Source organism: Xyrauchen texanus, chromosome 1 (assembly GCF_025860055.1).
Source record: "Xyrauchen texanus isolate HMW12.3.18 chromosome 1, RBS_HiC_50CHRs, whole genome shotgun sequence".
NCBI classification, from domain to species: domain Eukaryota; kingdom Metazoa; phylum Chordata; class Actinopteri; order Cypriniformes; family Catostomidae; genus Xyrauchen; species Xyrauchen texanus.
This window is the reverse complement of record NC_068276.1, coordinates 59049747-59121835: the sequence shown is the minus strand read 5'-3', so window position 1 is coordinate 59121835 and position 72089 is coordinate 59049747. Positions and strand designations below refer to the sequence as shown.

Genomic DNA, 72089 nt, shown 5'->3' with positions numbered 1-72089 from the left:
ACCCGGACGGGAATCAACGAGCGTGCTGGGGTGCGGGTGGTCCGAGGGGGCGTACCCGGCGGAGCTGCACCCGCTGCCATCCCCAAATCGCCTCACTCGCCAGCCGCATCATCCTCAATCCCGTGGGAAGAAGGAGCAACACGGGGGGCGGCTGGAGTCGCTTGCTCACAGTTGTAAGCAAGCCGCGACCGCAACGTTGTCATGGTCATGTTCTCGCAGTGAGAACATGAACCATCCACAAACGCAGCCTCGGTGTGATCGCTACCCAGACACACGAGACAACGCCTGTGGCCGTCGGAAGCGGAGAGCACTCTACCGCATCCAGAAACAACACAGGGGCGGAAAGGCATCTTTATAAAGACGCGTCCTTAAAAGGACGTTCAACGCCGCTGTGTTTTGCTCTTTTAGAGGAAATTACTTTTTTAAATAAAATCACTCTTTTATGAAAAAAACTTGAGAGTTTTTTAATCTGCGCTGTCGAAGCACCCAGGGGCAGGAAGTGCACAGCCGTGCAACAGGAGAAAGCCGCTGTTGTGTGCCGTAGAATCCAACAGCATGCAGCAGAGGGATAGCAGGAACTCGGTGTGTATACGCAGCAGTTGCAGACACGACCATCGGCTCCGAAGAAATTTTCTGAATGAACTCCCGTATTTGCGCCGCTTAAATACCCGTATGTCCGGGGCGGACATGCAAATACTGGTTGCCAACTCTCATTGGCCTTTTTTCATAGTTCAGAGGTGAATATCGGCGCTCAAGAGAGACCCCTAGTGTCGCTTCTCTGACACAACGTGGAGAGAGCGACAGAAGGGGAACCCATGACACATTCTCCTTAACCCTCACACACACACACACACACACACACACACACGCACACACGCACACACGCATACACTATAACCCACAACACACTGTCCTTAACCCTCACACACACACACACACACATGTTGGTCTACCTATCATTATGAGGACTTTCCATAAACATAATGACTTTTATACTGTATAAACTATAGATTCTATCCTCTAAACCTAACACAACCCCTAAACCTAACCCTCACAGAAAACCTTCTGCATTTTTACATTTTCAATAAAACATTGTTTAGTATGATTTTTAAGCGATTTGAATTATGGGGACACTATAAATGTCCTCATAAAGCACATTTATAGCATAATAACCTTGTAATTACCAGTTTGTAACTTACAAAATTGTCCTCGTAAATCACAAAAACACGCGCACAACACACACACACACACACACACACACACACACACACACACACACACACTCATACACTCATACACTATAACCCATGACACACTGTCCTTAACCCTCACACACACACACTCATACACTATAACCCATGACACACTGTCCTTAACCCTCACACACACACACACACACACACACACACACACACACACTCATACACTATAGCCCATGACACACTGTCCTTAACCCTCACACACACACACACACACACACACTCATACACTATAACCCATGACACACTGTCCTTAACCCTTACACACACACACACACACACACACACACTCATACACTATAACCCATGACACACTGTCCTTAACCCTCACACACACACACACACACACACACACACTCATACACTATAACCCATGACACACTGTCCTTAACCCTCACACACACACACTCATACACTATAACCCATGACACACTGTCCTTAACCCTCACACACACACACACACACACACACACACACACTCATACACTATAACCCACGACACACTGTCCTTAACCCTCACACACACACACACACTCATACACTATAACCCATGACACACTGTCCTTAACCCTCACACACACACACACACACACACACACACACACACACACACACACACACACACACACACAAACACAAACTCATACACTATAACCCATGACACACTGTCCTTAACCCTCACACACACACACACACACACTCATACACTATAGCCCATGACACACTGTCCTTAACCCTCACACACACACACACACACACACACACACACACACACACACACAAACACAAACTCATACACTATAACCCATGACACACTGTCCTTAACCTTCACACACACACACTCATACACTGTAGCCCATGACACACTGTCCTTAACACTCACACACACACACACTCTCGTTGCTCAACTTCTCATTGCCCCAGCTGAGGCTCAGCACTCAATAATCATCCGCGTTGGTTTCCAACACCTTCATCAAACTCTCTTTCCTTCCTCTCTTTCACACTCACCTGCTATGACCTTTCCTCTTTATGCCCTCAACCCAGCTGAGCCCCAACACTTAATGGCTGCGTTCACACAGCCCATGTTTGGGGCTTAGCAATAGTGTTAAAGGCAAAGAGTCATTTACTCATGACGTGTTGTTCCAAACCCGTATTACTTACTTTCTTCTGTGGAACACAAAAAGAGAAATTCTGAAGTCTGAGCTGGTCGCTCTCTTCCAAGCAATTACGAAGAAGGGGAATATATCAAGCTTTAAAGAGGACACAAAAAGCACCATTAAAGTATAATGAAAGGAGTCCATATGACTTGTGCACTATATGATTAGAGGTTGGCCGGAGAATCGGGGCAGCGGGGGCGGTATTGCACTCGCTCTATCGCACCGTTGTCATGAAAAGAGAGCTGAGCTGGAAGGCAAAGCTCTCGATCTACCGGTCAATATTTGTTCCTACCCTCACCTATGGTCAGGAAGGCTGGGTCATGACCGAAAGAACTAGGTCGCGAGTACAAGTGGCCGAAATGAGCTTCCTCAGAAGGGTGGCGGTCTTCTCCCTTAGAGATAGGGTGAGGAGCTAAGTCATCTGTGAGGAGCTCAGTCATCTGTGAGGAGCTCAGTCATCTGTGAGGAGCTCAGTCATCCACCCCTGCTCCTTTGCGTCGAAAGGAGCCAGTTGAGGTGGTTTGGGCATCTGGTAAGGAGGCCCCCTGGCCGCCTCCCTAGGGAGGTGTTTCAGGCACGTCCAACTGGGAGGAGGCCTCGGAGAAGACCCAGGATTAGGTGGAGAGATTACATCTCCACACTGGCCTGGGAACACCTCGGGGTCCCCCAGTCAGAGCTGGTTAATGTGGCTCGGGATAGGGAAGTTTGGGCACCCCTGCTGGAGCAGCTGCCCCCACGACCCGACTTCAGATAAGCGGTTGAAGATGGATGGATGGATAAATTATTACATAATTTATATGCGAATCAATTTTATGTCCATGTATTTATTTATATGGTTAATAGCCATGTATTAAGCTCGTGTCAGTGTCCTGACCCTTTGTCGGGGTTTATTTTGCAATAACAACCGGCTGACTGTTCGTTATCCCTTAATTAAGGGTGTTTTTACTGGAGAAAAAAAGTACAATTGTTAATAATGAAATATTTTTTTCCAGGTAACCTGTCAAATACAGATCATAGGTCACGATCCAATAAAATCCTGATGATAAAATCAAGTCCTGCCCTACATTTTTTTCTCCTTCAAATTCAAGTTTCACTCAGAAATGCCTAATTTTATTGAAGCGGAATGGGTTGTGAATGTCATAAATATTCAGATTAGCTTTAATTTTCTCACTTTGATGCAGTCTTTCATTTTCATTGAGGAAACTTGATGCAGAAAGCTTGCGTCGGGCCTGCCGTGGGCGAGATGTAATACTACTTCTTTTGCTTAACTCTAGCATGTTTGTGTGGTAATTAAACAGTCTCCAGCTGTGCAACTCTTTGCAATTGGTTATTAAGATGCAGCAGAAGATCTTAGTTTGACTACAGGCTATTATTAGAGAACAACCCACCAAACACACACACACACACACAAAAACCCTTGTAGTTTCAAAGGGATAGTTAACCCCAAAATTAAAATTCTGCCATCAGTCACACACCCTCGTATGGAATGGATGTGGATTATACAACCATTTTGGAGCCCCATATGGACAGTGATTAATCAAGGCAAAGACTTCCATTAAACTGGAGAGCAGAGTGGGAGCAGGTCTCTGTGACCGTTTGGATGCTCTTTCAGGGGACACAGCGTTCTTCAGAGATGGGGTATTCTGGATCATGGGCCATACATCTGTGGACATCATCAAGAGAGGAGGATACAAGATCAGTGCACTTGACGTGGAGAGACATATGCTAGCCCACTCTGACATCACAGGTACACACAAACATGCTCCCAAATATGCTTGTAAACAGAGACGGAACCTGTATCATCCTTTCTGTTGAGTAGCTGGGGCTGTGATTGGTGCTTCAGATGCCACCTGGGGTCAGAAGGTCACGGCGGTTGTTCAGCTGAGGAGGGGAAAGATGCTGACTCTGACAGAGCTCAAGTATAGTCTGATTCCCAAACGAATGACTCTTATGAGCCAGCTCTTTTGAACCTACAGTGCAAAACACACAGTGCGATCAATTTAGTCCAGTTCCCGAATGAATTACTCTCATGAGTCACTTCTTTTGATCCACGGCGAGAAACAAACAGTGTGACCAATGCAGTCTGATTAAAAACGAATGACTCGCACGAGCTAGTTCTTTTAAATCTACAGCGCAAAACACAAAGTGTGATCAATGTAGTCCGATTCCTGAATGAATGACACTTATGAGCTGGTTCTTTTTAATCTACATGCAGCACAAAAAACAAAATGTGGCTAAATGTTGTCTGATTCCCGAACAAATGACTCTAATTAGCCTGTTCTTTTGAAAGTACAAAAGTGTAGATCACACAACGTGCCCAGTGTAGTCCTATTCCCAAATGAATGACTCTTAGGAGCCAGTTCTTTTTAATCTACAGCGCGAAATACACAACGCATACCCTTCATTTTGTCCACTTCTTTTTATGTGCCGTATGAATCAGATGATCCACTCAGTACCTACACCTCTTTTTACAGCTCCTATTTACCCTAGTGGTCAGAACATGGTATGCCAGGACAAATTCTGTCCAGTGACCGTTAACAACAAGCTGGACATGCTTGAATTTACTCAATCTCAATAGGCAGGTGATGAAATGCTGCTGCAATGCACTAGCAGCTTTGATAGGACAACTTATGAGTTGCTCATTGTGGACCGCAGCGGTGTGTTTAGAAGTGTAGGGCTTGCGTCAGCGTGTGTGCACAGCGTGTTGAGTCAGACGTGAAGCCGGACTCACTTAGGACAGACGTTAGACTGATGATGATGTTTAAAAACCCTGGTACATATAGCAATACTCATACTCAAGCCACAACATCATACTGTAATTGTATGGAGAACGACACGATGAGCTTTAAATATCCGCAGAGTGGCAACCTTTTGTCTTGTGGTGTGCAGTTAGCCTTAGCAGCGCCTGTTTATTTTCTTTCTCATTCTTTGTTTTAGTTTTAAATGTCACTTGCATTTCTTTATCCCACTGCACGCACTGTCAGAAGACACATGTCTCTTTATATGAAGTAGCTCAGGGCTTTGTGTGTGTGTGTGTGTGTGTGTGTGCATGCATGCGTGCGTGTGCTAGCTCCATATGTTGTGGGGGTGTTGGTGACTGTTGGTGTGTGTGTTTTGCGGGTGCCCCTCTGACCTGTTCCTGCACCCTCCAGCACAGCCTAGAGAAGAGCAAGACGCATGGAGGTTGAGAGAGAGATGCTCACTCCACAGTGCCTTAACAGTATCTGTCATCCTGCATGTCCATCACTCTCATAAAGGGTTGAGAAGATTAGCTGGAAGTGACACAAGTGTTGCACACGGACACGCATGCAATGGGAATGCAATGAAAGGGAAGTGGATTTTTTGAGAGCGCAAGAAAAGAGGGAGCATGAATTGGGACACCTTGCTGGAAGGGACTTATGTAGAAGAAAATAAATTATATTGCAAAAATCTTCCCCCATACACATGCAAAAAGCATAAGATGATAAAAGAAGCTCCAGGCTTGTAGACAGTCATGACAGTTGTGCCTTCAAAACGTAAAATATATTTAATTAACACAACGCTACATTTTGCCTTTTAGTATTTGTCTTTATTTCACAATGATTTCAGTTGTTTGCAGAATTAATCGCATTCCAAATATCTGGAAGCATTTTATAAAACATTACAGATATTCCAGTGTAGAGAGCTGGATTAAAATATATGCAAGAAGTGTTTCCATTTTATGTTTCTTCTATAAATGGAGATGTATGTAAATCACTTGTGATGTCTCACATCTGCACCAAGTCGTTAAAATCTTTCCTTAGCCCCAAGACATTTTTGCCACATGTTCCAAAGAAAACAATATGCAATGTTAGACTATAACACGTCTTCATTTCCTTCCGGTCCCAGAGTTGAAATGTGTAAAGCCGAATGCTCACCGCTCAGATTTTGCATTCAATACACCAATTTGTAGATCGTAAAAGATTTATTTCACAAGACAACATCAGATTTGGTCTTCTCTGATTGGTCATTACTAGGGCCGTCATCGATTAAACTTTTTCATCAAAGTAATTACATGATGTGCCTATATATTAATCAGATTTATCGCAATTAATTGCATTCCAACATTTACCAAGCAAGGCCCCTAAAAAAGGTCATTTAAAAAGTATTTATAAATGTAATATATAGGCTTAAAAATAAATTGTGATTCAGATCATTCAAATACATAACATCATAAAGCATATGGAGTGGTGGTGGTGTAGTGGGCTAAAGCACATAACTGTTAATCAGAGGGTCGCTGGTTCAATCCCCACAGCCACCACCATTGTGTCCTTGAGCAAGGCACTTAACTCCAGGTTGCTCCGGGGGGATTGTCCCTGTAATAAGTGCACTGTAAGTCGCTTTGGATCAATGATGACGTAACATGCCTAATAAATACATTTCTCATTGAACTTTTTGCCTTTCAATCGCTTTCCACACCTAATTAATCTACAAACAAATAGCAAAAAACAAAGAAAATGCATCCAATCAGAATTTATTCCTCGATGCTTACTAGCAAAGTGTGACAGCGGTTTCAAAAATCGCATTCCGAAGCCATGCTCATTATCCAAAGCAGCGCGTAAGTCTGAGCTCCACCCCGTCAGGCCTTCAGAATTTCCACAGAATCCCCCAACAGTGCAAGTGAATACGCATCTAAAGTCAGATTGTCAGATTCATCAGCTAATCAGATTGATTTATTTGTTCTTGGTGGGTGTGGTCTTTGGGATGCGTCCCAGTCCAGGCCTTCTAGCTGGCCTTGAGTGACGCAATCATGCTTTAAGTGATGTACGTAATTTGAAAGCGAAGAGCGCGAGATCTTGCTGACGAGTCGGCCGTCATCACTGCTGGTATTGCCATTGAGAAAGAGATCCTTATGGATTTAAAAACCTAAGATGTTCTGCATGATCGTGCAATTGATTAATTAAACAGGAAAGGAGGACTGATTTTCACTTCAAGTAAATTAGTAAGCATGTTTCCCTCAATTATTGCAAGTCGCCCTGGCTCTGAAGCAGCAAAGCATCCCCACAGCATCACACTACCACCACCATGCTTGACTATGTATGATGTTCTTTTTAAGTAATTCTGTGTTTGATTTACGCCAGATGTAACGGGACCCCAGTCTTCCAAACAGTACCACTTTTGACTCATCAGTCCACAGAACATTCTCCCAAAAGTTTCAGGATCATCAAGGTGTGTTTTGGAAAAATTCAGACGAGCCTTAATGTTCTTCTGGGTTGGCAGTGGTTGTCGCCTCGCCACTCTTCCTTGGATGGCATTTTTGGCCAGTGTCTTTCTGACAGTGGAGTCATGAACAGTGACCTTTATTGATGCGAGAGAGTCCTGCAGTTCCTTAGATGTTGTCTTTGGCTTTTTTGTGACTTCCTGGATGAGCCGTCGCTGTGCTCTTGGAGGAATTTTGGAAGGTCGGCCACTTCTGGGAAGGTTCACCACTGTGCCAAGTTTTCTTCATTTGGAGATAATGACTCTTACTTTGGTTCTTTGGAGTCCCAGAGACTTTGAAATAGCTTTGTAACCCTTCCTAGACTGATGCATTTCAATCACCCTTTTCCTCGTCATTTCTTTAATTTCTTTCCACCTTGGCATAGTGTGCTACTAGGTGAGACCTTTTAGCCAACTTCATGCTGCTGAAAAAGTTATATTTAGGTGTTGATTTGATTGAACAGGGCTGGCAGTAATCACCCTTACGAAAAAATCTAATAAAGCCACAAACTTGCAGCAAATTTGCAGCTCGTTATTTTCACATGCACATGAACTATTGATTTGCTGCAAATATTTGCCAGAAGTTTGCAGTTCTTCGCTGGAGGTGATGAACCTCCAGTAAACTTTTGGCAACAGTGGACAATTTGCCGCAAGTTTGGCACAAAGCTCATTTGCATGTAAAATTATGAGGGAGGTGTAGAGATGTGGGAAGCCACTAATCTAAAGTGTTTGCCTCAAATTTGTTTGCATATTATTCTAAAAAGGGTGCCAAGTTTTTTTTTTAAACCTTTTCAAAGTACTGTACATCTGATTTTTGCTAATTTGAGAACTGACCTTACCTTACGCATTCATTGTGAATGAGATGGAGGGGAGGGGGATTTCCAGCTAAGTAGTAAAAGCCAGCGGTCTAGTAATGTTGAAAATGCCATTAGATCAGATTGATGTCTGGATACCCCGCTGTTGTTAGGGGCAACCACAAATGTTGTGATTTAAAGGATTTGGTCAGCCTTTTTTTGCATATGTAGGGGAATGTGTTAAAACTCTCTGACCAGAATGTGTACAATTTTGGACATTTCCAAAACATATGGCCTAAAGTGGTGGGGGTCTGATGGCATCTGATACAGTTAGGGTCTGTGCGGGTGATATTGCGGATTTGTAGGTACTGTGGTAAGTTGTACTCTTTTATTAAATGGTCAAAGGAACCAAACAGCCCATCAGGTAAAATGTCCCCCACATGGTGTATTCCCTTCCCAAACCAGATCTGAAAACCTGCATCTATCAAGGAAGGTTGAAACAGGGGGTTCGAGGTTACCAGCATAGGCACCAAAGCCTGCATATGGCAAAGTGTTTATGGAATTGGTTCTATATGTGCAGGGTGCCTCTCACGACAGGATTATCTGTATGGACCCACAACAGAGCACACAACATAGAAGCTGGGGAGACTGGGGAACACGTCTGCTATTCCATAAGGGACCGTTTCGGGCCTTCCCCATTCACAAAGGTATCGTACCAGATAGTTAGTTTGTGGATGTTGGCTTCCCATTAATAATACAAAAAGTTTGGCATTGCTAGACACCCGTTTGCTTTGTGCCTCTCCAGAACAACTTTTCATACACAGGGTATAGTTTTGTTCCAAATTAAGTCTTTAAAGAATTATTTTGGCCAAAAAATTGTAAAAGTCTGAAAAAGGTAAAAACATTTGGGTAGAACAACCATATTTATTGAATTAATGCGACCAGCCAGAGACAATGGGAGGGTTGACCAATGACTAAGGTCCTTCCTAGCTTGGTCCATAAGTGGTTGAAAATGATGTTTGAACAGCTCTTTGTAACATTGCGTTATCTTTAGCCCACTGCACCACCACCACTCCCTCGAAATAATGTCCAGGCACATTGGAATTGAAGCCTCAGTGTCAGATATGAACAACAGAAGGTCAGCCGCATATAACGAAACTTTGCGGACCTGGCCACCCCTGTTAATGCCCCTATCTCATTTTTTTTGTTGCAAGTCTATAGCCAATGGTTCAATGGTGAGACCTAAAAGAAGATTACACAATGGACAACCATATCTTCTTCCCCTTTGGAGGGTAAAATAGTCAGAGTGGGTACTGTTGGTCCTCACTGATGCCTGTGGTGACTATACAATCTTTGAATCCAAGAAATGAAAGTTGGGTCAAATCCAAATATGCCTAAATTTAAAAAAAAATGTGTCTATACTCGATCCAGTCGAAAACTTTGCGTGCATCCAATGAAATAATTATCTCTGGGAGCTGGGATGAGTGCTTAGAGTAGATTATATTAAGGAGGCAGCACAGATTGTAAAATTACTGCTTACTCTTTATAAAACACATTTGATCAGGATACACAATGGACATTACTATAGATTCCAGACTGAGGTTAAGGGTTTTTTATAAGTATTATGTAGTCATATGCAAGTAAGCTAACTGGCCGGTAGGATTGACACTTGGTTAGGTCTTTATCTTTTTTTGGCAATATGAAAATTGTGTCTTGGGTCATGGACATAGGGAGATTCTTTTGTATTAGTCATTCTGTATAAACAGACCACATCAGGGGCATCAATTTGGTGGCAAAGGCCTTGTAAAACTAAATTGGGTATCCATCTGGGCCTGGTACTTTTCTGTTTTTCATTAGTTTGATCTCCTGCCCAATCTCGTCTGCCGATATTGGCTCTATCATTTATAGTGGTAAAGTCCAGAGTTTCCACAAACCCATTATTATGAGAACTAACTGAGGTATATAGGGAGGAATAGACATTTTTAAACGTCTCGTTAATGTCTCTTGGGTCAGATTTGGTGGCGTCATCTGTAGCTTGTATTTCTGTAATAAAGTTGGCAGCTGAATATTGTCGTAGCTGATGAGAGAGCAGCCTACCTGTTCTCCGTGTTCGTAATGGCTTCGTCTTGATTTTAAGAAAATTTCTCTGCTTGTTTAGATCAAACTAAGAAAATAATTTTCTTACAAAGGTCTGCAGATGGAGAGGCAGAGTGTTGCTGGTCATCATGGATAAGCTTGGTTAGTTCTGTGAAGCGCTATGACCTGCTCTTGTTGAGACAGGTTTGAATATTATCTGACCCGAAAGATATACTTTTAATGTTTCCTATAAAGTGAATATATTGGTGTCTGGTAGCTGATTGGTTTCAAGGAAAAAAAAAATCGATCTGTGCTAAAAGGATATCTACAAAGTTATTCTCCGCTAAAAGTATTGGACTGAGTTGCCAATTGCAGCGTGTGGTTGAATTATCCAGAAGCCAGATTTCCATAACAGCTGGTGAGTGACCTGAGATGATGATACTTTCATAGCTTCATGATTTTAGAAGTGGAAGCTTTTTTTGTCCAAAAGAAAAAAAATCGATTCTTGAATATGTCTGATGTACTGCAGGAAAGAGGAAAACTCCTTTGTTACTGGATTTTTAAATCTCCATGGGTCCACTACACCACTGGACTGGCAGAAGTCCTTTAGAATGGGAGCAGATTTAGAAAGAGGGTCTGTTGGGATTTTATAATGGTCAAGAGAGGGCTGCAAAACAGTATTAAAATCTCTTTCCAGTATTAGGTGGTGTGAGTCCAACTCTGGAATCCAGCCAAGCAGCTCCTTAAAGAAATGGGGTTTATCCCAGTTAGGGGAATAGATGTTAAATAAGACTACCAGCAAATTATACAGCCTGCCCTGAACAAAAACAAAACGTCAATTTTTATCCAGTATTACCTTTGAATTTATGAACTGCACACTTTTCCCAATTAAGATGTTAACCTGTTTCATGGCACTTGGAGTTAAATTTGAAGTGGAAGACATGATACACATCCTCTTTGTAATCTTGAAATATCTGACGATGTTAGGATTCAGACGAGGGCAGACGAGGAGTGAGGATCTAAATGCAGTTCCACGAGGGGATAATAAAAATATAAACACTAGAAACATCCACGGAGGGCACGGCAGGAACACAGTCAAAGACAACCATAACATAAAACGACCGACAACGAATGAACAAACAACAGGGCTTAAATACACAGAAGGATAATGATTAAATTAAACACAGGTGAGAACAATGACACTGGCAGTGATGAGGGCAGGGGATTATGGGAAGTGTAGTTCGGGACAGGTGACAGGGGAGAAAAACTGAGCAGACAACGGGGAATCGTGACAGACGTATGTAAGAGTGTTTTCTGTAGAAATATTCCATCTTCCTGAAGCTTCAATAAATGAGAAAACACCTTTCTTAGATAGTAAGAGAGAGTAAGAGAGATAGAGAGTAAGCAAAACAAAGAAACAAACACAAATGAAATACACATTAAAAAAAAAAAACGATTGTAACATGTAAAGACTGACTTTAGTTATCATGATATAACATTGCATGCTCAGCTTAAAAAAAGGTAAAACCGTATTATGTGTGTGAATGTTGGTCTCGTTGACCGATATGAAGGTTAATATGGGGGAGCTCCATAGAGAACATCTACATCCCTTCAAGCGTGAACAATAAAGTTACCAATATTACAATTATTTTCTGTGAACAGATTTTAATTGTAAAATTAATCAATGTAGTACAATCAGATGTATAATCCTCAAAAGGCAAGTGGACAAGCAGAAGCCCACAAACTGTGATCAACTCTGAGCACTAAGTCAAGAATGGATCACCATCAGTCGGGATGTGGCCCAGAAGCTGATATCTAGTATGCCAGAGTGAATTGCAGAGGTTATGAAGAATAAGGTTCAACACTGTAAATATCGACTCTTTGCATATATTGAATGTTTTTGCCAATAAAAGCCTTTAAAACTCATGAAATGCTTATCATTGTTTTCCAGTATAATGTGAAAAAATAATCTACAAATACTGAACCAGCAAACTTTGCAAAACACAACATTTATGTCACTGCCAATACTTTTGGCCACGTCTGTACATGGCTCCATAAGTCATTCCCACAAGGCTGATCGTGGTGGAAGACATGCCCTGAAACCAGATGGGCAAAGCCAACAAGAAGGACCAACTGCGCCACTTTGAATAAACTGGGATCTGGGATAAGTGTTCAGAGAGATTGGAAAACTTAGCAACTTACAGAAAGCATCCAGATCAGTTCTTAGATAAGAGATGTTTCAGATTGTGAATTGTGTTTTCTCACTAGCCAGTAGAGGGCAGTGTGGAGATTAGACAACATTAGGCATTGTTTTTATACAGTATATGCTTCACAATGTTTACATTTATGCATTTGGCAGATGCTTTTATCCAAAGTGACTTACAGGGCACTTATTACAGGGACAATCCCCCCCCGGAGCAACCTGGAGTTAAGTGTCTTGCTCAAGGACACAATGGTGGTGGCCGTGGGGATCGGACCAGCGACCTTCTGATTACTAGTTCAGTGATTTAGCCCACTACACCACCTCCACTCACTCACGACATCACTAGGTTATCATCTCAGTTTGATATTGTGGCACCTTATTTCACTTAACTTTAGCAGATAATGGACAGAAATCATAAAAGGTGCTTGCTTTAAATGTCAAAGATATTATTAGGAAATACAACTGTATATTATTTCTATATTCTATATGTATATTTTTGCAATTAAATGCATTTTGAAAAATAATGTTTTTTTTATCAGTAGATGACATGCTTATTTTCATGTCCCATCGAGTGTTTGTTTGCATGTGTGTGTGTGCAGCTGTGTGTGTACAGGTGTGCGGTCAGGCCCAGAGGTGGTGTGGGCTCGTGAAGAAGTAATTACAGCACAGATGGGTCCTCTGTTCTCTCCTCCCTTCTCCTTCACTGATAGTGTGTCTATGGCATTTTATTGGTCTGAGAGAGAAAGTGAGTTGAAGTTTGCATGACCTGTAATCTGAAAGCCCAACAGAGTCTGGACGAATCCCTGCGAGGAGTCCAACAATGTCTTATCCCCTGAATATCAGGTGAGAGGCTGTGTCCAAAGTCTTAAAGGAACAGTTCACCCAAAGTTAGAAGTCTGTCAAAAGCAAAGAAAATGTTGTGTCCTGCTAAAAACAACGCAAGTTCTCACATGAACACGTGAGCGTGAAAATGACAAGAGTTGCATGCCATGTGATTGGAGTATAGTAATTATTCAGCACCTTGGTATATAGGGAGACCGGGGCTAGTTGTCACTCAGGGAAGTTGTCACAAAGAGTCAAAAGTCCAATTGTGCAAATGTCAAAATCTTCTTAAATTATAATTATTTCTGTGAATTCTACCCTCCAAAGTTAACGTTCACAACCGTTATCATTTTGTTCTAGCTCTAGGGTAAACAAGCTTTTGGCATTAAGACAAGGCTCAACTATATTGTGAAGGCAAATTTTACCAAATGGTTTAAATGTGTTCTTAGAACAAAGGTATTTTTCATGAAAGTCAGGTCAGGCTAAAAGTCTCGTTTAAAGTCATAAATTTAGACTTTTGTACAATTCATACTATGTACAATATTTGTTGACCCATACCTTTTCTTCTGCAGAACACAAAAGAAGATGCTTAGAAGAATATTTCATCCATGTTGTTTCATAAAAAGTCAACAGGGTTCAAATTTAGAAGCTCCAAAATGCACATAAAGGCAGCATAAAAGTAATACCCATGACTCCAGTGGTTAAATCCATGTGTCCTTAAGTGATACGATAGTTGTGGTTGAGAAACAAATCAATATTTAAATCCTATTCTACTATAAATCTCCACTTTCACTTTCACTCCACTTTTTTAGTTTTTGGTGATTCACATAATTTGTGTATATCGCCACCTACTGGGCAGAGAGGAGAATTTAATGAAAAATAGGACTGTTTCTTAACCACACCTATCATATCACTTCTGAATATATGGATTAAACCACTGGAGTCTTATGGACTACTTTTATGCTGCCTTTATGTGCTTTTTGGAGCTTAACATTTCTGGCCTCCATTCACTTGCATTGTATGGACCAACAGAGCTGAGATATTCTTCTAAAAATCTTAATTCGTGTTCTGCAGAAGAAAGAAGTCATACACATCTGGGATGGCATGAAGGCGAGTCAACGATGGGAGAATTTTCATTTCCGGGTGAACTTTCCCTTTAAACGTACCCCCATCTATGTTCACATGAGACCTGCACCTCTGGTTTGATGGCAGGTACCATTGTGACAACATATAGTGTGACAACATGCCCTGATAGTGGGGCAAGTTGTCACAAAAGTCCACTGTAACTTTGCCAAAGTTGTACAGTTGTGAGAAAAAGAGAGAGCTTAACAGTGCATGTAAAGATCCACAGTATAAATTATGATACTATATGTTGAAAAATGTGCCTTTTAATTATTAAAATAAGTTATTTAGTATAACATAATTTATTTAAAATCATGTGAAGACATTTTGACAAAGATTACTGAGGCCCCCCCAGTGGGCCCCGGGCCCTCAGTTGAGAACGACTGCTTTAGAGTCTCCTGTCACCTCGACTCGCAGCCCATCCAGCACATCCATCCTTCTCTGTCAGGCCTGAGATCGATAGAGCTGCTCTCTTAATCAGCTCTCTAGTGACTGCAGGCATTGCAGTGGGAGGGAGCGAAGGAGCGATCTCTTTTTCATGCTTGTGGTCCTCTGTTCATTCACCATCTCTTTTACCTCCGAATCTTCTTGAGCCTCCTCCCAGTGCTGTCGGGGCCCCGCCTGGGGGAGTCCGTCCATCAGTGTTTCTGTCAGTCTTTTTTCAGTTGTGAGCTCTCTGGCTCAGTGAACGCTGATGCTCAGAATAATTGTGTTGATTTATTACTGGGGAACTGCAGCACTGTAAGTTAATTTATAAACAATAACTTCCAAAGTCACAAACACTCAGAACAGGAGGAGATGCACTCACAGGTTCAGACCGGCTTCCTTGGCACCATCACATGATGTCTGATGGAACGATCATCTGTGTTCCACAACTGCTTTCGGGTCCTTCAATAACGTATAACGTGCGAGTAAGGGCAGCCGGTGGACTTCCTGGTGCTCTCTGGAATACTCTATTCTGTTTGGTCAATGGCGCCATCTAGCGGTCTGATATTTCTTAGAAACGACCGCAACTCCACGTATCGGACTGCTCATTTGGGTATTTGCGAGCCATCTTTCCTGCTCCTCGGATCACCATTTGATCTCTACAATTAAGATAATTAAATGATTTCAACTCAAATTAATGTTTCATGTTCATTTATTTATTTATTCGGCAAGTAGCTTTAATAAGATGCATAATGAACAGTCAGACGTTCATTCATAAAAAAATAAACTCCAACAGATTCAAACCAGAGGTGGATTTCCACTGTTTAGGGATTAATTTCTTCTTGCATATTTACATAATTTCAATGCAAATCAATATATATTTATTTATTTTATTTATTAGCCATGTGATAAGCGGGATAATGTACAGTCAGATGGTTGTTTTCGCAAAATAAACCCCTTCAGAGTGATACAAGAGTGCTCCACTTTGTGCCAGGTTCCTGCTTACCCTGTCGGGGTTTGTTGTGTGATAACACCCGGCTGACTGTCCATAAACCCTTCTGTATTGACAGACTTAGTTTCTGTTTGAAAATACACTTTATCATTTTTGCAGATGTACAATAGAAAAACTCTTAGCCTGTTAAGAGTTTGATAATGGGGGACCTTGGCGTTACAATCGTTGAGAACCCCCTCTCTAAAAGAAGCCCAGCAAAGAGGAAAAAATGTAACAATTGCATTTGCAGATAACTCTGATGAGAGTTCCTTGAAGATTGTTTTTGTGTGTTTGTGAGGGAGGGTTTTACTCCCCAAGGCTCTTAAATGATCGAATGTCTACTGCTCAAGTCAGACACACTGGAGTGCACAAACACACACACTTACAAATACCCCGGCCTACACAGATGCTCACTGAAGCGTGCTGGCGTGGGCTGTCTGCAGATGGATGCTTATTGGGCCCCTGGGCCATGTGGGGGCCACAAGAGACAAGCCAAGAGAAACATTCGTTTGGACTTCACCATGTTACTGCTGCTACCTTTTTAGCTTTCAAACACAAGCAATAAAGTATTACAACTCTCGTGTGAATTGCAAAGGGTTCCCTTATACAGATTTTAATCAAGAAATGTTTCAAATGTTTCAGTTACCTTAAAAGTTGATATAAGTGTATGTATATTTTCCATAAAATCAGTGGACATGTTGCATTTGGGCAGATTCGCTTTATGTCAAACTTCATTGGGAATTGAGATTAAAGTGTATATTGCCAATGCATTATTAGACACTATATATATACAGATCTAAACAGACCTGGCTCCAGCTCTAAGATGTAAGGTGAGCCATAGGACCCGCCGGGTGGGCCGAATAGTTGGAGGGGTGGGTGTTGGTGTAGTTCTCAAGGTGGTCCAAGTTCATGATTGGGTGGGCCAGGCCCCCCTGTGGTGCTGGGCCTGGATCTAAAACATGTTGAATGCTGAAGTTTAATTTGCTAAAGTTTAAAATCTCAAAACTATTATTTTCTGGAACTAATGGGGCTAAACATCCATGATAGGTGGCTCCCAGCTGATGACCCCATAGCTGGACATCTGAAGGCAAAAGATGTGGCAGGCAGTAATGCCTAGTTGATTTAGACATTTCGGTCACTGGCTGCCGTTAGGTCTCTTCAAGTAGACCTGTCTGCAGCTCGCTGTACGGCCAGGTCCTTCAGTCTCTATCGCGCACATGCTGGGTCTCACTGTGCGTTTCCGCTGGCGTGTTTTGAGCGGAGGAGACCAAGCTTTTTTAATTCATCCCTATGAAGTGGCTCGTGAGGTGGATTGTGGGACTGACAGCGGCATGAAGCAAACAGTTCCCTAGCGTTGTGAGCGGCTTTGAGCGGATTACTTTCGCACCAATGGAGACAAATGCTTACCGTACATTTCCACTGGCGCAGAAAATATCCCCTCACCCTCAAACCGCTAGACAGCTACCGCTTTAGGGCATGTTTGTAATATCCAAAAGCAGTGTGTTTTGTCTCATTGTTTTCAGTATATGAGCAATAATATCATCTTATACTGTATATGCGTGATTACACTTGTAAAGATGCCAGCTTAATTCGTTTTTGAATGCCCACAATGTACAAACAGTTTTGTTACATTACACTTTTTCTTACCCAGCCAAGTATTGCCAATGAATGCTTGCAATCATCATTTGAAGTCAGTTTGAAGTCAGAAATATGCATGATGATGTGATTAAACAACTGAATCCAGCAGAAACTCCACCATTAAAGGCATATTGTAAGCGTTTATGGTGTCACTGCTTTCAGCTCAGGTTGATTGGCTCTCGCCCGGCTCACAATGCTTGCGCCACACCTTGTCAATCCCACAATCTACCTTGAGAGCGTAGCTTTCGGCTCCCATAGAAACTAATTGAAAACGCTCGCTCACCTTCGCTCACCACACACAAGTGGAAACATACAAGTTACTGTGCAAGTATGTGCAGTTGAGTCAAGCGACAACCTCCTGAAAATCTACATATACGCCAATGTTAGCCACAGAAAGTTGGAAAAAACATTAGTAAAGTTTCACCCATTGTACAAAAGTGCCTGAGTCTGTTCCGTGTAACAACTCGGGACACCATTCTCCTATCAAATGAAGTTTCAGGAGGTAAAATAAATGGATACTGCATTAATTGCGTTAATATTTTGAACACGATAAACAAAAGATTTTAATAGCAGAAATTAATGCGTTACATTTCTCAGCCTTAATAAAACCAAGTGTTTAGATTCAAATGTTTCAATAGCGTTTTCAAATAACGCTTCTGTAACCTTAATGCATGTGTTTTCACCTGCCACCAAATATACTGTACGTTGGCAAACAGACATCGCCTAAGGAGGCAACCATAGCAACAAAGACAATTTCAGGTTGTGGTAACAAACCTCAACATTTAAATGACTGTAATTTACTAAACTTTACTTTAAATTACTTTAATTGTTACTTCCACTTTACTTAAACAACATGATCACAAGAGAAGTCGGCATGTTGTTTCTGAGAGTTCAGGTACCCTAGGATCGACCACATTATGCCTAGTTACTGACATGTGCAATCTCCTTTTATCCACTTTTGCATCGGCTAGAGCCTGTTTACCTTCCCTTTTGGTGCGACCGAAAGCGTGTTGCTCCAGTAGTGTTAGAGACATGGCTTCGGATTCAGCATTGAAACAAGGAAGTAATCGCTTATGCAAAATCAGTGACAAGCACAATTTCACTGTGAGATCAGTATACACTCAACACTAAAACTGACAATAGCACATATATCCCGATAAAAAAAAGCATCACCAAAAGGTGAATGCTATTGATTCAGCTAAACATGACAGAAAACAATGCTAAAGAGAACGGGCTAACACTCCAGCACTAAATTTTTAAATGTACAGATGAACCCTGAATTATCGTGTCCCAGCACTCATAATTTTATGTGTTCAACAATAGGCATAGACAGGGTCATGGGAGTATAAATAACATGCAGACTGGATAAAGATCTATCATTCTGGACAAGCGTTGGCACCATGGAGCGGACGGGCTGACAGGATCATTAATAAAAACTGCTGGGTTTGTGATCGATCGCTTTGATGGATGATCAGACTCACAGATACTTTAAACACCTGACCATCACTCCAGAGAGGGCGAGCTGCCAGTCCATGTCTCTTGGCCAGAAACACCCAGAATTATCGTGTTAACAAGAGCTGTTACCCACAGCAAATGAAGGGAGACCTTGTAACGGGAGCCAGCTGGTACGTGATGGGTGTGCAGTCACTCCCCTGGCCTCAAGGGGTGCATTGGCGACTGATGCTAGAGGCTGTAGCCTTTAGCTTCCTCATTAACCACCACCCAAGGCCGCCATCTCCAAAGCCGGAGACACTGGTTCGAATCCCGCTTGAAGTGGGTTGAGCAGGACCAGTTACAGTGGTGCCCTGACAAGGATGGGTGATTTTTCATGGGCCAGTCCCAGTTTGAAGAGGTGTGTCCTGGTGTCCTGACAATTCTCTAAAAAATGTAAGTATGTGCCGGCATAAGCTGGCAGGCTCACAGATGTTTCCTTCTTAAATTAAATCTCCTCATTGTTCTTCTTACTATTGTCTCTGGTACCGTTTGTAGAGAGGAGAAGCAATTTCATTGCATCGCACGTTGATTTGACGAAACTTTCATTTTAGTCTAGCAGTAAATCAGCTGAAATGTATCTGTCGTCCTGTCAGTCACCACAAGTTAAAAATGGCCAAATAAAAAAGGTGTTTTTCAAAACGAGCTGAAAGAAGCCGATCCATTTCCTCCCACGACACATGAAAATGTAAGTGATTCAGACAATATCACATTCAGAAAGCTACATATAAGTAAATTTACATATAAGTCAATATGTTGAGGTGTGGTTTGTATTTTGAATTTTAGGTAAAAAATGTGAACCTGACATGACAAGCCATTTCATAATTACATATACAATATGACATCACATGGATAGAATAGGCTACATGGAATTTGTACATTAAAAAAGCTCAAATCGTAAAAAACTAAATATAAAATAAAATGTGCTTTTGCACAAACTATATATAAGTTAAGTTAAGTTTTGCATACCTTTTAGAATGTATATAAATATAAGATAATTAATTTTTTATGTAATACTGCCCTTCAAAAGCTACATAACACAAAATGTACTCTAATATACACAAATCATATACACTATTTGGTTCTAGTGTTGAATTTTTGAGCATCAATGAATGTTTGCACCTTTGTTTGAGTCCATCAATTGTTAATGTAATATTACAGCAGCAAAATAACAGCATATCGACTGACTTGCTATAGCTAGTAAACAGTGTTTCAATAAACATTCAGTAGACTTTCAGTAGCCTGTATATAGATCTCTATTAATGACCTACTTACATTATTGTTGAGAACATCAGTTTATTAAAAGGTTGCTAATAAAAATCTATTTACAGGCTACTGAAAGTCTACTGAATGTTTGTTGAAACACTGTTTACTAGCTATAGTAAACCAGTTGGTAAGCTGTTATTTTACTGCTGTTTTACAGACTATTGAAAGTCTTCTGAATGTTTGTTGAAACACTGTTTACTAGCTATAGCAAACCAGTCGATAAGCTGTTATTTTGCTGCTGTTTTACAAACTATTGATAGTCTTCTGAATGTTTGTTGAAACACTGTTTACTAGCTATAGCAAACCAGTCAATAAGCTGTTATTTTGCTGCTGTTTTACAGACTATTGAAAGTCTTCTGAATGTTTGTTGAAACACTGTTTACTAGCTATAGCAAACCAGTCAATAAGCTGTTATTTTGCTGCTGTTTTACAGACTATTGATAGTCTTCTGAATGTGTGTTGAAACACTGTTTAATAGCTATTGCAAGCCAGTAGATAAGTTGTTATTTTGCTGCTGTTTTACAGACTATTGAAAGTCTTCTGAATGTTTGTTGAAACACTGTTTAATAGCTATTGCAAGCCAGTAGATAAGTTGTTATTTTGCTGCTGTTTTACAGACTATTGATAGTCTTCTGAATGTGTGTTGAAACACTGTTTAATAGCTATTGCAAGCCAGTAGATAAGTTGTTATTTTCCTGCTGTTTTACAGACTATTGAAAGTCTTCTGAATGTGTGTTGAAACACTGTTTACTAGCTATAGCAAGTCAGTCGATAAGATGTTATTTTGCTGCTGTTTTACAGATTATTGATAGTCTGCTGAATGTTTAGTGAAACACTGTTTACTAGCTATAGCATGCAAGTTGATAAGTCACTTATAGTCAGTTAAATAGTCACTTATAGTCAGATAAATATCTACTTGGGACCATCAAAATAAAGTGCAACCATCCACTGAAATCAAAGGAAAATTATAGGTTTTTAAGAATTTTGTAGAAGTCTAACCCCAGCCCTGAGACTAACCCTATAATCCAGTTGGTTGGTCAGGAATTTCTATATTTTTAAACTAGTAAATAGTATTTAGTAAATTAACATTTCAAGCAAATATATCCTGCTTAAAGAACAACACACAAAAATGTAATTTTGTTTTTTTTCAGTGTTTGACTGTGTTTGGTCAAATCCAGCGACAAATGGACAAAAGTATCAAAATCAGTGGTTCTCAACTCGTTTTGCCTAAGGACCCGGATTTTAAATTGACATCAAGTGGTTACCCAACTCAGTACCAAAATATATCCTACAAAAAAATAACCAAAATATCCTTAAAACAAAATGTATCATTGCCATAAACTGTTTAGGCTCAACAATATGCAAGTGAGCCAGCATTTAATGTAGTCTGGTTCATATTTTCTTTACCCTTTTGTAGATTTGTTCATGGTTTGTGTAGATTAGGGGATATCATACAACCTGTTCAGGCTGGGCAAATTTGGTTGTAGCTTCTACCAACTGAGAGATGCATTTGCACCAAAATATCTAGAGTTTGATGGGATGCACATCCTTTGACATCAACAGAAAAGGTATGGGAAACTTGTACTCCTTTTGGCAAGCCAATATGCTAATCTATCTAAGCATGGTTGTATGGTTAGTTGCATTTTATTGTTTGCATTTAGCATTTATTTTTCCCCCCTTGTGTCCATAACCCCATCAGAACAGGCATGCAACCCCTTTTTTTGGTCATGGCCCACCATTTGAGTGCTGCTGTTCTATGATTACTGACTTTGGAAAGCTTTGTGTTGATCTATGCTTTGGGTTAATTGTTAGTGAAGACTGTGATGTGTGTATGTGTGTTTGATTGTAAGATTATCAGATGCGCAGGAGATCTGAAGGTATGCTGGTGAACAGAAGTCTTCTATTCGCGCTCTGTAATGGGACACATTCATTATCGACCAGTTGCCTTGCTCAACAACCTGGGCTGGTAGTATTTATCTCCTTCATCTCTCATACACTCTCTTTCTCTTTCCCTTACTCAGCATTTCATATTCTCTTCGCTTTTTTTTCTCAATAGTAAGTGGTATGGAGAGGGTGGGAAGGGTGGGGACGGGCTGTTTCTGTCAGGCGATGAGTTATATTGACATCAATACATTGACCTCTGTTCCTATCTGTCGAGATATGAACTGATTTTGTGTGGGGCTCTGTGAACTAGGGATTTGACTTGGCTTTGGGCATGTACAGGAGAGGCCACAGTCAGTTACCATTCCAAACACTGAGTCTGTTCCCAGTATAACTCGTCCAAAGTTTTGTGTATTGCTCTCCCTCTATTTCTTAAGCCAAACAGAAGTTTATACTTAAGAAAACTGGAGAAAATTGTCTTATACTGTGTCCTAATAAGGTGTGATGCAAAGTTTCCAGTGTCCTCATTGAAAGCATAATGTTGCGTGATATGATGACAAAATCGCTGCCAATCAGAAAATATTTGAATATACAGCTCTGTGGACCATGAGGGCCGATGAGATTTAGCTGTGGCTCATAGTCATTTAACCAACTGTTAGCATTGGTAGTGTTGCTACTCATTTGCATATGCATAAGTGAAACTCAACTTTCATTGCCAATGCTTTTTTGTGCATGTAAATCAGGGTTCCTCAATAAGAGGCCCACAGGCCACATCCGGCCCACAAGAGACACATTTTTGGCCGTGCTAAAGGCCTGTTCACACCAAATACGTGACGATTTTGCAAGACAAACCTCCAACGAAAGGTCTATACAGACAGTGTGTAAAAAGAAAAATGTAAAACAATTTCCCCCCTGTACAGTAGGCAGCACTGTTGCTGTTCTACAAACATTTATACCAGTCTCATGCCCGCACCTTCAGCTGTTAGAGATTGATATATTGAACACTGTTAAAGCATTCATATACCTAATTTGGCATAACTGTTACATTGTGTTCTTTCAATGTTGTTGATGCATTCTGAGGAGTATACCAGTATAATCTGTGTTTTTATGTGAGTGAGATGAGGAAAGAGCACTGTTGCATAAATATATGTCATATTTATATTTGCACATGTATTTTGCTATGAGTATATTCCAAATGGACTACGTGGACTATGGTAGATCCCGTTTGGAGATGTGCAGGAATAGTTGACTCGTATGGTGGACACCGAGATCCAGATTTTTTTTTTGTTTTGTTTTGTTTTATGTTTGTTTTTGTTTTTGCAGCAGACAAAGCTGTGTAGTTTTTTTGTATCTGTATACAAACAAAATGTTCCTAATTGTTTGAATAAATAAAACAGGCTACCCATACTGAGAAAAATAACAAACAAAAAATCTGAATATTTATGTGTGTCTCTGTTAATAATAAAAACAACAATAGTATTAATAATAATAATAATAATAGTAATAATATATATAATATTAATTATAGCATTAGCACAAAACATATCATTACATCGACAGCCGTAGCCCTTGATTTTGTATTGTTGACAGATTTTGACCCTTGGTGAAAACTAAATGGGAAACACTGATGTAAATCAGATGTGTATGACTTTCATTCTTCTGCAGAAATGTAGGTCCATGCAATGCAATGTCTGGTGGCCAGAACTCTGAAGGTCCAAATATCACATAAAGGCTAACTCCTTCAGAGTTCTGGCCACCAGACATTGCATTGCATGGCAAAGTAATCCATACAACTCCAGTGGTTTAATCGATTGCTTCTGAAGCGATCCAATCAGTTTTGGGTGAGAACAGACCAAAATGTAATTCCTACTTCCCTTTAAATCTTGACAATAGTCTCCTTGGCGATTGTGATTTCAAGCCAGACACTTTACACTTTCTATAGAGCCATCTAGCGCTCTGCGCATGAGTGAAGCACTAGGAAGTGTAATCGAGCTTGAAATCATGATCATGCCTAAAGACTGCATTGGCAAGATGAAGAGTGAAAAAGGAGCTATATTTTGGTCTGTTCTCACACAAAACTGATTGGATCGCTTCAGAAGACATTGATTTAAATCACCGGAGTCGTAAGGATTACTTTTATGCTGCCTTTATGTGATATTTAGATAGATTTAGATTTATTCCATTCACTGATTTATTCCACTCATCTCCACTACAAATAGGAAAAAGAGGCTACAATTTGCAAGAGCTCACCAAAATTGGACAGTTGAAGACTGGAAAAATGTTGCCTGGTCTGATGAGTCTCGATTTCTGTTGAGACATTCAGATGGTAGAGTCACAATTTGGCGTAAACAGAATGAGAACATGGATCTATCCTCTGATGGCTACTTCCAGCAGGATAATGCACCATGTCACAAAGCTCGAATCATTTCAAATTGGTTTCTTGAACATGACAATGAGTTCACTGTACTAAAATGGCCCCCACAGTCACCAGATCTCAACCCAATAGAGCATCTTTGGGATGTGGTGGAACGGGAGCTTCGTGCTCTGGATGTGCATCCCACAAATCTCCATCAACTGCAAGATGCTATCCTATCAATATGGGCCAACATTTCTAAAGAATGCTTTCAGCACCTTGTTGAATCAATGCCACGTAGAATTAAGGCAGTCCTGAAGGCGAAAGGGGGTCAAACACAGTATTAGTATGGTGTTCCTAATAATCCTTTAGGTGAGTGTACATATCTGGGATGGCATGAGGGTGAGTAAATAACACAATAACACAGTTGACCCAATGTACGTATAATTCAGTTTTTTACACATGTGCTAGCACATGAGTACAAGTCGACCTATGTGAATCTTTAAGGAATGGGAGACATCTTTGTGGGTCTAAACTGCCCTCTAGTTCTCGCATTGATTACGTAAATGTACGCAGTTTAAACCAAATTGTTCAATGTGAAAAGAGACCTGCAAGGGAAGGGGGTTGAATTTGAACTTCTTCAGACCAAGTTGGTGATGACATCCTTAGGGGCAATTCGGACCAAACATGCTAGACGTACTGCTAAAAAATGGAATAGAATGCAGGTGCTCGAGATGCGTTTCTAAAAACTGAATTTCTGTTAAATCTATGTGGCATCTTAAAAAAATGGCACTCTTGAGCTATGCTGAAAAAACTGCAAGACGCATCACAATGGTCAAAGACGTCCATCTAGGGCATGTTTTGATCGAAAAACAATTTAAAAACAGTGCAGATGAACAAAATTACGCTTTCTTTGGGAATGACCCCTTAAGGCATAAACATAGTCTTCACAAGTACAAGAACGCAGACAAAAATTATAGTTACACAAGCTCGATTTCGTGTGTTGTTGCATTCCAAAATGTGTCAGGACCACAATTCATAACACGTTGCCGCAAGGGGTGCTATAGCGGACATTGGTGTGAACTGTCCACTTCTGCGGTGAGTTTTCTCCATCAAGTCAATTACTGTCATGGTGGAGCAACAGTTTGAAGAGAATTTTGCTGAGCATGTCAGTTAAAGTTAATATATTTAAAGCAACTTACCTGAATAATAATACATCCAGTTTAATGGCACAGACTTTTGAATGGTAACTCTATCGCCTCCTTGAGTCCTAAGGTTTGTTACCGTCACTGTAATGCAAGAACGCTTGTTAAGCATGTTCAGCCAGACCGTGCTTTGTCAATGCACTGGCCTAGCACTCGCATCAGCGTACACATACTTTCATGAACTATGTTTTCGGTTTTTCTATATAATTACATCACTGACAAGAGGCACCAATTTAAGCCAAGATCTGACCTGGCCAGAAGACTGCCTGGCTCAGACACCGCTATCAAGTTAAAGTGAAAAAAAGTAGAGGGAGATAGACAGGGGAAGAAAGAATCAATACGAAGAAGCCAGCATTCTAATACCTCGTTAATGGGCAAGAGTATTAATTATTCAGCTGAGGCCATTTTATCTGCTCGTTAAAGTGGCAGCAGAGAGGAGAAATATGCGGCATTGTACAACATGTCTAAGGTCATTACTAAACCTTTCTTTCTCACACATACACACGGTGCACGCCAAGATGACCGTATCCACCGAAGCTCTTTTACAGAGAGAACACAAGTATGTGAGTGTGAGATGAATAAAAAGTAGACGGCTATCCAGATGCAGATCAGGCTATCACTGCATCTCTCCCAACCAATCCATCAAGTCCCAGACGGTTTTGAAAGCACGCAGTGCAAATTCCGATTCTTCCAGCTGGTCCACCGTGGCTTTGCATCAGAGTACATGTACGTGATGCGATTGTTAATGACACTGCAGCAGAACTCTAGATCTCATTTGATATATTTCTCCATCCATTATTGTGACCACAGCACACACACATCATCGTCCACCATCACTGTCATTATGACATCACAAAGTCAAACGTATACGCATTGGGGATCTCTACCATAGTATGCCAGTGTCAGGGAACATCTGTCAGAGGTTGCTTCTGCCACATGGGATTAAAGTCATGATGGCCAGCCCGTGAGGCTGCGACTGCAGGGTACGAGGGTACAACAGGAATGTGGCTGCCAGTCCACCCTCGTATTTGTCTGGGTGGGCTAATGTGGGATCCACTCGGATGGTCAACATGGGGGGATGTGGATGCTCTGGGGGAGTTGTGGTGTCAAAGGCATTGAAGGGATTGGCAGGGTGTTACGGTCCATTCTCTGTCAGTCAGGGAATGTGTTTGCCCAGTTAGACTCCAGAGACCCATTCCACCAGTTGTGTTTGGCCTGTTTAATCATGCACATTTAGACTGTTTGAATTGTTTCAACTCAGTTGAGATCCTGTCTGTCTGATCATACAGTTCACTCACCTTGCTGTGTGTGTTTTCAGGGTCAGGTTTTGTTTACATTATGGGCACCAAATGTCCCCATTTACAGCAGTTCCAATTACAGAAATGGTTTATTAAAGACACATATTTTTTAATTACCATTTGATTGATATGTAGGTCAGGGTTGCAGGTAAATACCGGTTTTTGACCGTTAAAACGTCCTAATGTCTGACAAATAATCAGCAAACCCTTTATTTGAGGCCACAAGTGTACAGCATGACACCATCCCAATGATGACAGCGCTTCAGAGGTTTAAACACTCCCAACAGCTTGCAATGTCCTAATCCACAACTACAGCTGGTCGTATCCCGCACACTGTCAAAAGCAACTTGCGTTATTCCCATCTTGAATGCCCGCAGTGAGAAGCAGTCTTTTCACTGCATTCGACAAACAACAGACGATAGACCGGAAGTCATTCATTTCCAGTGGAGAGTTGCACGGGGGCTGCGTGGGGTTCTGACCATCTGTAGATGCGACATTTTTGGATTCGATTTGAGCTTCGGATGCATTTAATTATTATAATATAGAAAATAGTTTAAATAAGACAATCTAATGATTTTTGTTATTTTAATATATCTGCCGCTTTTTTAATGGAAAAGCTGCTATATTGAACAAACTTTTATTGTTCATTTGACTTGATTGTGTCATTAGTATATCACATATTATGCTTCACGGTACACCACAAAATACCGAAATGAGATGACCGGATTTGTTCTGGTCAACTTTATTATTCCCATGTACGTTTGCCAGCACCAACATTTCTTTGCGGAAACTCTGAAGGAGGTATGTACTGTATATACTTGTGAATTTTCATTTTTAGTATTTTGTATTATTTAATTATTTTTTGTTTTACTTCTGTGTAAATTAATGTTTTACTTTTTAGTTCAAATGTATTTTAACCACCAAAAAAACTATTTATTATAATGCAGTCTTTACCTTTGACTTTTAATTTCTGATATGTAAAGCAGTTTAAGCTGCACTTCATGTGTGAAAAATACAATACAAATAAAATGTATTATTATTATTATTTTTATTTATATATTTTTAAAATAAATCCCCCGTAACCTCAATGCTGCTAGCTACTATTTGTTATTAAGTCAAGTCATTTTCTTTTGTACAGTGCTTTTCACAACACCGTTTCAGAGCAGCTTTAAAGGAAATCATGTATTTACAAAAACAAATTAACTGTAATATCTATAAAGTCTTAGAGTGATCATTGTGTAGTTTAATTAAATATGATTGTAAATTGTGTATAAAAATTAAATAATTAAACAATAATTGTATTTATTGGCGCTGTGAGCAAGCTGAAGGCGACTGTGGCAAAGAAAACAAAACTCCATTAGATGTTGGTTAATGGCGAAAAATAGCCTTGGGAGAAACCAGACTCACTGTGGGGGCCAGTTCCCCTCTGACTAACATCATGAATATAATGACAATATTAGTTATTTGTGTGCAATGCAAGTCATGGTTTAACATTTGTAAATTAAGTTCGTGTTAAGGTCCAGTGTTTAAAAAACAATATTTTTATGAGCATAAGTTTAATGACTAATGTCTTTGAAGTCCATCCTGGATTAACTGGAGAAGTTCACATAGATGCATTGTCCTTTGTTAGTTGGCTGATGAAGGCTTTTGTTGGCAATTAAATGATAGTCTATGTATTCCATTTCAAGAGTGTAGTCCATCATTAGAAAAAGGTATTGCAGGCAGAGATCAGTGAGGTGCATCACAGTGCAACTGGCAGTGAAACTGGTAGGTAATTTCGGTGAGGTTCGGTGGGGTCCATCAAAAGTCCAAGGTTTATGCACTGGCATATGAAGTATCCGATGTCTTACAGTTGGAGTTGGCATAAATTCATCCTCTGAAATGATATCTGGCTAGCACTGGCAGTAGTTTGTCGTTATCTCTTAGCGACACGTAGGGATCTAAATAACGTTTCTTGGTACATGTCCAAAGGATAGCGAGGATTAATAATGTTAAGAAGAGGTTCTGAGATTACAGGGAATACCTCTTTTAAGAGCTTAGTTGGTATTGGATCTAACATACATGTTGTGTTAGCTCTACATGATCTGTGACAGCAAAGGATTGCTTGTGGGGATAATTATGAGAGACTGTTTTCCGAGGTGCTGTGACAGTTGATTGCATAGTTCCTATTATATTTCTTAATATTTCAATTTTATCTATTAAGAAATTCATGAAGTCATTACTATTGTGATGCGACGGAATATCTGGTTCAGTCGATGCTTTATTGCTAACCAATTTAGCCACAGTACTGAATAAACAACTAAGAGTGTTGTGGTTATTTTCTATGAGTTTGCTAAAATATGCTGACCTGGCAGCTTTTAGTGCCAGTCTGTAGCTACAGACACCATCCGTCCATGCACCGCAAAATACCTCCGATTTTGTATTCTTCCACTTGCGCTCCATTTTCCGAGCTGCGCTCTTGAAAGCATGAGTGTGATCATTGTACCACGGTGCAATGATTTAATCAAAGGGGGCGACACTATCAAGAGTGCTAGAGAAGACTGCATTTATATTTTCTGTTTTTACATCAAGTTCTTCTTGACCTTTTGTCTTACTGATTATGTGAGACATTTCTGGAAGATTATTAGTGAAGCTATCTTTAGTGTTCGAAAGAATAGTTCTACCTGAATTATAGCATGGTGTAGATTGAGTGACATAAGCTGATTACAGCAAACAAGAGACGAGGTAATGATCTGAGATGTCATCGCTCTGCGGCAGAATTGCTATAGTATCAACATCAACTCCATATGACAGAATTAAATCTAGCATATGATTATGGCGATGAGTTTGTCCTGTCACATTTTGTCTGACTCCAAGAGAGTTGAGAATATCGATAAATGCTAATCCCAATGTGTAATTTTCATTATCTATGTGAACGCTGAAGTCACCAATAATGAATGCTCTGTCTATGTTAACTAGTAGATCTGATAGAAAATTTGCAAATTCACCAAGGAAACCAGATTATGGCCCAGGTGGTCTATATATGGTAGCAAGGACAAAAGACGACAGAGGTTTTTTTATTTATATCTAACTCAAACTTCAAACTTATATCCTGTCCTCTTAGTAACACCAAAAACCTCACTGTAAATTGTATCAGCACATCCTTTTCGACCCTTCAGACGAGGCTTATATTTATAACAATAACCTGGGGGGGAGTAGATTCATTTTAATAAGTATATTCATCCAGTTTAAACCAGGTTTCAGTCAAACAGAGCGCATTCAAACTATAATCTGTATTTATTTAATTTACAATTAGTGCTTTGGTAGAAAGAGATCTAATGTTTAGTAGCTCTACCTTTATATGATGTTTATCGTCAATTTCTTTAGCATTTGTTAAGTTTTATCTTAATCAAATTTTTTCTAAATTATTTAGTGAAGGGTTTGTGTTTGGTACAGACACAGTCTCTATATGATTTCTAGGTGATACGGTCTCTATGTGTTTATGTGGCCTGTGTGATATCTCAAGACAGCTAGCAGACATTCGGATTAACCAGTTTGTCTGCTTCCTGACTTGGGCCCCAGTTAGTCAAATACGCTTTGCTGAGGGAGCATGCCACCGAGACATCACCCAAACGGCCTGCTGCAGGGACTCCACAGCCAGAACCAAAGTGTGTGTGTTGCTCGCTGTACTACCCGCATCTGAAACAGTATCTACTGGCTTCTCTTTCTCACTGACCTCCAGTAGCATTCAGATGTGTGTCTCTAACACATTAACCTTCTCCATCAGCCTGACTAATTCCTTACATTTATCACAAGCTATAGTAAAAGTGTGGCATGCAATGCAGGAAGAAATAACATGAGCTGATGCCATTACTTATGCCATGATGGCATTTGTTTGTTATTATGGTTCGATGTGGTTCCTAATCAGAAGATGTTTGAGATTGATGCAATAATCTGTGTAAAACACGAGATGCGAGATGTAGACAAGCAGAAAAAAGAAAAAACTAGAGAAACATGTGCTCGTGGTACAATACACACAGTTGAAACAGTAGAAAAGTGGGAAAACCCGAAGCACATGGTAAAATGGCAAAGGATAAAACGATGAATGTGAATAAACAGGAATAAGCACTGCTAAGCAGGCTCGCAATGTACAAACACGGACTCATGCAACGTGCCAGCAGCAACCAGAACAGGAAGTGTCAAGCACCTGAATGTATTATTAACTTGCATGTAGCTAACTGCAGTTTAACTACTTTTATAAATTATTATAAAGTAGTTTCAAAGTAGTTTACCCAACACTGATATATACTTGGTAACAATGCTTTGCAAGAGGTGTTTGGTCCTGTTTAGTTATAGTATGTGGCAGGTTCAAGTCCAGCTAATGATCAGATTCCTCCTCTCTTTTGACAAATCATTAACTGTACAACATGATTACATGGGAAGTTGGTATGATGTTTTCATCTCCAGCATGCTTTCCTGCCCTTATGGTGTATCTGGAAGCGTGTTGCTTTAGCAGCGTGGGAGACCCGGGTTTGGATCCCATGCTGAAACCAGGAAGACATTGTGTTTGCTTAATCAGTGACGACTGTTTCTGAGGTTGTATTTTCCCCTCTAATACTGACTTTTTACTCCACTGATGGTTAGGTTTGGATTTTGGTTTAGGGGGGTACAGTTTATAAAATATACATTCCTCTTCAGTGTATTAAATCCTGGACAGCTGTAGACATTTCACATGGAAAAAGGAGCTAACACATACCCATATGCCCAACAACGCTTACCTTTTTGGCCACTGGGGGCAGTGTTTCACATTTCAGTTATCACAGACCTATTTTAGCAAAAGAAAACTCATTTTACTGTTTCAGATTTCACTGTGAGATCAGTCTGATCCCATCTCTCTTCACTCTCCAATAAAACATGCAAAAAGCTAAAAAAAAAAAAAAAAAAAATTCTGTTTGCTGGATAATTTGTAAAATAAAAAGTTTTATGTAATGTGGAACATCCTGTACATATAATGTTGATCACATATTGCTTTACTTCCTCCCACCCTTCCTTGCTTGCTGAAAATTCTTATTTTCTCCTCTCATCCTCCCGTTCCCTCCCTCTCCTCATATGCCCTCATCTTCCTCACAGGAGGAGGTATTTATCATCTTTATTCGAGGAGTTTGAGAGTTGTGGGTCTAGCAGTGGTATCGGACTGATGAATGGGCCAGTTCAGTGATGTGTAGCCTCCTCAGGGGGCCAAATGAGACAGCTATTTAGTGACTGAACAAGACACATCACTTTTCTTTTATTGTTTCCAAACTGCACTGAGGGAGATAAAACTCAGTCTGGGCAATAGGAAACAGAAAGAAATTGAATGTCTTACGGACAGGCCCAGACACAGCAAACAGCCTCCTATATATATATATATATATATATACAATATACTTTATATTCTGGATGGATGGATGGATGGATGAATGGGTGGATTGATGGATGAATGGATGGATGAATGGATGGGTGGATGGATGAATGGATGGATGAATGGATGAATGTGATTGATGGATGAATGGATGGATGAATGGATGGGTGGATGGATGAATGGATGGATTGATGGATGAATGGATGGATGAATGGATGGATGAATGGATGGATTGATGGATGGATGGGTGGATGGATGAATGGATGGATTGATGGATGGATGAATGGATGGATGAATGAATGGATGGATTGATGGATGAATGGATGGATGAATATGGGTGGATGGATGGATGAATTGATGGATGGGTGAATGGATGGATGAATGCATGGATGGATGGATGGGTGGATGGATGAATGGATTGATGGATGGATGGATTGATGGATGGGTGGATGGATGAATGGATGGATTGATGGATGGATGAATGGATGGATGAATGGATGGATGAATATGGGTGGATGGATGGATGAATTGATGGATGGGTGAATGGATGGATGAATGCATGGATGGATGGATTGATGGATTGATGGATGAATGGATGGATACGGCAATTTTGGCCAATTGAGGAGTCCGAAATTTTGGTCTTGATTTCCTATGGAAAAACCTTGCATCCAAGTTTGTAGGATAACAGTATTTTGGCTTTTTCTAGCCAACATAATAAAATTTAATTTTACATTTTTTTCATTAAATGACCCATTAAATGTCCTGATTTTAAATATCTTGGGTATATTTTGGTAGCACTTTTGCTTCTGAACCTGGTTATTTCTGGAGCAAATAATTTATAAGTTAAATTAATATAAGATGTATTTAAAAGAATGGAGGGTCAGATAAATGATAAAAGACACAATGAAACGAAGAGAATGAGAAAAAGTGAGAATCTCAGACTTTACAGAAAGGAGCGGAGAGGCTTTGAAGAATGAACTGAAACAAGTTTTGATGTAGATGTGGTAAGAAAACAGAGAGAGAGAGACGAGTGTAGAGGACGACAGGAAAAAGACGGAGGCTGCCCGTGTCCTTGCCTCTCCTTCCATGCAGACGAGCATATGTGAGCTGACAAGCTGACATTGCCAGTGGATAGTGTGGCACCAGGCAGGCGTGTGTGTATGTGTGTGTGTGTGTGTGTCTCCTGACATCCAGCAAACAGCTGATGGCACAGATTAGCTTCAACTTTACATATCTTACCAGAGTAACCCTCCACATCCTCGTACACACACTCAAACCCACTACTGTAACACATCACATATATTGCAAGACCTACTGTATTGTTATGTTTTCCATATGTAAATATGAATATGCATACATAACTAACCCAGTATGACATATTTCAGACTGTACAAACAGGGAATGTTTCAGGGAAAAATATGGATGTTGAATGATTATACCATAGTAATGTGATGTATATGGTAACCTACTGAATGACTAACATAGGCATGGTATCTCCAAAGGACTAGGTACATGTCCAAAAACATGGGAGTACTTTGTCTTTGGAAAACTCTTTTAACGTTGGGTAAAGGTTGTGTAAATGTTAGGAACAAACAGATCATTTTAAAACAATGGGATTAGGCAGAATGTTAGCTTCATTGTCATTGTCTGAGGGTAACTTCTCATTTTGTGTTCCACTGAAGATAGAAAGTCACATGGGTTTGGGACAACACAATGGTGAGTAAATGATGACAAAATAACATGATCCCTTTAATGTTCTAATGATGTTATTAGTATTTGATGAAAGTTCTCACAATGTTAGGAGAAAACGTTCTCAGTGCAGCATTGTTTGAACATACTGCACATATTTTAAATATTGATAGCAAAGATTCACAATTTCTGAGTGCTAATTGTTCCATGTGTTGATAAGTCATCAGCACAAGAAACTCATCTTTGTAAATGATAGGTAATAATTAAATTGTGTAAAACCAAGTTTTTTTTTTCCCAGCATTAAGGAGTTTGCTAGTATATAGATGTCCTCAATGCAAACAGACATGAAATTAAAGCTCAAAAAACTTTATTAAAGGAGTCTTTACAAATGATGTTGAGAGAACATCGGGTTAGCATGTTATGCTAACCCTTAGATATGGTTCATCAGGGTAAATAGGAATATTTTAACGAAGAGTTAACAACTTGGAGTCGAATGGAATATTTTATGGTACTTTTATGTGCTTTTTTTTGTCCTTTCCAGAGCTGGACATTCAGCTAAATAACTTATTTTGTGCTTCATTGAAAAAGAAAAATCATATGGATTTTGCTGGACATTAGGATCAGAATTAACATTTGTGGAACTCATATCTGTGTGTGTGTGTGTGTGTGTGTGTGTGTGTGTGTGAGAGAGAATATATATACACACACACACAGTTTATATCCTAGATCAGGGGTCCCCAAACTACGGCCCGCCCCCACATTTGGACCGGCCCTCTGAACAATGCCATGCAGAGAAATATTTTTACAATTTAATTTTAAATATGTTTTAATCATATCATATTTGTATTTGATAATACATATTGGCTTTCAAAATAAAATTTCCTTAGTTATAATTATTAAAGTAGCCAAATTATTTGTTAGATTCACCCGGATTAACGTTCCATCGTGATCGAGCGGGTGCACGCGATCCAGCAAGAAAATTTAAAGTGACAACAAAATGGCCAAACGGTTGGGAAAGACAAAAGTTGACTCAGAATGCAGGGTATTTAACCAAAAGTGGACAAGTGATTATTTTTTTGTTCAATGCAAAGAAATGGCTGTTTGCCTCATCTGTCAAGAAACAGTCTCCGTGTTCAAAGAATACAATCTGCGCCGACACTATGAAACCCGCCACAGAGACAAGTATGCAAGTTTACAAGGCCAAATGAGAGCAGACAAAGTGTCGAAGCTAAAAAGTGGACTATCTGCTCAGCAAAATACGTTTGTACGGCAAACCCAGTTGAACCAGTCATCCATTCGAGCTAGCTTTCAGGTAGCTAAACTGATTGCAACCTGCGGCAGGCCATTCAGTGATGGTGAGTTCGTAAAGAAATGTATGAATGCTGTTGCGGAGGAGGTGTGCCCCGATAAGAAAGACGTCTTAAATGCAGTGAGTCTGTCCGCAAGTACAATCACCAGACGAATTGAAGAAATGGGGTATAATGTATATGCCCAGCTGAAGGAAAAAGTGAAAGAATTAGATTTTTTTGCATTAGCGCTGGATGAAAGTAGTGACGTGCAGGACACGGCACAGCTGCTCATTTTTCTTCGTGGAGTTAGCTCAAACTTTGAAGTGTCCGAGGAGCTGGCAGCCCTAAAAAGTCTCAAAGGTACTACGACAGGGGAGGATATTTTTGGTAAAGCGTGCCAAACGATAGAAGAGTTGGATCTAGACTGGTCTAAGCTGGCCAGCATCACGACTGACGGAGCTCCTAGTATGGTTGGCGCGTCAAGGGGACTGATAGGACGCATGAATAGAGAAATGGAGGAAAGAGGTCTCATGCCCCTTTACAAGTACACTGCCTAATTCACCAGCAAGCACTGTGCTGCAAAGTTCTGAAGTGGGAATCGATTATGAAAGTGGTGGTGTCATGTATAAACTTCATCAGAGCAAACGGACTTAAACACAGGCAGTTCCAAGTCTTTCTGTCCGAGCTAGAGTCTTCTCACGGAGATGTGCTTTACCACACAGAAGTCCGATGGTTAAGCCGGGCAGAGTTTTGAGGCGTTTTTATGAGCTGCTACCCGAAATCAATGTTTTTCTTCTGACAAAGGGCAAAACTGTCCCAGAACTGATCGACACAAAATGGAAATGGGACCTCGCCTTTTTAACAGATGTGACAGAAATGTTGAATGGCCTCAACGTGCAGCTCCAAGGCAAGGGGAAACTAATATGTGACATGTATTCCCACATAAAAGCATTTGAGGTGAAACTAGCACTGCTTGTGGGACAAGTGCAAAAGCAAGACTTCACCCATCTCCCTGTTACCCAAAGCCTCTCAGCTGAGAAACCAGTGGTCCCATTCCCAGCTGAAAAGTCAGTGGAAGCGCTGGAAATGCTGAAGGCGGAGTTTGATGTGCGATTCCGTGAGCTACATGTCCACGCTAAAGAAATCCGCCTTTTTCAGAACCCTTTTGCTGCTGACATTGACGAAGCCCTGCCTTCTTATCAGTTTGAGTTGGCTGAACTACAGAACTGTGATGTTCTGAAAGACGCGTTTAAGCCCAACAGTCTCATTGAATTCTATACTGCCCTCCCTAACGAGACCTACCCAAACATCAGAAGGAATGCAATGAAGATGTCCACACTTTTTGGCAGCACGTATATCTGTGAGCAAACCTTTTCACGCATGAAACTGATGAAAAATCCGATGAGATCAAGACTCACTGATGAACTTTTGCATCAGTCTTTGAGACTGGCTGTGACAGGAATGGAACCTGACATTGGACTTCTCACCAGCCAGAAACAAGCCCATAGTTCACACTGATTAGCCTAATACGCATGAGTAAGTAAATAATTTGATTTCAATAGCAATGAATATGAAAAAATTTCATTACGATAGTAATAATGCTCTTTTAATAGGCTATATATCACTTGATATGTATGGTGCATAAATAATAAATTAATCTAGCATTAGGAGGCATAATACTGTAAATCCATTTCAAATCATAATAAAATCTCCACAATAAATCACTCCGGCCCATGCCATTTTCTGTTAACCTACGGCCCTCCATTATAGAAAGGAAAAATGATGTGGTCCTCATAGAAAAAAGTTTGGGGACCCCTGTCCTAGATGATTTTTGAGCTTTGAATAGACCCAGATGCACACATAAATCTCTGAGATGTCTGTTTAAGAGCATTTCATCAGGAAGAATGTTTCATCACATAATACTTAACATCTGCTAAACATCTTAAAATCAGATTTACAAACATTCAAAGTCATAAACGTCTCAAAGACATCTGCTGAATGTCTTATTGACAACCGAAAGAAAATCTTATAGAAGAAATGCAGATTAGCAAACAACCTAAAAAAATACATCTTCCTTATGTAAACACACATCAAATAGACTTCTAGGTAATATACATGTATCAGGGGATCTGTTTAGCTTATAGCCCTAAAACTTGTAAGAGAATTGGCCTTTTCCACTGGTTTTCTCCTAAATTTTTGTTCTGTAAAAATGTCTGTATTTAACATTACTCAAAGAGACTTCAGTGTTTTGTTTGACAACATAAATTACACAGCGTCAAACCATTTTAAAGCAACTACACATTGAAGTCATGACTCTTATGTCAGTCCTGGTGATTATTTTACTGTTTTATAAAGTATAATTGTCCTGTAAATTTAGCGATGATCTCACAGCTTTCACTGAGACAACAGGGATGTTTACATTCAACCACAGACACTATGGTGATGTTTTTCTTTCTCACATGCATGTTAATATAGTCTCTGAATGAATGGACCTGGCTGCCACTGAGTTGTACTGTGTTCTTTTATAGATAAATATTAATGTATTTACTTTATGTATGTGTAATTCTATATTTCTGTTAATGTTCAGTTTGTGCACGCAAGGACGGATTAGGAACTATGGAGGCCCCCCATGATGTGACCACATTCACCTTTATGTGGTACAGGACACTTGGCAGATTTGGTTAGACTTTTCAAATTGATGGAAGAAAAGTTTGGAGCAATGTCTTACAGCCAATTAAATAGCCTACTTTTTAATTATGAACTTATCCAAAATCATGCGTTATTAATAGGGATGTGCAGGACATAGTTTCCAGTGGGGATGCAAACGCCCCCCACAATACCATGATCAATGGAAACATGTAGATGCATCACGCTACAACCCCCAAATATTCAAGCCAAATCTACACCCTTGGGGATGTGCATGGTTTTCAAATACCAAAATCACTATTCGGATATTCTGCACATGTAAGGAGTTCGACCCAATCTGAGTTCAAACCTACAAACCTACAGGTTTTGGACCAGGTTCGGTTCAGTTTTTCAAGTAGGCTTTAGGGCGAGTTATGGGCTATTCACATCTGCATCTGCTCTGTTTTTCCATAGTTTTTTAAGGCGATGTAATCATGCACTGGACGGACGTTGATCGTTGTGCCACAGCTCCGCGCAGGACTGTCGCATTTGTTTAGACACTGTGTTAAGTCTAAAAAGAATTTCAGTATTTATTAACACATCTCGAGACACCTTATGTTCCTCCATTTGTTGCGCTGCATCAAGCTTTTGCAGCGCTGGTGTCACAAATCGACATTCTGATATAGTTCATGTTAGAAAGAGGACTTAATGTGACTGTTACACACAGGGCTGGATTGGGAAGAGAAATCGGCCTGGGATTTTACATAGCAACAGGCCCAAAAGTTACATAGCAGCTGGCCAAAGGTGGTGGGGGTGTTCGCTGTCCTTTTCTGCATAACGTGGCAGCTCATTTTAGCTTAGCCCATTCGGTCCATTTTGCGACCGACCCACCGGCCCGCTTGGTCCTTCCGATGGCTAGTCCGCCCCTGATCGGCCCCAAAGTGCGTCAGCCCACTGGGGAAATGCCCGGTATGCCAGATTACCAGTCCAGCCCTGGTTACAGATTCCAGATTCACCTGGCAAATATTCAGCATTTGATAAACGTTGAGAGATGGGCAGTCGCCCAGGGCGGCATCTTGCTGGGGACGGCACGAGGCTATTTAGAGCCTATTGTGCTATTAGGCTCATAGCTCACTGTGCACTTTATTCTCTGCTAATCTGAGATTGTTTTTGATGCATCCATTGCAATAAACATTTTTATTCCCGAGTCTCGACAAATAACAGAATAACCCTTCATGAACTCTCGCAGTTAACCAAATATTACAAATGTTACAGTGCACATATTTAGGGTATTAAGGCATCTTTCGCTTTATCATTAAATATTAAATCTAAGCAGGTCTTAAACAATTTAAAGTCCTCTATACTGAGGCACGAATTCTGACGCTTATATGAATTTAAACCATCAGCTTTGCACACAGCCAGGGTAAGCTGCACCGTATCTTTGTGTTTAGAAACGTTTTGTAAATCAGACGCTGTTCTCTGAAGTCCTTCAAATAAAAGTGCTACGCCTGTGAGACGCAGACTGCTTGAGCGCGCACTCGAGTGCATGTGCTCGCACTGCTGTTGTCCAGCACGCATTCATCCGAACAAATGGTATTTCACATAAGGCGGACATTTATGTGGATTTATAATATCTCAAATAAATAAATAAATAATTTAGAGCTTGGGGTCCTTTGGGTGTAGAGGCCCCTGGGCAATGACACCGGTGGTTAATCCGTCCCTGTGTGCACGCATCACCTGACATTTCCTCCTCTGACAGCGGTTCTAGGAGGTGTCTATTTTGCGGAGAGAGGGAGACAGTGTCATCGATTGAGCTGCAGACTGAACCCCATTATCCCGACGCACGTTTCACAGCTGCAGTCAAGCAAGACTCACGGCGTGTCATACGTACTCACCTGAATTGGCAATTGGTCGCTTTCAACCACACCCTCAAGCACCCTCTCTGCGCACATTCAGGCATCTGTGGTTGTGTGGATGAAGAGCCATTTGCCTTTGTTAAGGTTGGGAATTAAGTCTAACAGAATGTCCTATCTTAAGTCATCAGTTAAGATCTGACGAGACATAACATAAATAGATTATAACTGAAATGGACCCAGACTGCATCTCCCAAAAGCATCGGAAGCCTAAGTAAATCGTAGAAACCAATATAGCGGGGTTTTTTTCACGCAAATACGGGGGCGCTTGAGCATTAAAAAACAGGATGGCACCGTCCTATGTTGGGGGGTGTTGGTGAGCCCCCCTAAGCATTCTGAGCTTTTTGTCGCTTTAGTACAGAACATGATGCGTCTCAATACAGGACAGTATGAGCACTTAAATAGGAAACGATGCTTTCCGACAGGGGGGTGCTCCTTGAGTGTGTCGCTGTTTAAATATGGAAAAAGAGGCGTCCCATACGGCCAAATTACGGGCTGTCCCATCTAATACGGGCAATTGGAAACCCTATAGCTACTAGTGAAGTCCTGTTCGAGAATGCATGACTCGTAGGAGATGATACTTTTTAATGAATTGTTCAAAAGAGACTCGCTAACGATTCTCGAACTCATCTGTTCTGAGCGGCACACTCACTCGCTGAATCAGTTGAAGCGGTTATTAAATGAACATCTCACACACTCACTGAACCACTTTCAATCATATCTGACTCAAAATAAACAAAGAACCATTAATGTGTTATGTTTTACTTTAAAGGTAAAATGTGTCAACTTTTCACCACTAAAGCATCACCAAATGAATTTGCAAAAATAATGACTGTTTTCACTGTCATATATCGGTCGGCAAACAGATATTGCACAGGAGGGACGTGTTTGGGGAGCTCATTAAAGAGAAAAAGAGGGCAGATCCGTCTAAAGCTTCCGTATCTCTTTCTGTAAAGAACACTAAATCTTCGAGCTGTGTGCACTTGTTTGTGGGTATTTGTATGTGTATGTGCACTGAATGTGTGATGAGTCATATTGTTTGGTAGTGAACACCCAAAGCTTTAGCACACACATCACCAGTCTGCTAGAGAGAGAGAGAGAGAGAGAGAGAGAGAGAGAGAGAGAGAGAGAGAGAGAGAGAGAGACATAGGCAAAAGGGAATAGAGAAATGCTGGAATGGTCTTGTGAATAGCTAATATATCAGACACAAAAGATAACAGCTGATGGATGATTGACACTTCAAGCGGCACATCGTGATTTTTAATTTGTCAGACTCAGATTAATTCTTAAAACTAAAACAAGCTGTGAAGGTTTGTGAGGTTTAAGTTGTCTTTATTCTAAACCAAACAAAATGAAATAATAGTGGCTTTTTATGTGGAAAATATTGCTACTGGTGCATTGTTTGCATGTGGTGCCTTTCGGAAAGTCATATTTATTTTAACATTGCATCGGGAAAAGAGTATTGTTTATTGTTCCGAAAACTACATTGATGTACTAGATTTTTATCAATCAAATAAATGATAATTGAATGCAGCATAACAGGGTAGAAGAAACACTTACTGTACCTCTTTAGTGTTTCTTTAAATAGCATTGCATATAGCTATATGTTGTTAGATGTGTACAGTATATACAGTATACTCTGCTTGTGAAATAATTACAGATATCTTTTTCAATGTACATTTTTATACCCTTTTAAAAGCATTTTCCCCGTCACATAATAGGCTGGAAATGTGAAAGCTAGGAAAGTGTGCAAAGGAATTTTATTCAATACTTATTTTTCACATATTTTATTACATCTTGAAATGTAACTGATTTGCATGCCATGATATTATTTTATTTTAAATGAATGAATGGCCCTGCTAATTATATTTTCCATAATAGTGGCTGAAAGGGGAAAAAAGTGAGCGTGTGCAAGAATAATGCATTGTTTCGAATAGCAATAAAACGGAAGGTCCATTGTCATTAAAGAGCGAACCTAAAGTGCTGAGGATAGATTTGAGAAGTATGCTGTAGCCTATGAACTGGGAGATGTTTGATAGGGAATATTTTATGGGCATTAAAATGGGACAAATGCATTTGACAAAACAAAGAGCTCAAAGAAACAAAATGTGAAAGAGGTTGCTGGGTGCAACCAGGATGGTGTGAGTGATTTCACCCTTAAAATATGATTTATAATTATTTTAAAACAAATAATAAATTAAAAAAACATATAAAACAGTATGACTCACCCATATGGAACTGAATATTTTATATGTAGTGAAATTAAGTGCACCGATGGTTAAAGAGAGGGCTGTCACTAGAGGTTTGGGTTAGTGAGTTAGTGACAGTGCAACACTGCCATCTGCAGGCCATTGAAAATAATTCAATGCTTCTCTTTTATTGCATTTATTGGTGTTTTAAAGCAGTAACATGCTAGCCAAAGCATCGTTATTATTATTATTATTATCTGTAAATAGGACTAGCTCCTTTAATCATCTCCTCTTAAATCACTGTTTTGGGCATGCAAAGGTCTATAGTTGATCCTTAATGGGATCAAGCACAACAATTTACTTACTTGACTTATGTCACCGAATATAAAATGCATATGTATTTACATGATAAATACATACATTTTTATAATTAAAACACATTTCAACTTGTCATCCGATTCTGATCCCCCCCGCTGTTATTGTGAGAATGGTTCGGTCGAAACACCTGGCCAATCAGATGAGCGGAACACACACCACGTGCAAGGTGCAGCTAATGTAAAGCGGGGACTGACTAGACAATCAAAATGCCTCACCAAAGGCTAAAATCAGGGGCACAAAAAAGAAAAGAGAGCAAAAGTGAACGAAAGAAGCGATGGCCAAATTTATTGCCAAGCATGAAGCACTAGGTATGACAGGCGAAGCTGAACGTGGCAAACGCGTGAAGACTAGCAAATAAAACTGCAGCTAGCTAGCTCAACCTTTAAATAACGTTAGCACGTTCACTTAACTAGACATCAATATAATAGCTAGATATAAATGCCTCTTATAAGTAGGAATGGGTACCAAAACACGGTATTAAACGAACCCCGGTGCTACATTTTTAAAAACCGTAGTATTGATAAGCTCCGACATTACAGTTCTTGTTAATGTTTTGTGTAATTTATAATCACGCTGCTGCAGCCTCTCTATTCTGTTTCGGAGCTGCGCTACACAACTTACCAAATGTGGGACACGTTACCAATGCTGAGAAATCAAAATGTTTTATATGGCGTCTATCTAAATTAAAAAATAAACATCGCAATTTTCCCTGGCGCCATGTAGATAGCAAAGACGGTGACGGGTCCACCTGCACTTGACCCACGTGTGCGCAGTTTGATTGACGTCAGACACAGACCATTGATGACGACCTTCCTGCTTTCTTCACAGCCATTGGATACAATTATTTTATTGACATTTTAGATTCGTTTCCAGTGAGATATTGAGTTTATATAGTGACTTTGCTGTTGTAAAGATTACTGTTGCTACTCTAGAAACAACTTTTAAAAAAATATATATATTTTTATCAATACCATTTAACCAGTCATATGGATGACGTTTATGCTGACTGTCTGTGATTTTTGGAGCTTCAAAAGTCTGATCACCATCCACTTTTTCCAATTTTATTTCATACTTTCAGATCCAATCTGCTCTGTTTCATTTTTTTGGCTCGAGTTGTCTACATTTGTCTCTTCAATTTCAGTTTTTATCAGCTCCATTAGAGCTATTCAACTACACAGCTTTGTTAAACATGACACGTGCTGTAATGGCTGTTCTCATCATGTAAATAGTGAAAATATGCAAAGATAATAAACTATTTTAAAGCGGGGCTCTGAAGGTCGGTGTCTCGTAAAACTTTGGCTCTCAAACATTAGGACCTTTAGTCTTGGACGCATTTCTAAATATAATTAGCATAGCAAGTTTATAGGTTATTGTGGACTGTACATAAATGGAAAATATTCTTTTCTAACGCCTCAAAAAACATTACAAAAACCGCCTTGGCCCAAAAATGTGTGGAACCAATCTTTAGAGACAGAAAGGTGTGGGAACCAGTCTTGGGGGACAGTTGAGTCAGCACCGGGCAGCTGAGATGTCTCTCTCTCTCCCTCTCTGTCTCTCGGTGTCTCTCTCTCAATTTGTGCTAAAGTGAAGGGTTGTTTTGCGTGGATTAAGGAACAGACTGACTTCTGCCAGCTGCTGCTCAGTGTGACAGAGACAGCTGCTGGACATTCACCCCTGAACACAGACACACTTTATATTTGTTCACTTGCTTTATAAGCTACTCAATGTAAGCATTCTTTAACCATACTTCCTTTTCCTGCTCTTAGTTCATATAAGCTATAGCCAAAAGTTGCTTCTTTCAAGCGCACACACAAAACACATTCCTTAAAGAAATTGTTCCACTGCAGAAATGGTTGAAGTGGCTGTTAATAACAGTCAGTTTTCAGCAGACAAAACAGTCTGCAGCTCTGTACCAGTAGTGGCAGGCCTAGAACAAACCTTTGGCAACATTGGACAATTTGCCACTACTAGAAAAAACTTCAATAGCAAACCTGTAGCAACAACGAAGAGTTCGGTGCAAAGCTCATTTGCCTGTGAAAATAATGAGTGACAAATTTGCCACAGGTGTTTTACAAGAACTCTAGATTTCTAGTAACGCGAGCCAAAACATTTTTTTTAAATAACAATTCAGTGAATATTGACTAAACCTTCAGTCTGTTCATCACAGTAAGCTGTTGTATGGCCTCAGAAGACCTGAAATATTATGCGTAAGTGACATGCTATTTTTGTAATTTTGGGAAAGTTAAAGTTTTATTTCATGATATATCATCTATACTGTCTATCTATATATCAAATATATATATAAAAAAAACATTATAGAGAGAGAGAGAGAGAGAGAGAGAGATAATTTCACTTAATGAAATTGTGTTTCTTCAACTTTAATGAATTGAAAAGCATTTTTTTTTATCTATTTATTTATTTATTTTTTTTTTGCACATGGTAGCCCATGGACTCTTAAAAAAAAATAATTGGGTTACTTAATTCTTATGAGTGCAGCATAAATCAATGTCTTGTGTGGCAAATAAAGCTTCAAGTTTCCACTCATTTAAAAACACTGTTTTGGTTTATTTAATGAGCAATTCAAAATGTAAATGTTGGTGAGAAACAGAACAATATTTAAGTCCTTTTTACTCTAAATCTCCACTTTAATTTTTACTTTCAGATGTGAAAAGTGAAACTAAACAGGCACCGCATGTGTCTTTCAGATGTGAAAGTGAAAGTGGAGATTTATAGAAAAAAGGGACTTAAATGTTTCACTTCTGAAGATATTGTTTAAACCATTGAAGTATTATGGGTTACTTTTATGCTGCATTTATGTGCTTTTTGGAACTACAAAGGTCTGATCACCATTCAGTTGCATTGTAAGGACCTACAGAGCTGAGATATTCTTCTAAAAATCTTCAAATGTGTTCTGTAAGTCACACATATCTGGGATGGCATGAGGGTGAGTAAATGATGAGATAATTTGTATTTTTGGGTGAACTGTCCCTTTAATGTTAAAGGTGCACTCAGTATTTTTTTTCTTTTGTTTGCTGAACATTGAAACAGTAAGTAATAGTATAATTATATTTGTGAAGACTATGTTTAAAATGATGTACATTCACATGAAATGAAGACTCATTTCAGTCTTGTCTATGATGCTGATAGTGTATTAATAAGCGCAGACATGCACAGACTCTTAGGTTTATGCATGGCAGCTTTTGCCCTACAACAGAAAAAATCAAAAGTGAATGATCACAAATTCTTCCTGTTTCATTGCACAATGGGTTGTAGGAAATATTCGTTTGAAAGGCATGCACAGGTGAACTTTTCCAAAGTCCACTGAGAACAAGTATGTAATCCATTGTCCTTCAGCCCCCAATATTCAGATTATCAGACTATAAATATGTGTTTGTCTATAAATAAGTTTTTCAATTGCAGATACTTTAACTTTGAGGTTTTTGCCCCTCGTTGAATGGGTCATAGACTTCTAACCTAGAAGCTCTGGGGTGTGTCCATGCCATGAGAATGCCGTGAGGGGGGCTGGTGTTACACACTCTTCAGGCGGCCCTGCACACATGTGCTGTCACTCAACCAGCCTGTGCAGACAGTCCAAACTGAGAAAGCGAAGAACCTCAGATCCTAGCAGCTCCGAGACGCTTCGCTTCAGTCTCTGGACGGTGTTGCATCTCTAGAGATTTACTGTTTGGCAGTGGTTTATTGAGTGCGGAAGGGATCGGAAATCAGATGATGAAGGCTGTGGCGGTCTTGGGTGTACTGGTGGCCGTTGTGTGTCAGGTGAGCTGAACATACTTTACTCACCAGGTGAATACTGGAAGATATAAGGCTTCAGATTTGGGCCCTCAGCCATGTTAGGTTAACTTAAGTGAAATACTGTAAAAATGTAATGTTTTAACTATGGGTAAGGGATGTTCTTTAGCACAATGTGTGCATTTATAGTCATTTTACAGCTTTGAACTCCGTCCAATCAGAATTGAGTACCATAAGTTATATATATAGTTTTATATATGCTAGCGTGAATAAGGTCTATGAAAGTGAATGGTGACTGAGCATTCTCCATTACATCTCCTTTTGTATTCTTCATAAAAAAAATGATAAATTGAAATGATGACAAGAGTTTTTATTTTTGGCTGATTTACCCTCAATAACCACTTTTCTGCATTCTGCAAAATATTCATCATGTTAAATTGGGATTTTAGCTTTGAAGGGGTTTTCCATATTCAATACAAGTTAAGCTCAGTTTACATTACATTTACATTTATGCATTTGGCAGACGCTTTTATCCAAAGCGACTTACAGTGCACTTATTACAGGGACAATCCCCCCGGAGAAACCTGGAGTTAAGTGCCTTGCTCAAGGACACAATGGTGGCGGCTGTGGGGATCAAACCAGCAACCTTCTGATTACCAGATTACCAGTTATGGTGCTTAGACCACTACACCACCACCACTCCTAGTTTACAGCATTTGTGGCATAATATTGGTTACCACAAAATGTATTTCAACTTGCCCTCTTTTTCTTCAAAATCAAGGTTACACTGAGGCCAATTCATAAACATTAAAATACTCACTGTTTCAGAAGTACAGCCTTGACGTAATCAATATGCGTGTTTATTTTAGTGTTACAAAATTGTACAACTTTGTTGCCATGGTAACAGAATGCTGTAAACTCACAACTAACCGTAAAAACAATGATTTAAACAACTTTACGGCTCAAATAATACACAAGTTTAACAGAAGAATTAATGTAAGTGCTTTTATAAAATAATAAACTTCACATTTCTGCCTTGGTCCCATTCCGTGCCTCACTGTAACATCGATTTTTACTTTGGATTTAAAGAAAAGCATTATGCCACAAATGCTGTCGATCGACCTTAACTTGTATTGAATAGTTGCAAAATGACACAGTAAGCTCAAATATGTGGAAGTCTGTCCTTGAAACTAATTAAAGTGTCATGGCCCACAATGAACAGCTTTGGTGTTGCAACATATTCCATCTAGCAATGCTGTCATTTCATTATCGTAACTTTTTCTTGTCACCTACAAATTCAGTGTTTAAGAAGTGGTAACAGCTTGTGGCCCTGGGGCACATCTGTTAAAATCATCTTAAGTGGTACATTGCAGGTCATGTTTTGTAATTGATTGTAAACTTGCTTTGTTTTCAACTTTCAGCCATTAGAGGTTTTAAACATTCAGTGGAAATGCCGATCTAAACATGCGTCATTTCTGATCAATTAAATGATGACTGATCATGATTAATAATAAAAGAAAGCAGCTGGTTCGTACCCCCATTTGATGTTACAGTTTAGTGGCCCCCTCCAGTCTGTCACTAGCTTAATCATGAGGACAACGAATCATGCAAACAAAGCCACATGGCCATAAATATTCGCCTCAATGAATGATCGCAACTGTTTAGATTTGCAATGGAATACAGATTCATAAAGTAACGATTTGTCCTGTAGTTGCACCCATGTGCAAACTTTTCATCATGTTGTAGATAAACAGAGGAAGGGTTGCCGTTGGCCACTATAAGGACTCTGTTGTTTATTATAGACGTTGGAATCAATTCAGAACGAAAAATGCTCCAAACCAAAATGTTAAAGTAACAAAGACTTCATGTATGAAGGAAATTTGGTCTTGTGTTTATTCAAACTGACCTTTTTCTAAACCATGAGCCATTTTCATAGAGACTTTCTACTGTAGAGGGGGAACAAATCAAACGCTGATGAGACTTAATGGAATCGAATTAACTTTGTCTCAGATGTTTCTGAAGAAATAGACTAAAAGGAGACCATTTCTGACATACTGTAGTAAGAATATAGAGCTACAAAATTAACGTGTATAGCACATTTCAGATCATTTGGACTTTGTATTTGTTTGTATTTGTTGAGAAGTTCTTGAGTTAATATTGACATTTATTGCAGACTACTTGATAATCTAAGCAACTCTGCCATGTTTTCTTTCCACAACTGATGTAATGTTTGTGAAAGAAGTGCAGTACTTGATTTCATTGTGGTACATACGTTTTCCACCAAATACAGATTCTGTTTGAGAAAGAGTGAAGAAGGAAGGGTAGAGAAGGAATGGTGAAAGAAAGGATGAAGAAAAGACATAGACAGAAAGAAATACAGAGAAAGAATAACAGAAAGAAAGAAAGAGAAGAAAGGCAGAGAAAGAACGAAAGAGAGCAAGAGAGAGAAAAAAGAAAGAATGAAAGACAGAAAAGAAAGGCAGAAAATGACAGAGAAAGAAAGAGAAGAAAAGAAGAGAATGACAGAGAAAGAGAGAAAGAAAGGCAGAGAATGACAGAGAAAGAAAGAATGAAAGAGAGCAAGTGAGAGAAAAAAGAAATAATGAAAAGAAAGGCAGAGACAGATTGAAAGATCGAAAGAAAGAGAAGAAAGGCAGAGAAAGAAAGAATGAAAGAAATACAGAGAAAGAACGAAAGACAAAGAATGAAAGAAAGACAGAGAAAGAACAAAAGAGAGCAAGAGAGAGAAAAAAGAAAGAATGAACGACAGAGAAAGAACGAAAGAGAGCAAGAGAGAGAAAAAAGAAAGAATGAAAGACAGAGAAAGAACGAAAGAGAGCAAGAGAGAGAAAAAAGAAAGAATGAAAGACAGAGAAAGAACGAAAGAGAGCAAGAGAGAGAAAAAAGAAAGAATGAAAGACAGAGAAAGAACGAAAGACAGAAAATGACAGAGAAAGAAAGAGAAGAAAGAAAGAGAAGAAAGGCAGAGAAAGAACGAAAGAAAGAAAAGAGAATGACAGAGAAAGAAAGAGCAAGAGAGAGAAAAAAGAAAGAAAGAATGAAAAGAAAGAAATAGAAGAAAGGCAGAGAAAGAAAGAATGAAAGAAATACAGAGAAAGAACGAAAGACAGAGAAAGAAAGAACGAAAGACAGAGAAAGAAAGAACGAAAGACAGAGAAAGAAAGAAAAGAAAGGCAGAGAAAGAAAGAAAAAATGAAAGAACGACAGAGAAAGAAAAAGAAATACAAAGAAAGAAAGAAAAGATAGGCAGAGAAAGAAAGAAAGAAAGAAAGAAAGAAAGAAAGAAAGAAAGAAAGTAGCAATGGCCACTGTTTAGACCTCATGAGAAACACATTCTATCTTGTCCATCGGACACAGTTATAATGTGTTCCACACTCGCTCAGTTTGTTCTCCACTTTAGTAATGTGGCATATCACATTCTATTAGTCGCGGCTCACAGCAGCAGCGCCCATGCGTTACACCAGCTGACCCTGCCATATGTGTGTGGGACGTTTGGAATGTCTTACTCTGGTAAAAGAGGGCTAAACTGGGTTAAATGTGAGACCCGGTGCAACAGCTGGGTGCTGGAATGTTCTGGACATTCTGGAAAGCAATGAAATATTACACATTTGTTTCATATTATTTTTAATGAGAAAGTTGTTCGTTTTGGTGGGGAACGCTGAATGTTAGTTTGGGAGTTGGCACAACAGCGTGATTGGCACCTGCCATGTTTGGGGGCACCAGTAAACGGGTCCGGCGGGTGGGTATATTTTCAGCACTATGTCAGATTAGTGCTTCCTCTTGGCAAATGTTTTCACATACAGCTCACATAGCTCAAACTCTCATTAAGGGTCAACTTTGTCTCAGATGCTTCTCCTAAAATGCTTCAGGATATATTAAAATAGATACAAATGAGACACTTTCACTGGACTTCGGAGGACGCATGAGGTGTTTCCTTCGTGGGCACTCACAACCCACAGTTCTTTGCTTTAACGTCACTTGAACTTCATTTGTCTAAAAAAATGTAAAGTATTATAGACTAAAAGTACACCTGTAAAATCAATTTTCTTTGCTCTCTACATCATTATAACTCTCCTAAAATGTACCTCATACATTCCCTTCCAGAGGGACTTTGTTCCCTTGTCACTCGAAGCGCTCGCGCTTGTTAAAGGGTGGCGTGCTGTCATAGCAACCATGATAAGTTCTGTTTACGTTTGTCTACGAAGGCCGTCTAGTTTAAATGAGGCTTGTGTAAACGAGGACGCTCGGTATATTACAGCCTTCAAAAGACGTGTCCTAGCTAGCATGCAGCCTTTGAAAATGTCCCTTGCAAAGCATGCTGGGAACTACAAATCCCCTGCCCATTTTCAGTTATGTCAACAAAAAGGACTTATATAGGCCTAGTCCACACTAATACGTTTTCGTTTGAAAACGCATCTTTTTCTCTCCGTTTTGGCCTTCCGTCCACACTGAGATGGCGTTTTTGACCGCGGAAACGGCGCTTTTTGAAAACGCACTCCAAAGTGGATACATTTGTGAACGATGTTTTTGCGTTGTAGTGTGGACTGTGCAAACAGATGCTTTGGAAAACGATGACGCATTTTTAGTCGTGATCTACCCAACCAAAACAACCAAGATGGCAGCCTATGTGATGGCGGCCTGTGTCGTAGCGGCGCTGTTGTGACTGATACTCACTTTGATAGCGATGTTGAAAAATAAATGTCACTTTGTACAACCTTCACATTGCATTCCTTCAAAGGCGAAGGGAAGTTTACTCGGAATTGGTGTCCAGCGACGGAACACAAAGACAATTGCGTTTCAGACCGTACAAGCAGCGGCAGTGACACGATTTCAGTGTGGACGAGCAACTTTTGGAAAACGCTTGAAAACTTTAGTGTGGACGGAGAGCGTTTTGAAACGAAAACGCCGTTTTCAAATGGTAGACGTAGCCATAGTCCCAACACATTAAACCTACATTTACATTTTCTTTATAGATTTAATGCAATGATGTTTTGTTGTAACAAAATGTTCAGTAATGTTAAGTAAACTTTAGCAAGCAGCTAAAATAGTTTTTGCACTGAAGTTGTTCATACTTAGTAGGTTAACATTCACCCTACATAATTAAATCTAGTTGAGGGAACATTTTAGAAGATTAAATGAATCGAAACCAAAGAAAACAAGTTTAGAAGAAAAACACAATTTTGTATTTCGGACAGTCTGTGTTTATTATTATGTTTTGTACGGGTAGTGACTCTAAACTGAACTTTAAGCATATCATGTAACTAATGTAAATGTACAGGTAAAAAATAGGCGATAGCTAGAGAGTCGCCTAGCCATGGCTTGTCCTGCAAATGTTCTGTAATGTTCACTACTAAGATGAAGTCACCTTGTGACTGCAGTGCAGCTAGACAGTCCTTGAAATTGGTGCAATGAATGTCGCTTTGTCTAAAAAGCTTATGTTAAATGGCAACTAAATAATTAAAAAGAGAGAATGTACAGGAACGTTCATGCATGTCTTTAATGAGCTGAGAAAGTGCAGGTCGTTAGTAGCCCCACAGAAAGCTGAATGGGTACATGATGAGTGAAATGTAAGCTCAGCTTAGTTCTAGCGGGAAGACATTAGCTGGGTAGCTCCTAGCCAATCACATGTAAGCCATTGCTTTATAAGTCTGCTTTCAGTGTGCTAACACAGCAACCTCCACCACCCCACCACCACCTGTTGAGTCCCATCCTGCACGGGGATAGGCTCCTCGTCCCTGCCTCCTATCTCCGGCAGGATTCGGACCGCCAGATGGGGCTTAAGCCAAAGAGAGACATGACATTTCTGTTTTATATTCAACAAATAAATGTCATCTTAAACTTCACTCAAGTATGCAAGTCTTCGTGATATAAAAACGAAACTGTTTTGCTCTGTTAAAAAAAATTAAAATATTAGGAGACCTCCAGTGAGAGGCGCCAAGAGCCACCCAGCTGCCTTGTACAATGTACCCCAAACATCCAATCAATTCCATGATAATCGTCAGATGTTCTGTTCCCAACATTGGAGTATTATAAGTTTTCACAATCTGAACAATGCTTGACTGTTTTTCAATGGCTGACTTCATTGTATCTACAGAGCAAAGTGAACTATATGCAAGGGATAATGCTTCAAGTTGGGGTCCTGATCACCCTGTCGAGGTTTATTTTGCGCTATCAACCGGCTCATGGTACATTATCCCGCTTATTATACAGCTACTAACCAAATAAATAAATAAATGGCCATAAAAGATTGATGTTTGTTCACATTATGTAATCAAGTGAGAAGCAATAACATCCCGAACAACTCAAATACAGCTCCGGTTTGAGATCTGTTCGTGTTTGTTTTGTGCATCTGTTCATTGTGCATCTTATTACAAGACTACTTAACCAATAAATAAATGGACATAAAACGTTGATTTGAGTTGACACGGTTTTATTAGCTTACTTATAGAAATCACACGATGATCCAAGAAGCAGGAAAGTTGACTCTCGATACCCAAATGGGGCTGCTGTGGCTCAGTTGGTAGAGCAGGTCGGCCACTAATTCCGGCCCACACGACTCCACATGCCGAAGTGTCCTTGGGCAAGACACTGAACCCCAAGTTGCTCCTAATGGCAGACTAGCGCCTTACATAGCAGCTCTGCCGCCATTGGTGTATGTGTTTGTGAATGGGTGAATGAGTCAACAGTGTAAAGCGCTTTGAATACCGATAAGGTTAAAAAGGCGCTATATAAGTGCAGACCATTTACCAAATGATTGATAGCAAATAAGATGTATAAAAATGATTGAATTTGCACCATTTTTCACAAGACTCTTAAAAAATATCTGAAATTGTGTATTATCCATTGACAAGGCTGTTCAACCAAGCAGACACAGTTATCAGTTAATGCCAATTAATTGGTGTGGCTGATAATTTGGTTTATAATTAGTCTGAACCCATTTTTGTGTTTTTAAGAACTTTTTATTCCATGGAAACTTTTACGTTAATCTATCTTGCTATTTTCATCGAAACCATTCTGCTACTGTAGATCACAATTTTGGTTCACTTAGTCAAATTCAGCTCACTAAAGTCAGTGTTGTTTTTTGGGGACTACGTGTATGTTGTGGAATGCACGAGTGTACACTTCAGACTGCGTGTAATGTAGTACTACACTAGCAGTACAGAGAATGCGGGCTGCTCTAAGATTAGTGCGCTCTTAACAGGGCCTGCGCATGCCTGTGATGTCCTGCATTCTGCATCGGCTGCTCAAAGAAAACAGCTCCAGCGTCACGCCCATGAGCAAATCAAACAACTATGACAGACATAGTTGCATGGCAATGAATTCATACTGCATTCTCCAAACGAGATGTCTCAGTCTGCATTTCCCCAAGTGTGAAACACGGGGTCCAATATTAACTCTCGCCAAACCCCGAAATGTGTTAATGGCCAGTTGGCTTTGCTTAGGAAGTGCAACATAATGTGTGGTTTAAATCGCAATGTAAGAACGATAGTTTGGCCCTCGACTAAGTCTATTTAATCGCTATATAAAACAGCAACACATTCTTTGCCTTTAAGCCACCCAAACTAGATATATCATAACCTTTTTTTACTGCTATGAGTAACACAATGACCATGCAATGATTTGTAAAAGAAAGATAAACAGCTAAATAGTTTGTTTGACCATAGGGGAAAAAGTAGCCTGTATATTTAAATTAAATTTATGTTTAAAGAATGAAACAATATCTTTAAAAATGTTCCCTTAGGAGGTATTTATGGCTGGTAAATGTACTCACCAGTGACAGGTGTGAAAAAAAGTTACTTTTAGACACCAGTGGGACAGTATTTTATTACTCAAAAGTATTTACACACTGTTACCTCTATTCACATGTAAACAGGGGAAAATGTAAGTATTTACTGGAGTTTATGGAGTTAAATAATTCAGTCTTTCTCTATGGTGGCTCTCCAGAGGAGATTATTCCAAGCGTGAGAAGCTGACACCCATTGTGTCGCTGGATGTGTGAGTTCTGTCACTCTGTGTGGAATTCTGTCGCTGAAGCACATTTAGAGTTTGACCTTTGACCTGCAGTTTAGAACATAAAGGAGAGCGTGTTTCAGAGCAACTGGGCATAGGAGAGGAAAACTTAACTCAATTCCATGCTGAACAGCTGCACTTGTGAGTGTGCAGGGTTATTTAGAGTTGTCCATTTACACTGAACATTTACAAGACCTCAATACATGTTTGTATGAGTTTGTTTCTATTTGTGTAAGAGAAAAACAGAGAGAAAGAGAGATATCATCCTTAGTGCAGGTGTATTTCCTAACATGTGTGCTTCATAACCCCTATTCATAAAAGTGGAGACAAATTTGATCCTAATAACGACCACGGAATATGTGTAAACAGCAACCTAGGGAAACTATTCTGCAACATCCTAAACAACAGACTCCATCACTTTCTCACAGACAATGTCCTGAGCAAATGCCAAATTGGCTTTCAACCTAAATATCGCACATTAGCCCATACTTACACTCTACATGCTCTAATTGACAAGCAAATCAACCAAAACAAAAGTAAAACATCAAAATGTCATGCCTCTAAATGAATACAAAAATGAAATAAAAAGCATTTTTAATAGAAAACAGAGACTGCTGTAGATTGTTTGCATGTTACAGAAGACCATATGAAGTGTAATGGTTTCTGTTTATTTGGTTTGACTGGTCCCTGTGTTTTGCTGTAGGTGAGCAGCAGCAAGCTAAAGCAGAGCGATCTAAACCCAACTGTGCTGCATCCATGGAGACACGGGAGTTCAGGTGTGCAGGTCAGAGTGAAGAGAGACTGGGTCATTCCACCAATCAGAGTCCTAGAAAATAGCAAACAGATCCCTGAAGATCTGGTCCAGGTAAAAGAATAAACTGCCTAATATGAGTTCACTAGATCTGAAAAAGAAACTGTAGGCATATATTGCCTTGAAAAAGTATTCAGACCCTTCTGATGCATTTCCAACTGAAACAATGTTTTTGTAAAATTGTGTGTGTGTGTGTGTGTGTGTGTGTGTGTGTGTGTGTGTGTGTGTGTGTGTGTGTTGGATGGAGGTGCTCGCTAACAGCATTTGCCCCTACAGTCTGTTAAGGCTAAATGGGGGATCTTTGTCTTTGTCTTTGTGTGTGTGTGTGTTAGGGCTGTCAATCAATTCAAAATGTAATTAGAATGAATTACATAGCATGCCAATTAATTAAATAAAACACATTTAATCTCATGCATTATTATTTTCTGAGAAAGGCCCACAACTAAAGATAATTCAGATAAAAAATGCATTATTCAAATATTTATGAATATAACATGTTGGGCATATAAGATCTATATATAACGGGGTTGTAATTCAGATAAAAAAAACATTATTGTGTCAGTGTAACGCCAAGCAGAGATGAGGGATGATGGATCTACACGCAGGCTTTTTAATGGAGATGATGAAAAAGAAGAATGCAAACAATGATCACAGGAATATACAAGGAAACTGACAATAAGTGAGTGAGACTAGAGGGTATATATATATATATATATGCAAACAGATGATTGATGAGGGAACAGGGAACAGGTGAGGAAGATGGGGAACAGATGGCTGAGATGAGGGCAGTGCAACATGGGAAATGTAGTATGGGGCCAACTAACAACACAGGACAATAATCATGTAAATATAAGAGTCCGTATGAACAGAAAGGTGACAAACTGTGACAGGCAGATGAATAAAGTATTGATTAGACAATACAAACAATGGCTAATGAACTCGATATATAGTTTGTTTTATTCTCATGTAATTGAACAAGCCAGTTGACGGCCATCTGTTTTTCATTAAGTTTGTCGATGTATCCAGTTCTCATTACCTGCTCTTTTTAAACGTCGCTCTATGTACATATGCGTGCCACAGATGGACGTGTTCGGAGAGTCTCAATGGTATTCAACGTCATAAATGGCTTATTTTTAGGATGCTGTGTCAAGATAAATGTAGAGGAAACCTTCTCAAGATTTCTGTATGCTGTCGTGTTTCCTCCTAAGTGAGTGGTTCTCATTATGTGGCTGCGTTGCTTGTGAGGTATGTTGAGGTGCGCTGCCACATGTTGAAATGTGGAAAAAGATGTACTACAAGCTTGAATTTACATTTACATTTATGCATTTGGCAGACGCTTTTATCCAAAGCAACTTACAGTGCACTTATTACAGGGACAATCCCCCCGGAGCAACCTGGAGTTAAGTGACTTGCTCAAGGACACAATGGTGGTGGCTGTGGGGATCGAACCAGCAACCTTCTGATTACCAGTTATGTGCTTTAGCCCACTACACCACCACCACTCCTTGGTCCATATGAATTGCTCATATGATATGAAAATCCGTACTTTTACTACCGAATTTACATACATGTCAAGGGGCATAATTAATTGGGTACATTTTTTAACACGTTTATTTATAAAATAATTAATGACACTAAATCAACCTGTTAAATCGACAGCCCTAATATATATATATACCAAGGATATATATTACAAAACAACAGGAGGACTTGAAAAGCACCGCGTGTAATGTGTTTGCACGCACACTTGCGTAAGCATGAAACACTATCCTCACACTCCGTGTGCATATGCTGTTTACCATACAGCTTTAACACTTCCATGTCTTCTCTTGCAGATTAAATCAGACAAGGTTTTCACCGGGGAGGTGATCTACAAGCTGGAGGGACCCGGGGTTGACCAGAACCCCAAAGGCCTCTTTGAAATTGATGATAAAACAGGATGGATCAAGAGCAAAACGCCGCTCGACAGGGAACAGCACAAGAGTTTCAAGGTGTTTGTTGAAATGCTGTGCATATGTTTTCATCATATGTATTCAATTATGACACAAATCCAAAATGCTCCGTAGCTCTTTAGAGACCAGTAATTGAATGTAATAATTCACCCACAAATAACAAATCTGTCATTATTTACTCCAGACCCCTTCTTTTCCTATGGAACACCAAATGAGGATTTTTGAAGACTCTTTACACATTTCAGAATGGCCAGGGGCTGTCAAGCTTCAAAAAGGACATAAAAGCACCATATAAGTAGTCCATATGACTTGTGTGCTATATTTCAAGTCGGTAACACTTTACAATAAGGTTCACTGTTAGTTCATAGTGCATTAACTAAAGTTAACTAATACAATCTTTGATATTAAATATGTATTAGTATATGTTGAAAGTAACATTAACTAAGATTAATAAATGCTTAATAAGTATTGTTCATTGTTTTGTTTTTGTTTTGTTATGTTTTTCCACTTTTTCTCCCTAATTTGGAATGCTCAATTCCCAATGCGCTCCAAGTCCTCGTGGTGGCCCGCCTCAATCCGGGTGGCGGAGAACGAATCTCAGTTGCCTCCGCATCTGAGACCGTCAATCCGCGCATCTTATCTTGTGGCTTGTTGAGCGCGTTACCGTGGAGACATAGCGCGTTCGGAGGCTTCGCGCTATTCTCCGCGGCATCAACGCACAACTCACCACGCGCCCCATTGAGAGAGAGAACCACATTATAGTGACCTCGATGAGGTTACCCCATGTGGCTTTACCCTCCCTAGCAACCGGGCCAATTTGGTTGCTTAGGATACCTGATTGGAGTCACTCAGCATCCTGGATTTGAACTCGCAACTCCAGGGGTGGTAGTCAGCGTCAATACTCACTGAGCTACCCAAGCCCCCCTGTATTGTTCATTGTTAACTAATGTGAACAAGTGGAACCTTATTGTAAAGTGTTACCTTCAAGTCTTCTGTAGCCATAAAATAGCTTGACAGCTTTTATCTTATGTGGTCACTATAAACTGTCATTTTATGGAAAAGAGCATTGTGAAGAATTCTCCTTTCCTGTTCTGCAGAAAAAGCAAAAATCACAAAATAGCATGCAGGTTTGGAACATTATGAGGGTGAGTAAATAATGACTTTTTAATTAAAAAAAAAAGTTAAAAAAAAAATATTTTTATTGTAAGGCCTCAAAAAATGCATTCTCTTTTTGCCCAACATGAAACATGGAAGACTAGTAGTTGAAGCTTAATGAATCATTTGTGTTCTCCAAATAACAAGAGTGTATAATGTTGTCAGCTCAAAGCCTTTGCGCTCTCCTCGAGTGGAGAAAGACTGGAGAGTCCAACCACCATTGAGATCTATGTTCTGGATCAGAACGACCACAGGCCGGAATTTACACAGAAAGAGTTCATCGGAACTATCCCAGAGTTCTCTATTCCAGGTAAGATATGAAAGCACATCCATTCTCCTCCTTAAATAGATGATACAATTTTAATTCTGTGATCTTCTACCATCTCCTGTAGATGTACACTGAAACCCCATATAAGTTAATTCTACTCAATTAATTGTGTGAACTCATTCTCTCAATTGAAGTATTTTTTTTTAGTATTGCCGTCTCCAAAATGTGTGTCATTAAGTTCTCTTAATTTGGTATTCATACAGAATGAAATATTTAATTTAAGGTAACTAGATGAAAGTAGACTTAACTCACAATTGCTATTTAAATGTTATCGTTTCAACTTAATAATTTTAATTGAATGGACTCAAATGAAGATCATACAATAGCACAGCTTAAATAATGAAGATTATAACTGTTTTACATTTACATTTATACATTTGGCAGACGCTTTTATCCAAAGCGACTTACAGTGCACTTATTACAGGGACAATCCCCCCCGGAACAACCTGGAGTTAAGTGTCTTGCTCAAGGACACAATGGTGGTGGCTGTGGGGTTTGAACCAGCGACCTTCTGATTACCAGTTATGTGCTTTAGCCCACTACTCCACCACCACCACTCCACAGGGTCAATTATTAAATAAACTTAATTCTCCATACATACCTCCATGTGGAAATGCATATATAGCTGTTCTGAACTGAAATAGTGTTAACAGGGTCCAACTTGACCAAAAGTGGCACAGATCATCCTAATGGTGACACCACATGAAACAACTAGTGCAACAAAACAACATATATAATACTACAAAAGAGATAAAACATCTATGAATGCTTAATAACAACTATTTAAAAGCCACCATAAGTTCCCATGGAAACATAATTAAATGAATCAAGCACAAGGCATTGTGGGTATTCCCCATAGCCTCAATTTTGTATGTATTAATTTGAGTTATTAACACTTAAAATCTAAAATCTTAATGTCTATGTATTTTTAAGAAAAATAAGTTCAAGGAACTGAAGATATTTGAGTTAAGAGCCCAAAAAGTTTTTTATTTTCATTATAATTAATGATTGATAAATGTCGCAAATTTGCGGCATACAATTTTCACATGCAAATTAGCTTTGCGGCACACTTGCAGGAAATTGTCCATTGTTGCCAAAGATTTTCGCGAGGTTCACCACCACTGCTGGTGAAGATCTGCAAACTTCTGGCAAACATTTGCACCAAATCACAAGCTTATTTGCATGTGACAATAACGAGCAGCAAGTTTGCGGCTATTTTAGATTTTTTTTGTAAGGGTTGTCATATACTGTGATTGTTGCATGAACGCACCGGGACAATTAGAGCAGAGAGCAAGAATTTCAGTTGATGACAACATACATTTCAGTCTGATCCTCTCACAAAGCTTCTGGGTTGCTTCAGATGGCTTGGAATATTGTGCACAAGCTGTATGGACTTCTGTTATGGTCCTTTTCAGCCGCTTCAATTGTATGGAAATATATTTGCTAAATATCTAATTTCGTGTTTCATGGATCAGACAACATTTCTGATAACAATCAAGACTTTACATGCGCAAAAAGAAGGATTACAACTTTGTTGTCTGGTTCTTTCAGGTACATCAGTGATGCAGGTGACGGCAGTGGATGCTGATGATCCAATGACAGATAACGCAGCTCTGAGCTACTCCATCATTGGACAAGAGAGTGTCCCGCCTCACAGCATCAACAAAACCATGTTTGGAATCAACAACAAGACTGGAGTCATCTACATACGCGATGTGGGACTGGACAGAGATGTGGGTTATTTTTCCAAAACAAAAGTTACATAAATAGGGTCCACACTGTGAAAAAAGGAATTGTTGAGCAAACTTAAAAAAATCAAGGCAACATGATGCCTTGCATGGCATGGCGGTATGTGCAATTGTTTGCCGTGCCATGCCACCCGGATTGATGTGAGTAACCATGCAAGTGAATAATTTATGTTAAAATAGACATTATTGCAAAAGTATAGCTACAAGACGTAACTATTATACATGTTAATATGATTTTAGTGTGATAAAATCACTTACTAACCTTATCTGTGTAAAGTTTTATGCAGTATGACATCATCGTTGTCATGGCAACGTGATGCCGGGACACCCTGTAATCTTGTCAATACCATAATGCTGGTAAATCCCTGATTTTATCACAGTACAATCATGTATACCCTGATGCGACCTCACAGACTCGTTGCTCTGTGATGTATTTTCAGGTGGTGCAATCTTTCAGGCTAACCCTGCAGGTGGCTGACATGTCTGGCATGGGTCTTACCTCCTGGGGTCACGCCATCATTTCTATCACTGACATTAACAACCATGCTCCCAAATTCCATCCTATTGTGGTATGTAGCAGCAGAAACCTATTTAAAACATACGTAATTTGATGGTTACTTGATCACAGTTCTCTGAACTCTTGCTCTCATTTTGTGACTGCAGTATAACATGCATGTAATGGAGAACAAGCAGACTGCGGAGGTGGGCCGGGTCAATGCGACGGATAAGGACCAGAGAGGTGGAGAAAACTGGAGAATTAAATACAGCATCATAAACGGAGATCCCTCAGGACACTTTGCCATCCGCACAGATCCAGTCTCCAACCAAGGCATCATTTCTGTGGTTAAGGTGAGAATACAGACACATCCACAAAGCAAATTTGGTTTAGACCTTCTAGATAGTCTGTACAAGTCTATTCCTACCTTTAGGTCCCTGGGTTGTTTTGCTATTTCACTCTATATTTCCAATATAATTTTTGTGCTTTCTTGCAGCCGCTGGACTATGAGTCTCGGGCAGAGTACCGGCTCACTGTGACAGCAGAGAATGAAATCAGCCTAAAAGCTCCATATGAACGAGTACACAGTGCTACAGTCACAATCAGAGTGCTGAATGAAAACGAGGCCCCAATCTTCTATAAAAACCCCATTAAAGTGACAGTTGCCGAGTCCATTGTCCCGGGTACAGTGCTGGTCTCAGATATCGCCCATGACCCAGATAATGCCAAGTTAAAGTGAGACTGACTTACATGTATCTGAAACTATTTACCATCATCATTCACACTCTCTTATATTGCATGACATGTTCCTAGATCAGTTTACCAGCTCATAAGAGTGATTCGTTTGGGAATCAGACTACACTGGTTGCGCTGTTTGTTTTCGATTTACTAAAAAGAAAAGTCTCATAAGAGTCATTCGTCTGTGAATCGGACTACACTGGCCATGCTGTAGGTTTTTGATTGATGAGAATGAACTGATTCATAAGAGTCATTCGTCTGTGAATCGGAACTACACTGGTCATGCTGTAGGTTTTTGATTGATGAGAATGAACTGATTCATAAGAGTCATTCGTTTGTGAATCGGACTACACTGGCCATGCTGTAGGTTTTTGATTGATGAGAATGAACTGATTCATAAGAGTCATTCGTCTGTGAATCGAACTACACTGGCCATGCTGTATGTTTTTGATTGATGAGAATGAACTGATTCATAAGAGTCATTCGTTTGTGAATCGAACTACACTGGCCATGCTGTATGTTTTTGATTGATGAGAATGAACTGATTCATAAGAGTCATTCGTTTGTGAATCGAACTACACTGGCCATGCTGTATGTTTTTGATTGATGAGAATGAACTGATTCATAAGAGTCATTCGTTTGTGAATCGAACTACACTGGCCATGCTGTATGTTTTTGATTGATGAGAATGAACTGATTCATAAGAGTCATTCGTTTGTGAATCGGTCTACACTGGCCATGCTGTAGGTTTTTGATTGATGAGAATGAACTGATTCATAAGAGTCATTCGTTTGTGAATCGGTCTACACTGGCCATGCTGTAGGTTTTTGATTGATGAGAATGAACTGATTCATACGAGTCATTTGTCTGTGAATCGGACTACACTGGTCATGCTGTATGTTTTTGATTGATGAGAATGAACTGATTCATAAGATTCATTCGTTTGTGAATCGGACTACACTGGTCATGCTGTAGGTTTTTGATTGATGAGAATGAACTGATTCATAAGAGTCATTCATTTGTGAATCGGACTACACTGGTCATGCTGTAGGTTTTTGCTTGATGAGAATGAACTGATTCATAAGGGTCATTCGTTTGTGAATCGGTCTACACTGGCCATGCTGTAGGTTTTTGATTGATGAGAATGAACTGATTCATACGAGTCATTTGTCTGTGAATCGGACTACACTGGTCATGCTGTATGTTTTTGATTGATGAGAATGAACTGATTCATAAGATTCATTCGTTTGTGAATCGGACTACACTGGTCATGCTGTAGGTTTTTGATTGATGAGAATGAACTGATTCATAAGAGTCATTCATTTGTGAATCGGACTACACTGGTCATGCTGTAGGTTTTTGCTTGATGAAAATGAACTGATTCATAAGAGTCATTCGTTTGTGAATCGGACTACACCGGTCATGCTGTAGGTTTTTGCTTGATGAAAATGAACTGATTCATAATAGTCATTCGTCTGTGAATCTGACTACACTGGTCTTGCTGTAGGTTTTTGATTGATGAGAATGAACTGAGTCATTCTTTTGTGAATCAGTTTACACTGGTCACACTGTATTTTTATGATTTACTAAATTGAACCAGCTCATAAGAGTCATTCATTTGTGAATTAAACTACACAGGTTGCACAGTGTAGTTTTGATTCAATAAAAAGAGCTGGCTCTTAACTCTTTCCCCGCCAGCGTTTTTAAAAAAAGTTGCCAGCCACCGCCAGGGTTTTTGACGATTTTCGCTAAATTTTAATGGCCCGCAGAATATTTTCTTCCATGAATATATGAAGATGCTATATATCAAAATAAAGATCTGAGCCTCTGCTTTTAGGCAAAAAAAACGATTTTATTTTATCTTCATTTGTTCTTTTTTTATTGCCACTTGAACAGAGGTAGGTTTTGTCAAAAACAACATTTCGGACAAAAAGCTGAGAAAAAGGCATGTTTATCAAACAAGTGCTTTAGTATTAGTATGGTGTTCCACTTCACGTTTGAGACGATCGCAGTCTGTTTCTTTGATCAAAGAGTTGCGTACTCTTTCAAAACATGCGTGCGGGTCTTCCTTACCGTATACCACCTAAAACACGGATACCCGGAAAATTCCGTGTTTGGCGGGGAAAGAGTCATGCATTCGTGAATCGGAATACACTGGTCGCACTGAATGTTTTTTATTTAGTTAAAATAAATGGCTCACAAGAGTCATTTGTTTTGGAATCGGAATACATGGTCGCACTGTATGTTTTGGATTCTCTAAAAAGAACCGGCTCATAAGAATCATTCATTCGGTAATTGTAACATTTTACAGTGGAATGCACGTTTGAAAAGCGTGAATGGAACTGAATGTTAATGGTTCCAAATTCCAATATATATATTTTATTCAACCAGTTCTGAATAAGTTACAATAAGCTAACAATAAGCTAACAATAGCCAACTAACCCTAACCAACCCTTAACCCCAGGCCATGTAAAACCTATAACACTGTTTGTTTCAAACCTTATGTGTCCAAATGTAATTTGATATAAAATTACAAAGTTCATACAAGACCCATTTAGGATTGTGCATTTTGGCTCAGGTTTGAAATAATTCAGGATCCTGAGAGTTGGCTTGCTATTAACGTCGCAACTGGACAGATCTCAGCCAAAAGCACCTTCAATATCCGGTCTCCCCATGTCAGGAGCAACGTTTACGCTGCCGTTGTAAAGGTCATGGACCAGGGTGAGCACCTCAGACCTGAGAACTGAAGGGATAACATAGCAGAATATGCTATGGATATACCACACATTTATTTGCCGTCTGTTTAAATCAAAATGCTCATATGACGCTTCTCTTTCTAGATGCTGATGGCATTTCTGCAACAGCTACACTGGAGATCACTCTATGGGAGACCAACGATTACCCACCATTGCTGATACCCTTGAGTGGAACAGTGTGCAGTGACCGGGACAGAGATAAACTGGGTCTGCTGCTAAGTGCTGTGGATGAGGACATGTCTCCTCAAGCTGACCCCTTCACCTTTAACATTGCTGATCAAAACATGGCTAACAACTGGACTATCATAACTCTGAATGGTAAAACATCAAATCACAAAAGTATATAATAATATTATAATGTATTATAAGCATAGACTTGCCATTCACTAACAAAACTAGGAAGTCTTGATTAGGTTAGGAAGGCTGGTGCGGACACTAAATGGTCATGCTGGTTTGTGCTGGTTTAGTATCGTTTGGCTGGTGGTTTAGTATTAGTCCAGATTATCAGGTGAAGCTGCTTGTCAAGAATGGTCTTTCTGTTGAAGCTGGTTAACAAAGGAAGTCTGTCTATTACTGGTTAAGCTAGTTAAGAAGCCTGGTGGACGCACCAGCAGTCCAACATATTCTCTTTTCAGGAAGGTTGCCAAATTTAGTACATTTACATTTATGCATTTGGCAGACGCTTTTATCCAAAGCGACTTACAGTGCACTTATTACAGGGACAATCTCCCTGGAGCAACCTGGAGTTAAGTGCCTTGCTCAAGGGCCCAACAGTGGCATCTTGGTGGTGCTGGGTCTTGAACCCCTGACCTTCTGGTCAGCAACCCTGAGCCTCAACCACTGAGCCACCACTGCCCCCATTGCACAGAAATTGCATTTCTGTTGTACATTTAAAGGGATAGTTCACACAAAAATGAAAATTCTCTCACTATTTACTCACCCTCATGCCATCCCAGATGTGTATGACTTTCTGACTTGTGCTGAACACAAACAAAGATTTTTAGTAGAAAGTCTCAGCTCTTTTGGTCCATTCAATGCAAGTGAATGGCGACCAGAACTTTGGAGCTCTTAAAAGCACATAAAAGCATAAAAGTAATCCAGTTGTCAAATCCATGTCTTCAAAAGTGATATGATAGGAGTGGGTGAGAAACATCAATATTTACGTTCTTTTTTACTATAAATTCTCCTGCCTGCCCTGTAGGTGGCGATATGCACGAAGAATGCGAATCGCTAAAAACAAAAGAAGAACAATGTGGAAGTTAAAGTGGAGATTTCTAGTCAAATAAGGAGTTAACACCTATCATATCACTTTCGAAGACATGGATTTAACCACTGGAGTCGGAAAGATTACTTTTATGCTGCCTTTATGTGCTTTTTGGAGCTTCAAAGTTCTGAAACACCATTCACTTGCATTGTATGGAGCTGAAAAATCCTTTTAAAAATCTGTGTTTGTGTTCTGCAGAAGAAAGTCATACACATCTGGGATGGCATGAGGGTGAGTAAATGATGAGAGAATTTTCAGTTTTGGGTGTACTCTCTTTTACGGCCAGCTCGTTCCCGACTGCAACATAACGTGGAGTCAAAAATGCAATTAAGAAAGTAGATTTATTATAAATGAAGTCTAATTAGCATGACAAGCAAATGAAACGTCTAGGGGTTCAAACAAAAACAAACATCATATGGAGCTGGTAGATGCAGAGTTGAAACGGTGACAGAGCAAATGAGAAAAAAGGGTAACTTATATACACACACACACCCCTAATTAAATCAAGTCTCCCCTTTTCTCTCGTTCCCTGTCTGCATGTCCATCGCCAGAGACCCATGCAGTTCTCCAGCCCCTGAAAGACATGGAGAGTGGGGAATTCTCCATCCCTGTGGTCGTGTCGGACTCTGGTTCTCCTTCCCTCTCCTCTGTTGCTTTGGTCAATGTGACCGTGTGCCACTGTGACAGTTTTGGAGACTGCAAGAGCTTCACCGCAGCCATATTTGCAAACAAAATGGGCATCAGTTTCATAGCTCTCATGATTATTATGGGAAGCATCGCTTTTCTGTTGCGTAAGTAAAGTATAAAACCATGTGTTCTTTATCGTTACTGTTTTCCACATTTTAGGACATTTATGGTTGAGCATCTTCAATGTCGCAACTCTTTTTGTCCATAGTAGTCTTTGAGCCTTAATACCAAAATACTGCCACATATATCCATACACAGTATCATAGTGTCCAAGCCATACAATCACCATGTCACATAAAGGCTTTTAGTCCTGTTTGCGTTCATATACTGCTTGTAGATACTTGAAATGCCCTATTATAAAGCTGCATTGTGTGCATTATCAGTGCTGCTTCTGCTTGCGGTGGCGGTGAGGGGCTACACGAGACACAACATTAAGAAAGATGGAGGTCTGCTGGTCGGAGCATCTGATGATGACATACGAGACAACGTCTTTCACTATGACGAGCAGGGAGGCGGAGAGGAGGACGAAGTAAGAGCATCACATGATATTACAAACATTTTAAATGTTGATCTACTGTAATTTGACCTGGTATTTAAGAACAAGTGCAGCAAGCTGTGCACTTGTTATTCTTCATGTTCCTATTGCCCGTCACACCGTTTAAATTATCCAGGGGGGTGTCACATGGATTTAACTGAAGCCTGAAAGACGGACTGTTTTTACGGCCTCCTGCCCCACAAATTCGAAGTTAATTAAAGTTGGATATTTGTTTGTTTTCCGCTGCTTTAAGGTGTAAGATGTCATTTGCCTTGATCTCTCTCCAGTGCTATAATACGGAGGAGCCCCTTAGAGGACAGGACGGGACATTTTATTTTTCAGAAATAGTTTTGCGTTACCTTGCAATACATTTACTATGTTTTTAATACAGTAACCATATTTTAACCTTGATATTTGTAGTAAAATCATAGTAATAATAATACAGAAAAAAAACAGCAACTATGGTAATGAAAATTATTTTGTGGTTATTATGGTTTTACTATAAATAAAATGGTATTTAAGCAACAAATAAAATTATACAAAATCTTCAACAATTAAGAGAATGTTTAAAATGGAGGCGTTTAATAAGTATGAAAGAATGGGTTGATAGGAACCTTGTATTATGTATATATGTATGTACACATGTTTGTATGAATGTATATGTGTCACATAGAAATTAAGCAGATAAAGCAAATACTACATTTTAGTAAGTTTGATTCAAATCATTGATTTGTTTGGGTGAAGTTACATTGATGTTACATGGCTTTTTGCTCTCATTTGTTTGTTTTTTCTAATGAGTTGTGAATAGGACTGTAAATGGAAATAAAAAAAGAGAATATAAAACGAGAGAGGTAAAAAGGGTATGCATGACCAGCTTTGGCTTCAGCCTATTCATTTTTAGACATTTATAAAAACAATCATGAATTGTACAAGTGCCAAAATAAAGAAAAAAGAAATAAAATTAATTGATACAGTCTTAAACCCATAGTTTCCACCAAAAAAACAAAACATGGTTACCGTACAACAGTCATGGTCACTATTACTATAGAAAAATTAAAAAAATTAATAGTTTTTTTTTTTTTTTAACTATAGTGTAACACTGTTAAGGATGGGCGAGGAGGCGGCTTGTCAATATAAATTATAATTCAAACCAAAAGCACAAACACACACACACATAACGGACATCCCTCTGTTTGAAACTCATATCTCTCTCTCGAACCATCGTCACCGGCCGCCTTTATCCCTCGCGCACCTCATCAGGCCGATTGGGGACTTGGCGCGCGATATTCTGACCCGGCCCCGCCCCCCTCCGCTTCACATATAGTTACAGTCTACAATATTACTATAGTAAAACAATAATAACCACAACATTATGGTTTTTATTCCCATAGTTTTCATTCGTCTGTATTATTACTATGGTTTTACTATGAATATCAAGGTTACAATATGGTTGCTGTAGTAAAACCATGGTAAATAAAAAAATAAATAAATCCCGCCCCTGTCCTCTAAGGAGCTCCTCCGTACTATAATCGTGTTATTATTTGGTAAAAACGTTTTTTGTTAACCAAAAATAAAAGTAAAAAATCCAACATAATTAAAAAACTTTTTTTTTTTTTAATTAAACCAAACAAAAATACATTTTCATGACTCCAAAACTAACAAAAATAAAATAAAAATGACTTTTATTATGACCTAACTAATTGTAATGAAACACATTTTATTACACAATTTCAGACCATTTAAAACTAACTCTAACTAATTAAATAACTCTAAAATGAACTATAAAAAATGTAAATGCCACTGAATATATGACACATGAAGCCCCTGAGAATAAACATCGTTTAACATCATTAACATATTTAAATGATATCAGCTAACACATTAAAAACATTTCCGGGTTCAATACAAGTTAAGCTCAGTCATGCCCCTCGTTTTCTTAAAAAAAGCAAAAATGCAGGTTACAGTGAGGCACTTACAATGGAAGTGAATGGGGGCCATTTTTGGAGGATTTAAAAAGGCAGAAATGTGACGCTTATAATTTAATAAAAGCACTGGCATTAATTCTTCTGTTAAAACTTGTGCATTATTTGAGCTGTAAAGTTGTTTAAATCAATGTTTTTACGGTCGTTTTAGGGTTTACAGTGTAACGTCGTTATGGTAACCAAGTTGTACAATTGGATATAACTCCACAGAAAAGATTAGTAAGCGATTTTATCACATTAAAATCATGTTGTTTACGTCTTGAGGCTATACTTTTGAAACAGTGAGTATTTTAATGTTTACAGATTGGCCCCCATTCACTTCCATTGTAAGTGCCTCACTGGAACCCAGATTTGTGCTTTTTTTTTTTTTTAAAGAAGTCAGAATAATTTTTTTTAGTAATCAACATGTCACAGGCGCTGTTGATTGAGCCGAACGTGTAGTGAACGCAGAATATTTAATTTTCAAATATTCCTGAAATACCTCAAATTGTTTCTATCCCACAGGATGCATTTAATATAGATTTCCTGAGGAATCCAAGTGACATTCTCCCAACACCAGCCTCATTTTTCCCACAAGACTGTGGTCTGCCCAGAGGAAAACAACCACTCAGGAAAGATGCTCCTCATAACCTGCCCTCTCCTACATATCCACGCAAACCCCCCGGAAACCCAACTGACATCGAAGATTTCATCAATGTTGTAAGTCAGGGCTCTTTGACATTTAAATAAATCATTCACCCCAAAATAAAGTCATCAGTTATTTACCCTCATGTCATTCACGCTGCTCTTTACCACTGTGCTTCAAAAGTGTCCCATATCACCGGTGTGCTTTATTCCAAGTCTTCAGAAGTCATGTGATAGCATTTTGTGAGGAACCGACCGAAATTTAAGCCATTATTCTCCCAAACTTTCATGCTTGTGGTCTATCATATGACTTCAGGAGACTTATTAAGCAAACAAGTTCATTGTGTGGACTACTTTGGGTCCTTTTTGATGCTTCATCACTGCCTGATCACTACATGCTTTTGTGGAAAAGAGCAGCCAGGACATTCTGCAAACCATCTCCTTTTGTGTTACAATCAGAAAGTTTCGAAACTCCGCAAACTCTGTTACTCTTCACATTCTGAACAGGGCCTGGACGCTGCAGACAACGACCCGAACGTCCCACCGTACGACACCGCTCTGATCTACGACTTTGAGGGCGATGGGTCGGTAGCAGGCAGCCTGAGCTCCATTGCTTCAATGGGCTCAGATGGAGACCAGGACTATGACTACCTCAATGACTGGGGGCCACGCTTCAAAAAGCTGGCAAACATGTACGACCCACGTTAGATGCCGTGCGATTAATTAATTCATTCAAGACATTCAGATATTCTCATGCATGCATGTCCTCCAAACTTCCATGCAACATTTCTCATCGTGTAAATAAGATGGTATGTTTTTGTTTTTCCGATGTTAAAATACTTTCATCTATCCAATTTAAATGTACAGAGACGACTATAAGTAAAGCCATTTGTTGGTTGATTTCCCCCGAAATGTGTAAATACTGTGGCTCTGTCAAAAGCGACCAGCCGTACACCGCAACATTGGCTCAACCAATGGCGGGACTGTCTGTTTGGCCCATCAATGACAGATCAGGAGAGTGTTCAGGAAACCTGTTTGGGAACAATCATTATTTTCCCAATTCTGGTGGTGCTAGTGGCGCAGGACATGCACACTTCAGCTTTAAAGGTCAAGAGAAACTGCGCACACTATTTCTTGTCCATCGTGGATCAGTGAGCGATTTCAACATGTCGCTGTGTCCCAGTGCACAAATGCTCTTGCGAAGCACCAACTGGAGAGAGGAACAGCGTGTCAGTGCATACGTATTAGTGTTTTTAAAGCATGCGTCATGTTTTTGATTTGTTTGTTTTTATAGCCAATGACCAACGCAGATGTTTTCTGAGCATGTAGGGGTAAAGAAATGAAAAGATTAGTCCGTCCTCATTTACTCAACCTCATGTTGTTCCAAACCTGTATGCCTTTATTTCTGAGCTACAACAAAAGCATATAGTGACCAGAGGATCCCCAAAATATCATAAAGCACAATAGGAACAGACCAAAAGATGTTGTTGAGTAAAACTCTTGTTTTCATGCACTGTTAAATATAGTATGGCAAGGTTTGTCATCAGTGACATCACATGACACACATTTGTATCTTGTAAACAATCGTGACACCAAGTTTGAATACGCAGAAGCATAATTGTACTTAAGTGATGCTAATTGGTAATTATAATGCAATGTTTTGCGTTTGTATGTTTAATCTTTTGCCTGTAACCCCCTTACTGTATTGTTTTAAGAAACTCATGATAGGGGGAACATTTTTATATATTGAATATTAACGGAGTAATGTCATTTTTAGAGAACAAAAAAATAAAAAACTGGGCAAACATTGGCCATGGATGTCTTAATTTATGTTTATTTCGATTTTTTTTTGACATTTTATAATATGTTAACTATATTAAAATATTTCTGATTGATTCTGCTTGTAGACAATCAACAGTGCACATTTCAGAGTTACAACTTCAGTACATTTCTTACCACTAATTTTTCGCAGTTTGGGGCGGCTGTGGCACAGTTGGTAGAGCGGGTCGGCCACTAATCGCAGGGTTGGTGGTTCGATTCCCGGCCCACATGACTCCACATGCCGAAGTGTCCTTGGGCAAGACACTGAACACCAAATTGCTATTGGTGCATGAGTGCGAGTGTGAATGGGACACACTGTAAAGCACTTTGGTAACCTCTAAGGTTAAAAAAAAGCGCTCTATAAGTGCAGAACATTTACCATTTGTTACAGGGGTTTACTAAGGTGCCGTAATAGTTCTTCTCGCCATTTAATGTTTTAGGAGAAAATAACATCCAGTATGTCGTTTACCATTGGGGGCCTTTAGGCCCATTGCACTTTTCATATACAATCATGTTAGCAACGTTATTTATAACATATTACCTGTTCAAAACGGTAAAACAAATACTCTCTGTGTGTGTGTGGACATGCGCATGTGCACAAAACCTCATTTGAGAGGAAAGTACACATTTGTGGGAAAGATGCAGTACCCAGTGATGCAGGTGGGGGAGCTAGAGAACAGCATGGGGCTGAATTTGAGAACATTTTAAGGTTCAATTTGATTCACAGATGTTCAAAACAATGTTTTAAG

At 39.5% G+C, this 72089-nt stretch overlaps 1 protein-coding gene across 1 annotated transcript; it reads left to right on the top strand.

The window, feature by feature from the left end:
- Positions 1-45941: 45941 nt before the first annotated feature.
- On the top strand, positions 45942-70355 carry LOC127642146 (cadherin-15-like). The gene is made up of 14 exons (XM_052124865.1): positions 45942-46439; positions 55147-55308; positions 57090-57245; positions 58527-58671; positions 60241-60422; positions 60878-61006; positions 61101-61286; positions 61430-61668; positions 64250-64392; positions 64512-64745; positions 66243-66482; positions 66762-66907; positions 69400-69594; positions 70027-70355. The coding sequence occupies exons 1-14, from the start codon at positions 46389-46391 to the stop codon at positions 70225-70227; spliced, it is 2409 nt and encodes an 802-aa protein (XP_051980825.1). The 5' UTR covers positions 45942-46388; the 3' UTR covers positions 70228-70355.
- Positions 70356-72089: the final 1734 nt, after the last annotated feature.

Coding starts and splice junctions, on each gene's coding strand:
- LOC127642146 (XM_052124865.1), top strand. CDS start 46,389: ATGATGAAGGCTGTGGCGGTCTTGGGTGTACTGGTGGCCGTTGTGTGT. Junction 64,746..66,242: donor GACTATCATAACTCTGAATG/GTAAAACATCAA, acceptor GTCCATCGCCAG/AGACCCATGCAGTTCTCCAG. Junction 69,595..70,026: donor TCGAAGATTTCATCAATGTT/GTAAGTCAGGGC, acceptor CATTCTGAACAG/GGCCTGGACGCTGCAGACAA.